General features: G+C 39.9%; 2 protein-coding genes and 1 pseudogene across 4 annotated transcripts; 1 reads left to right on the forward strand and 2 right to left on the reverse strand.

The window, feature by feature from the left end:
- Positions 1-2,795: 2,795 nt before the first annotated feature.
- Positions 2,796-3,612, reverse strand: LOC102267467 (sodium/potassium-transporting ATPase subunit beta-3 pseudogene; annotated as a pseudogene).
- A 17,161-nt stretch (positions 3,613-20,773) lies between these two features.
- Positions 20,774-45,830, forward strand: CLEC4E (C-type lectin domain family 4 member E). Of its 2 annotated transcripts, none has more exons than XM_070371020.1 (7): positions 20,774-21,002; positions 34,935-35,073; positions 36,405-36,497; positions 38,411-38,500; positions 40,080-40,231; positions 43,087-43,202; positions 44,813-45,830. In XM_070371020.1, exons 2-7 carry the CDS (start codon positions 35,040-35,042, stop codon positions 44,961-44,963), a joined length of 636 nt encoding a protein of 211 aa, XP_070227121.1. In that variant the 5' UTR covers positions 20,774-21,002; positions 34,935-35,039; the 3' UTR covers positions 44,964-45,830. The 2 variants fall into 2 exon arrangements, with proteins under 2 accessions (XP_070227121.1, XP_070227120.1); XM_070371019.1 differs by lacking the exon at positions 20,774-21,002 and adding an exon at positions 21,009-21,210.
- A 178-nt stretch (positions 45,831-46,008) lies between these two features.
- Positions 46,009-59,035, reverse strand: CLEC4D (C-type lectin domain family 4 member D). 2 transcript variants are annotated; one of them, XM_070371021.1, is made up of 6 exons: positions 58,799-59,035; positions 57,201-57,290; positions 53,518-53,622; positions 52,653-52,804; positions 51,506-51,621; positions 46,009-51,002 (listed from the first exon to the last, which is right to left on the reverse strand). In XM_070371021.1, the coding sequence occupies exons 2-6, from the start codon at positions 57,238-57,240 to the stop codon at positions 50,855-50,857; spliced, it is 561 nt and encodes a 186-aa protein (XP_070227122.1). In that variant the 5' UTR covers positions 57,241-57,290; positions 58,799-59,035; the 3' UTR covers positions 46,009-50,854. The 2 variants fall into 2 exon arrangements, with proteins under 2 accessions (XP_070227122.1, XP_005908379.1); XM_005908317.2 differs by having other exon boundaries at positions 57,201-57,293.
- Positions 59,036-60,948: the final 1,913 nt, after the last annotated feature.

Below are 60,948 nucleotides of genomic sequence, written 5' to 3' on the forward strand. Positions count from 1 at the left end.
ACCATGTAAAATACATAGCTGGCTGGAAGTTGCTGTATAACACAGGGAGCTCAAGCTAGTGCTCTGTAATTCAACCTAGAGGAATGGGATGGGATGGGGGGTGGAAAGGAGGTTCAAGAGGGAGGGGACATATGTATACTTCTGGCTGATTCACATTGTCATATGGCAGAAACCAACACAACATTGTAATGTAATTATCTTCCAATTAAACTTTTTTTTTTAATTTAAAGATTAAAAAAAGAATGTAACTGCATAAATGTACACATGCGAATTTTGGGATGTTGGCAATATTCTTTTCTGGATCTGAAAGACAATTACTTGAACGTGTTCATTCTATGAAATGTATGGAACTGAACAATGAGACTTGGGTATTGTGTGTACTTTTTTGTATGCATTTATACTTCAGAAGTTGGCTTAAAACTTAACATTCAGAAAACTAAGATCCTGGCATCCAGTCCCATCCCTTCATGGCAAATAGATGGGGAAATAATGGAAACAGTGAGAGACTTTATTTTTTTGAGCTCCAAAATCACTGCAGTTGGTGACTGCAGCCATGAAATTAAAAGATGCTTGCTCCTTGGAAGAAATGCTATGACCAATCTAGACAGCATATATAAAAGCAGAGACATTATTTTTCCAGCAAAGGTCTGTCTAGTCAAAGCTATGGTTTTTCCAGTAGTCATGATGGATGTGAGAGTTAGACTATAAGAAAGCTGAGCACTGAAGAACTGATGATTTGAACTGTGGTGTTGGAGAAAACTCTTGAGAGTCCCTTGGACTGCAGGAGACCCAACCAGTCCATCCTAAAGGAAATCGGTCCTGAATATTCTTTGGAAGGACTGATGCTGAAGCTGAAACTCCAATACTTTGGCCACCTGATGCGAAGAGCTGATTCATTTGAAAAGACCCTGATGCTGGGAAAGATCAAAGGAAGGAGGAGAAGGGGATGACAGAGGATGAGATGGTTGGATGTCATCACTGACTCAATGAACATGAGTTTGAGCAAGCTCTGGGAGTTGGTGATGGACAGAGAAGCCTGGTGTGCTGCAGTTCATGGGGTAGCAGAGTCAGACACGACTGAGCAACTGAACTTAACTGAACATTTAAAAAAAAAAAAAAAAATTCCAAGTGCCTTAAGGAAATCTACTAAATGAAACTAGAGAAATAATTTTAAGTGACCTAAAAATTTAGGAGGGGATGTTGGGACTATTTCATTCTAAAAGCATCCTTTCTCCTCTACAATTTTAATTTCACTGCATTCTCCTCTCTTTAAGTTGAGCAGCACCTAGAATCACCACTAAGTGACTCACAAGTAAGGCTTCAGGCTCTGTAGGAATCCTCATAAGGAAAATTCATGCAAGTCTGTCACGTCTCTGTGTCTAAGAAGAGTTTTGGTTTTTGTTTTTCCCAGAGAACTCCAAGGCAAAGATTAAGTATTAATGTATTCTAGAGGCTTGGCTTTCTGTTAACTGTGACGACAGGGGTGAAGAGAGAACCCTTCTCTCTGTATGGCTTGTCTCTCAGGCTTCCAAAGATCTGAAGAGCAGTGTTGCTGGTAGGCTTTTCCAGAAGCAGATGTGGAGACAAAGTTGAAGGTGTAAAAGATTTACTAGGGATTAATACCTGGTGGTTCAGAAGTAAAGAATCTGCCTGCAATGCAGGAGACACAGGTTCAATCCCTGGGTCAGGAAGATCCCCTGGAGGAGGGCATGGCAACCCACTCCAGTATTCTTGTCAAGAGAATCCCATGGACAGAGGAGCCTGGTGGGCTACAGTCCATAGTGTCACACAGAATCAGACATGACTGAAGCAACCGAGCATACATGCATGCAATACCTTTGAAAAGAAACAGAGGGGCAGGGGTGTGGGAGAACAGGATGGAATAAAGGAAGAAGTTGAACTGTGATGCAGCCTCCCCCTCCACAGTCTCAGCCATCTGGGTAGTTAAGGCTAGAGGAAATGTTGACCATCAGAGTATCGTAATAATGAATTATCCTGACAATGGCTTTGTAATTCATAGGAAGGAAAGTGAATTACAGAAACCACAAGATCACAATACATTTACTGGTAGAAAAAAAGTACTCTTCACGCCATCAGATTTGTAATTAAAGACAAGAACTACCTCATTCATTTCTCTATACCCAAAATGGCGTCGATGCTGAAAATATCTGTGAATCAATTAATACTTCAAATTTGAATGTGATGCAAGTAAGAAACTTCAGCTGGTCTCCCAGTAGGAGAGAATTATATATTGATCCACCCATCTTGACTGATTAATCAGAAATGGATTTTTTCAACCTTTCAAATCCACTTTTATTTTCTTTTTTCCTCCTCACATACAGCATTTTTCCACACCCTGAATTTCTTGCAGCTATAAAGTCATTTGATGTTGGTCGGTACCATTTTATCCCTTAAAACTTCGCTGGCATCAAAATATGGCAGTTAACCAGTGTTAAATCTATAAAATATTTACATAGCACAGCACATTAAGCTTTAGACACTTGGCAATTAAACCACATAAAAACTGGACAAGACCCCCAACTTACATGTTCATAATCAGGTGTTCACAGTCCCTATCTGGTGACTGTACATGGTTCAAAAGGCAGCAGAGGCAACAGGTAGTTACTTTGAAGGGTATGGACCACTATTATCTGGAAGCACACTATGTTATCCCAGTGATGTATCACTCCACCCTTCTCCAAGGCGGTTTCATAATTCTGGAATGGCAGGTCCAGTTGATACAAAATGAAGACAGACAACACAACATTTACTCTATGGAAACATCCTAACTCCTACTATGCATGCATTGTGGTCTTAAACGCAACTCATCCTGAAAACCTGTCATGGTCATTTTGGATTTTTAGGTTGGATGATCCATCAATCTTGCACTCAACCATTGCTTCTTTTATGTCACCATCACTACCAAAGCTGAGCTGGACAGCAACTAGTGGCTGCAGGTTGCTCCCATGAAGTTTCTTTCCACAATATGGAAAATATTTTAAATCTATCTTTTCGTTGGGAGGATAAGTTGATAGAACTGCTGTGCTTTCACTCTTTGCAATAAAGTCTATCCTTGGTTCTCTGTGATGCTTTAATCCAATTATTTTGCTCGTTTTCACAAGAATACAAGGGTTTCCTGCTTGGTAGCGAAACGTGGGATCACCCACACCACTGCAGGGTTAAAGTAAGAGGAAGCCTGGCATGCTGTGTATTCTGGACCCTTCTGCTCAAAAAAGTTTCCATTGGTACAATCTGTGAGATTCTTCTGTTTTTCTAAGCCATATGGTTTTAGAAATTTCTTAAGGTCATCAATGTTCCCTTGATAGGATTCTGAATCAGACAGGCTGAATGAAAAATCCAACCCCGACACTGGTTTTGGAAAAACCTAAGTCCTGGACTAGGAATCCGGTGACGGTATTTTGGAACCTCATCATGGTTCAGAGTCTGAAGCATGGCCTGCAGTGTGAATGAAAAGACTGCAGCCAGGAACCCATAAAAGACAAGGTTGAAGAGCAAGATCAAACCCCAATTCTTGGCGGTGCGCCCCAGGATCTCTCCGGTGGTCCGGTTGTAGATGAAAAGCTTCCACTCGGCCAGGCTCTGGCTGAAGGACAGAAGTCTTCATCTTTCTTCGTCATGGTGTGTGTGGCAGACTGCGAGGGGAGCGGCGAGGAACGCGCAGGCTCGTCCCGGCTGGAGGGACGCAGCCCGGCGACGGCGGCAGAAGGCGCAAAGGCCGGCCGAGGAAACCTCCTCCCTGCGGTGAGGGCTCAAACCCGGCGCAGTGCCGCGCCGCGCCGGGCCGCCGCTCCGGCCGCTGAAGCCTGACGTCTTCCAGAAACGGATTTTGAATGGGTGATGGGCTTTGGAAAAGTGGGCTTCAGGAAGGGCCTAAAATGACACTCGTCAGTTCAGTTAACTCATCTCAGAGAGAAGTGATGAAGACTGAACTTTAAGCACTTATATCCAGATTACCATGGGAGTTCTATGGCAGCTGAAACCATAGTGCTGGCTGGAGTAGGATGACTGACACAGGTTGGCATATAAATTATGAAAATGAAACTCGCTCAGTCGTGTCCGACTCTTTGCGACTCCATATACAGTCCACGGGATTCTCCAGGCCAGAACACTGGAGTGGGTAACCTTCCCTTCTCCGGGGCATCTTCCCTACCTAGGGATCCAACCTAGGTCTCCCACATTCCAGGCGGAGTCTTTACCATCTGAGCACCAGGGAAGCCCAAAGAAGTAAATGGCACTTGAGACTGTGTGATGAGAGCAAATCGAATAGATAGCTATGCAGAAGGATTAATAAATAAACTGTGGGGAGAGTTTGGGGAATGAAATGGGTGAGGAAGAGAGACTAATGGGGAAAAATTAGAAGCGGTCAGTAAATGGAAGAATAACAAGAATCATCAAATGAGTGTATTTCTTTTGGACAGACTTCCCCGGTGACTCACACGGTAAAGAATTCACGTGTAATTCAGGAAACCCCAGTTCGAGCCCTGGATAGGGAAGATCCTTGGAGAAGGGAAGAGCTACCCACTCCAGTATTCTTGCCTGGAGAATCCCCATGGACAGAGGAGCCTGGTGGGCTACAGTCCATGGGATCGCAAAGAGTCGGATGAGACTGAAGCAACCTAGCAAGCAAGCAAGCAAGAGACTATATAAAGGGGATAAAATACGGTCGATCTTTTCCTCACGATGTCGCTTTGCTTTTGTCTTCCCTAGAGTCCAAGACGGCTACTGCAGGACGACCACTATAGTTTAGTATTATCTTTGTGTATATGTTGGTCGTGTCTGTAGTATAAATGACCTGGCTTGATCGGCTCAAAGACCTCCAGTGCCCCAGGAATATCTCTAAAATCTGTGTAGCAGAGTATTATGAGAATCACTTCACTAGACCTGTCCTAGGGGTTTGATATTTGGCTGGCTTTGCCGTTTCCTCCCTCTTTTTTGTGATTGAGTGTTTTGTCCTGCAGACTGTGCATAAGCAAACCAAAATGTGTGAGAAATAATCTTCAGAAGAGAACTCCACAAACTCTGACCACAAAGCAGACTATGTTAAGACAAAAGAAGACAAAATTTTTTACTTATCCAGGGAAAAGCCCCTGTTGGCAATGTATCTTGTCTATTTTTTTTGCACAGTTTTCTGTACAGGTGATCTTGGTCATTCTTATTCACTATCACCTACCACTGATTTAAAAATCCATTTGGTGCAGTACCCACATGTGTCATGGGCCTTATACATGAGTGGTGATGTGGCCATAAGAAAAGATAATGTCCATCATACTTGTGGCTACAGTCTCAGTGGTTATCATGACCTTCTGTATTATGTTCTTCCTGTACACTATCAATGCATACGTAACTCTGTCTAAGGAAATCAATGTCCCTCTAAAATCTCGACTGTAGCCCTGATGATCATCACCGGTTATGAAATGCATGCCAAAGAGGCCTAGAGTTGTCTTATATTGAAGCAATACATTTTTATCCCTATTTCACGTTCCCAGAATATGGGAACATAGATAATTTGCATCTTAGAAAAATAAAACTTGGAAATATAATGTGTTTTAGTATCTCTAAGACAGCTCACTGGATATGGCTCAGAATATTATCTACAGCCCTTGAGAAAGAACTAAAGGTCCTTGGTTGCAGGGAACAAGGACCATACTGTCCTGCTCCATTTCACTATGACAAGATTATATCTGATTAGGTGTCAATAATAATGACTTTATATTGAGCTCCTCTAATTCTCCACACTGTGGCCACAGGTTTCCTGTGGCAAACCTTGTTTTCCCACTTCCATGCTCTGGTTCCTCATTTGAAAAAAAAAAAAAATAAACTCTTAGGACTTCCCTGGTGGTCCGGTGGCTAAGACTCCACTGCACACCCAGTGCAGGGGGCCTGGTCTGATCCCCAGTGAAGGAACTGGATCCCACATGCCCCAGCTAAAGATCCCTTCATGCCACAACTTAGACCCTGAACAGCCAAATAAATATTTTTTAAAAACGTTTAACTCTTGTAATACTATTTATAAAGCCCTATTTTCCTAAGTGCCTGTTTACCAATCCAGTCTCATTTTTTACCATAATCTCTCAATTCATCCACAGTTCATGCTCCACCAAACCCAACCGTCAGATTGATTTGGGGGTGGGGGGGGAGGTGAGGGAATGAAGTATAGTTGGTTTACAATACTATATGCTTGAGGTGTACAACATGGAGATTGAATATTTTTATTGACTACAGATTTTACTCCATTTAAAGTTATTATAAAGATTTGCTATGGCCCTATGCTGTATGTACAAGGCTTTCTTGGTGGCTCAGTGGGTAAAAATTTACCTGCAATGTAAGAGACAAAGGAGATGTGGGTTCAATCCCTGTGTTGGAAGATCCCCTGGAGGAGGGCATGGCAACTCACTCTAGTATTCTTGCCTGGAGAATTCTATGGACAGAAGAGCCTGGTGGGCTACAGTCCATAGCGTTACAAAGAGTCAGACATGGCTGAAGCAACTTAGCACACAGGCCCGCAATGTACCGTATTTATTTTACCCATAGTAGTTTGTACCTCTTAATCCCTCCCTACCCACATTCACAGCTACTATTTGTTCTCTGTATTTGTGCATCTGTTTCTATTTATTCATTTTTTATATTTTAGATTCCACATATATGTGAAGTGTACTTACTTCTTCTTTCTCTGACATTTCACTGTGGTGATCAATAGAGGAACTAGAGGGTGGGCTGGCCAAGTATGGGTGAGGTTGAGGGTATTGGGTGAAGCATATGATACGGAGAAATAGAACCATGACCGGGAGCAAGTATCGCTGTAACAAACTTTAGCAACTTTGTGATTGTACTGAGCAACAACTCTCCTGAGGCCAAACTGAGCCCAGATGTCAAAGCTGTACCTCCTAAAGGGGGTTTTGTTAGGATGAAAACTTCGAGTCCATTCATTAACATTGCTGTCACCTCTCCCCTCTTTCACTCTCAGCCTGAAATTACAGTCCTTGAGAAGTTAATAGCTTCTGGTTCACCACCTGCTTCTAATTAGTCCAGGAGCAACAGGTGAAATTATGTTTGGAATCTTGCAAACCTCCAGAGTCTGGTTGATGTACTCATTAAGCCTAAGACTTCCGGAAAGTTCTGAGCTGTGAAACTGGACTCTCTTCTTTGGACTGTCAACAAAAACAAGTCTCCTGGAACTTAAGATAATTGCCTGGCCCAAGAGGCTGAATAAGTTAGGAAAGTTTTTCAAAAGTTATTCAGGCAAATTAAGGCAAACAAGATAGCCTTGCAGGCTCACTGATGTAAGAAACTGAGCTCAGTTAAGAGCAGTAAAAATAAAAATCAAACTACAGACTTACCAGAATATTTTATTCTTAAAAGCCTTCATAATAGACTTTTTCTTTTTTTAAAAAAACTTTATTGAAGTGTAATACAATGTTGTGTTAACTTCTGCTATATAGCAGAGTGACTCAGATATATATATAAATATTCAGACATATATATATATGATTCAAATATCTGCATGTGTGTTTCGATGGGCTTTTAAAAAGATAACTTTAGACTTATAAAAAATTGTGAAAATAATAGAGTTCTCATATGCCCTTTACCCAGCTTCTCCTAATGTTAACATCTTTTATAATCACAAAATATTCATCAAAGGTAAGAAATTATGGTACATAACATGGTACTTAATAGTATTAGTACAATACTATTTACTAAATACAGAACTTATTCAAATTTCACCAGATTTTCCATCATCTCTCGACTTCAGGATCCAATGCAAGACTGCATATTATATGTAGTTTTGGCCTCTTTAGTTTCTTCCAATTTGTAACAGTTCCCCTGTTCCTACTTGTCTTTATGACTTCACACTTTTGAGTTTTGCCAAGAAAATACACTGGTCATAGCAAACACCCTCTTCCAACAACACAAGAGAAGACTACACATGGACATCATCAGATGGTCAACACCAAAATCAGATTGATTATATTCTTTGCAGCCAAAGATGGAGAAGCTCTATAGAGTCAGCAAAAACAAGACCAGGAGCTGACTGTGGCTCAGACCATGAACTCCTTATTGCCAAATTCAGACTGAAATTGAAGAAAGTAGGGAAAACCACTAGACCATTCAGGTATGACCTAAATCAAATCTCTTATGATTATACAGTGAAAGTGAGAAATAAATTTAAGGGACTAGATCTGATAGATAGAGTGCCTGATGAACTATGGACGGAGGTTCGTGACATTGTATAGGAGACAGGGATCAAGACCATCCCCATGGAAAAGAAATGCAAAAAACCAAAATGGCTGCCTGAGGAGGCCTTACAAATAGCTGTAAAAAGAAGAGAAGTGAAAAGCAAAGGAGAAAAGGGAAGATATAAGCATCTGAATGCAGAGTTCCAAAGAATAGCAAGAAGAGATAAGAATGCCTTCCTCAGCGACCAATGCAAAGAAATAGAGGAAATCAACAGAATGGGAAAGACCAGAGATCTCTTCAAGAAAATTAGAGATACCAAGGGAACATTTCATGCACAGATGGGCTCGATAAAGGACAGAAATGGTATGGACCTAAAAGAAGCAGAAGATATTAAGAAGAGATGGCAAGAATACACAGAAGAACTGTACAAAAAAGATCTTCACGACTCAGATAATCACGATGGTGTGATCACTCACCTAGAGCCAGACATCCTGGAATGTGAAGTCAAGTTGGCCTTAGAAAGCATCATTACGAACAAAGCTTATGGAGGTGATGGAATTCCAGTTGAGCTATTTCAAATCCTGAAAGATGATGCTGTGAAAGTGCTGCCCTCAATATGCCAGCAAATTTGGAAAACTCAGCAATGGCCACAGGACTGGAAAAGGTCAGTTTTCATTCCAATCCCAAAGAAAGGCAAGGCCAAAGAATGCTCAAACTACCGCACAATTGCACTCATCTCACACGCTAGTAAAATAATGCTCAAAATTCTCCAAGCCAGGCTTCAGCAATACGTGAACCGTGAACTTCCAGATGTTCAAGCTTGTGTTAGAAAAGGCAGAGGAACCAGAAATCAAATTGCCAACATCTGCTGGATCATGGAAAAAACAAGAGAGTTCCAGAAAAACATCTATTTCTGCTTTATTGACTATGCCAAACCCTTTGACTGTGTGGATCACAGTCTGTGGAAAACTGTGGAAAATGCTTCAAGAGATGGGAACACCAGACCACCTGACCTGCCTCTTGAGAAACCTATATGCAGGTCAGGAAGCAACAGTTAGAACTGGACATGGAACAACAGACTGGTTCCAAATAGGAAAAGGAGTACATCAGGGCTGTATATTGTCACCCTGCTTATTTAACTTATATGCAGAGTACATCATGAGAAATGCTGGACTGGAAGAAGCACAAGCTGGAATCAAGACTGCCGGGAGAAACATCAATAACCTCAGATATGCAGATGACACCACCCTTATGGCAGAAAGTGAAGAGGAACTAAAAAGCTTCTTGATGAAAGTGAAAGTGGACAGTGAAAAGGTTGGCTTAAAGCTCAACATTCAGAAAACGAAGATAATGGCATCCGGTCCCATCACTTCATGGGAAATAGATGGGGAAACAGTGGAAACAGTGTCAGCCTTTATTTTTTTGGGCTCCAAAATCACTGCAGATGGTGACTGCAGCCATGAAATTAAAAGACGCTTACTCCTTGGAAGGACAGTTATGACCAACCTAGATAGCATATTGAAAAGCAGAGACATTACTTTGCCAACAAAGGTTCGTCTAGTCAAGGCTATGGTTTTTCCTGTGGTCACGTATAGATGTGAGAGTTGGACTGTGAAGAAAGCTGAGCGCCGAAGAATTGATGCGTTTGAACTGTGGTGTTGGAGAAGACTCTTGAGAGTCCCTTGGACTGCAAGGAGATCCAACCAGTCCATTCTGAAGGAGATCAGCCCTGGGATTTCTTTGGAAGGAATGATTCTAAAGCTGAAACTCCAGTACTTTGGCCACCTCATGTGAAGAGTTGACTCATTGGAAAAGACTCTGATACTAGGGGCAGGAGGAGAAGGGGATGACAGAGGATGAGATGGCTGGATGGCATCACTGACTCAATGGATGTGAGTCTGAGTGAACTCCAGGAGTTGGTGATGGACAGGGAGGCCTGACGTGCTGTGATTCATGGGGTCGCAAAGAGTCAGACATGACTGAGCGACTGAACTGAACTGAACTGTTAATTAATTTGTAGAATGTGCCTCAATATGGGCTTCTCTGATGATTTCTCATTAAGATGGGATGATACTCCATTGGGAAGGAGTCAAAGCCAATGTGCCTGCTGGTTGCATCCTCAGATACATTCTCCTTTCCTTCTTAACACTCAGCCACCTAAGCAGAGGCCTCATTTCCTGATTCCCTTGATGCTTGTGCTCAGTCATGTCTGACTGTTTTGCGACCCCATGGACTGTAGCCCTCCAGGCTCCTCTGTTCATGAAATTTCCCAGTCAAAAATATTAATACTGGAGTAGATTGCCATTTTCTACTCCAAGGGATCTTCCTGACCCAGGGATCAAACCCACGACTCTCACATCTCCTGCACTGACAGGGAGATTCTTTACCACTAGCACCACCTGGGGAATGCTTAAGTACAGCATTGCAGATTCTGCAACCCCATGTCAGACTCTGCAACCCCATGTCAGACTCTGCAACCCCGTGGACTGTAGCCCATGGCCCATCCATGGAATTCTCCAGGCAAGAATACTGGTGTGGGTTGCCATTTCCTCCTCTGGGGATCTTCAGGGATCAAATCCGGATCTTCTACATTACAGGCAGTTTCTTTACCATCTGAGCCACCAGGGAAGCCTGAGTGAAAATGCAAATACAATTTTAGCCTTGTTTTCTTAATCGGAAATTACATGCCCTGTACTTTGTTATTTTCCCTTCCTATACATTGGACCATGAACACAGCAATGACCTGCCTTTGCACTTTGAGCCAGCTTTGATCAACAGAAATGCACTAGGACACCTTTTCTCAATATGGTTCCCAGAGAATTTCCTCCAGAAAATTATGTGAATGACCATTTTCTCAGTTCTCCCAAGGAGTACATAGCTAGGACAACTTTAGCTGCAAAGGAGACAATTAATGACCCAAAATGAATGCAATGAGCATTAATTCTCTCCCAGAACAAACTGAGAGGAGATGGTGGAATTCTAAGGTGGAGAGAACCTAAGTCTTCAAATTACCTAGAGAGTCCAGACATGCCAGATTGATATCATAAAGAGAAATAATATAAAATAGATAACTAATGAGAACATACTGATTAGCACAGGGTACTCTACCTAATGCTCTGTGGTGACCTGAATGGGAAGGAAGTCTAAAAGGGAGGAGTCCAGTAGAGTTAATTCACTTTGCTGTACAGTAGAAACTAACAAAATATTGTTAGTTTAGCAACTATACCTCAAAAAAATCAATGTTAAAAAAAAGAGAAAAAAAAACTTCTATCTTAATTAGTTCCTGTATCTATGTTTATCTTTGTAGCATTTATTCTCATTACTAAATCCCTTCTTAGTTCTTTCAGGGAGAACATATTTCATTGCACTGTAGTATATTGGGTTAGGGCAGATTGACCCAATATTAGCTCATAAATGGACATTTTGGATATTTAGATATTTTTACCCTTAATCAAAAACTGATAAATTTTATTTAGTTAGTTTTTGAGACGTCAGTGGTGAGAGGTATAGTTTAGACCAAGGTGGGAAAAGGAAAGACGACCTCAACGGAAGTATGTTACCTTTATTCAGGCAAGGAGGGGCGACAGGCGGCCTAACGACCGGGCTGAGCGCTGAGAGGGATCAGGGAGGCTCCATATTTATAGGGAGGTTTGTGGAAGCGATAAGGGAAACATTAATCAGGTGGGATGTTTTGGATATTCTTTAGTTGAGATGGCATTTGTAGTTGGGCAGGGGGTGATAAGTCTTCTGGGCAGGTGTAAGGGGTGGAAGGTTTCTGCACAGGGGGTGATAAGTCCCAGATAGATGCAACCAGCCTGAAGCATCAGAGCGGGACCTAAAGTTCAGTTTTGTTTTCACTGAAGTTAGATGATTCAGCAAGGGCCTTTGAGACTTTGTTTTCTTTTCTAGGCCCAAAAGACTCTTTCAAAGGGTTTAATAGGGAGAGGGATCTTACACGTCTGAGGCAAGGTCCTGGAATGTAAAACATCTAACAAGCACAACACAAGAGATGGAAACAACTGAGCAAAATACAAGCAGTAACCACATCTGAGAAAATACCATACTTGCCTGTGGTTTTCGTCCTAGCCTGCAATACAGTTCAGAAAACTCAACTTCTGAAAAATAGAAGAAACGTGTCTAAAATCATATAGATAGGAAATTTCCTGGTGGTCCAGTGGCTAAGACTGCACTCTTTCACTGCCTAGAGTGTGACTTCAATCCTTGGTGTGGAAAGTAAGATTCCCATGGGACAAAAAAAAAAAAAAAAAAAATTTTTTTAATCACATATGCAACAGCCACCTAATTTTACCTTTGATGTCTGAGACACAGCTACTCCATTTTCACTTTCAAATCCATTCACTTCCTCAATGGACAATACAGATGTACAATGCAGGTCTGAAAGACCACAAAACAGACATTTCCTGATATGAAAATGTATGTCTTAGTCTTCCTCTTCTAAGAAGGCTAGGGTAGGTAAACTTAGACCCACCCAGCAATTAATGCTCCAATATTTTATCCTATTTGAAATGACACAGATAGTGAATTCTCTCTGTTTAACTTACTTTCAAGCTACCAAAATCTGGAGACGATTTTTGAGACGTTCCCGAAACAGTTATTTCTGTAGCATTTGCCTCAAAGTTCTTTTTCCTCCTTGACTCTTAGAGATCGTGTGAGTTCCAGAGAGCTCAGGTAGATCATTTACATTTCAAAGGCACAAGAGAAACACCGATTCCTTCTGGGAATTTAGCTTAACTATTGACAAAAGTCTCACTGAGATACAATAGCAGAGCCATTAAAAGCCATTGTTCTCCAAATCTCTGGGAAGCCCTCATTAATCAAAGACAGCCACACAACACACACAAGGGTGGATGCATGTCCCCCTCCCTGCCACCAGCAACCTCCACCCCAGGATTTCCCCACAACCTTTAGGATCACTCCTGGAACATTTGGGCCCCATGTGTTAATGGACAGTCACCCCAGGATTATGTTTACACAAGTTCATGTGCCCAACACACAGTGAGGCCAGATAAGCTGAAACGTGGGAGTTTGGAGCCGAGATAGGTTTATTGCAGGGCTGTGCAAGGAAACCAGGTGGCCTCATGCCCTAAAAGGTCTCAAGCTTCTCAATGATTTTTGGCAAAGCATTTTTAAAAGGGTGGTGAGGGAGCGGGGTTGCAGGGTCGGTGATGAGCTTGTGCACAGTTCTCTGATGGGCTGATGGTGAGATAGCAGGTGGTGTCACAGGGGTGAACTTGACCAGTCCTCAGGCTCCAGGAGGCCTGGGGCTCTGTGCTTATGACCATCAGATAGTTAACATCTTCCGTTTGGTGGGTGAGGTGGGGTGGTGATTCCACATTGACAATACAACTCAGGAAATGTGCATCAAATACTATAATCCAGGTACTTCAGAGAGGAGTGAAAGCTGAGGATGCAGGGGAAGGCCTGTCCTGGGAAGGCAATTATATTCAAAACTTTTGTGCACCACATACTAGAGGACGGCTCCCACAACATTACATCCCTGTCCTGTATTTCCCTACATCTCTGTGCTCACAGAGTTTTCTGGGTCTCCTAGCTGCCCTGCCAGTTGTCGGCCTGCACCCCAGAGGCTAAAAGGCCTACACTTTCCCAGCATTAAGACCAATGAAAGAGCCCAGAGTCAACAACAGAGACATTAGCGGTTTAGTGGATGGGAGTGGCAGTGGCATCCCACTCCAGTACTCTTGCCTGGAAAATCCCATGGATGGAGGAGCCTGGTAGGCTGCAGTCCATGGAGTCACTAGGAGTCGGACACGACTGAGCATCTTCATTTTCACTTTTCACTTTCATGCATTGGAGAAGGAAATGGCAACCTGCTCCAATGTTCTTGCCTGGAGAATCCCAGGGACGGGGGAGCCTGGTGGGCTGCCGTCTCTGGGGTCACACAGAGTCAGACACAACTGAAGCGACTTAGCAGCAGTAGCAGCAGCAGGATGGAAGTGGCACTTACATCTGAAGTGAGTCTGAAGCAAGGTCCTGGAGCGACACCCTATGGCGTGTGGCAGACATTGCAGGCAGGACATGGTGGCACTCTTTGCTCAAAATCTGATACATTTTAAGTAAAATGGGTATTGACTCTGAATCTGACCTGTCCCCTAATGTCACAGCAGGCAGACTGAAAACAAAGGGCAGACAGACTGAAAACCACAATCACAGAAAACTAACCAATCTAATCACATGGACCACAGCCTTGTCTAATTAAATGAAACTATGAGCCATGCCCTGTAGGGCCACCCAAGACAGATGGGTCATGGTGGAGAGTTCTGACAAAATGTGGTCCACTGGAGACGGGAATGCAATCCACTTAGCCTTGAGAACCCCATGAACAGTACGAAAAGGCAAAAAGATAGGACACTGAATGATGAACTCCATAGGTCGGTAGTTGCCCAATTTGCTATTGGAGATCACTGGAGAAATAACTCCAGAAAGTATGAAGAGATGGAGCCAAAGCAAAAACAACACCCAGTTGTGGATGTGACCAGTGATGGAAGCAAGGTCCCATGCTGTAAAGAGCAATATTGCATAGGAACCTGGAATATTAGGTCCATGAATCAAGGCAAATTGGAAGTGGTCAAATAGGAGATAGCAAGAGTGAACATTGACATTTTAAGAATCAGCGAACTAAAATGGACTGGAATTAGTGAATTTAACTCAAATGACCATTATATCTACTACTTTGGGCAAGAATCCCTTAGAAGAAATGAAGTAGCCATCATAGTCAACAAAAGAGTCCGAAATGCAGTACTTGGATGCAATCTCAAAATCGACAGAATGATCTCTGTTCGTTTCCAGAGCAAACCATTCAATATCACATTAATCCAAGTCTATGCCCAGACCAATAATGCTAAAGAAGCTGAAGTTGAATGGTTCTATGAAGACCTACAAGACCTTCTAGAACTAACACCCAAAAGAGATGTTCTTTTCATTATAGGGGACTGGAATGCAAAAGTAGGAAGTCAAGAAACACAGGGAGTAACAGGTAAATTTGGCCTTGGAATATGGAATGAAGCAGGGCAAAGGCTAATAGAGTTCTGCCAAGAGAACACACTGGTCATAGCAAACACCCTCTTCTAACAACACAAGAGAAGACCCTACACATGGACATCACCAGATGGTCAATAGCAAAATCAGATTGATTATATTCTTTGCAGTCAAAGATGGAGAAGCTCTATACAGTCAGCAAAAACAAGACCAGGAGCTGACTATGGCTCAGATCATGAACTCCTTATTGCCAAATTCAGGCTTAAATTGAAGAAAGTAGGGAAAACCACTAGACAGTGAAAGTGAGAAATAGATTTAAGGGACTAGATCTGATAGACAGAGTGCTTGATGAACTATGGGTGGAGGTTTGTGACATTGTACAGGAGACAGGGATCAAGACCATCCCCAAGAAAAAGAAATGCAAAAAAGCAAAATGGCTGTCTGAGGAGGCTTTACAAATCGCTGTGAAAAGAACAGAAGTGAAAAGCAAAGGAGAAAAAGATATACCCATTTGAATGCAGAGTAATGGGGTCACAAAGAGTCTGACACGACTGAGCAACTGAACTGAACTGAATGTCACAGCAAACTCAAGAGAGTAAATTATTTCTCTTGTGCTCAGTCACTAAGTCATAGACTCTTGGCAACCCCATGGACTATAGCCCAACAGGCTTCTCTGTCCATGAGACTTCCCAGGCAAGAATACTGGAGTGGGTTGCCATTTCCTCCTCCAGATCTTCCTGACCCGGGGATCAAACCCGAGTCTCTTGTGTCTCCTGCATTGGCAGGTGGGTTCACTACTAGTGCCATCTGGGAAGCCCAAATAAAGCTCAGGAAACAGCAAAAACCTGTGAGAAGCTAGAAAAACTTAAAGCTTGGTAACTGTATTCAACAGGTAGATCTATGCTATGGCAGCAAATAGCCTCAGACTTAGTGACTTAAAACCACAAAAAAATGGATTTCTTGCTCACACTACTTATTCTGTTGGGGCCAGTGTGAGAAAAGCAGGAGAGAATCCATCTTGAAGCTTATCATCCATCTTAAAAACAGAATGCAAACTGGGCCTGAACCCTGCCCAAGACTGAGGAAACCGTTGCTAATGAAAACCAGGTCTCCTGGAGACTTCCCTCCCTACAGATGGCAAACAGATATTGTAGTTGAGGTCAGGCTGCCCGTGTGAGATTAACCATGGAAACATCCCCCTTGATGTAATTATTCCCCCCCTCCCCTTAACATTAGTTGTTTGTTCTCCTAGCACCTACTTGTTGTGAAACTTAGTCATATACAACAAAAAGGTTGCTAACATGTAACTAGTCACATAGTGTGGGGTATAAAACTGGGCCTCTCAGAAACATTAGGGTCCTTGTTGGGAACTGATTCCTCTTGGACCCGCTGGCATAATAAACTATGCCACTGTCTTGAGTGTCCTCCGGGTGTGTTTTGCAACTCCAGATTCCACAACATTTCGACAACCATCGGGGTGAGAAGAGTATGAAGCTCTACCCTGTATAGTCGTTCAAGCACCTGGGCTGACAGATGTTCTATTATCAGTTGATATTGACAGCTCAAGAGCAGGCTTCAGGTTTTGCTGCAGTCAGGTAAATAAGTACCAAAGGGTCTCAGCAGCAATGCACTTATCTTTTCTTGGGTAAAATCCTAGGAGTGGGCAGGACTTCCCCGGTGGTCCAGTAGCTAAGACTCCACACTCCCAATGCAAGTGGCCCAGGTTTGACCCCTGGTCAGGGAACTAGATCCTGCATGCCACAACTAAGACCCAGTGCAGCCAAAGAAATATTTTTAAAAAACAAAAAAACTAGATGTGGGATGGCTGAGTCATATGTGTAAATAATTTCAAGGGTTTGTTTACATTTTTAAGAAACTATCAAATGGTTTTGCAAAGTGGTTGTATTATTGTACATTCTTGGCAACAGTGTATGAGCATTCCAGTCACTCCACATCCTTGCTAATATTTGGAATAGTCAAACTTTTAAATTACACATTCTAATAGGTAAAGAGTGATCTCTCATTAAGATTTAGACTTCCATTTCTCTAACAACTAATGGTACACAGCTTCTTTTCATCTGTTTAATTGCTATTGGTCAGTCTTCTTCAGCAAAATGTCTGGTTCAAGTCTAATAAGTTTGCCCATTTTTAGAATTGTATTATTTATTTTCTTATTATTGAATTTTGAGTTCTTTGCATGTATAAATGTGTTTTTTACTAAATACGTAATTAGAAAATGTTGTCATTTAGTTGCTAAGCCATGTCCGACTTTTCTGCAACCCCATGGACTGAAGCTTCCAGGCTCCTCTGTCCATGGTATTCTCCAGGCAAGACTACTGGAGTGGGCTGCCATTCCCTTCTCAGTGGAATCTTCCCAACCCAAGGATCCAACCTGTGTCTCCTGCTGCTCCTGCCTGCATTGGCAGCAGATTCTTTACTGCTGAGCCACCAAATTAAATATTATCCAGCACCCACTCCAGTTTTCTGGCCTGGAGAATTCCATGGACAGAGGAACCTGGCAGGCTACATTCCATGGGGTCACAAAGAGTCAGACATGCCTGAAAGACTAATGCTTTCACATTCACAGAAGTATTAGCTAGTGCTTGGTGATAATCATGTTGCAATATGTAAATGTGTCAGATCAACATGTTGTACACCTTAAATTTACACAATGTAATATGCCATTTATATCTCAATAAAAATTACACTAAAAAAAGTGGTGGGGGCTTCCCTGGTGACTCAGTGGTAAAGAATCTGCCTGCCAATGAAGGAGACATGAGCTCAGTCCCAGATCTGGGAAGATCCCACATGGCACAGAGCAACTAAGCCTGTGCACCACAACTATTAAGCCTGGGCTCTAGAGCCCAGGAACCACAACAACTGAGTTTCTTTGTATTCTGCAGCGAGAGAAGCCTCTGCCATGAGACATCTGCACACCACAACTCCCACTGTCTGAAACTAGAGAAAAACCCACGCAGCAACAAAGACGCAGCACAGCCAAAAATAAACACATAAATACAATTATTTTTTAAGTGGTGTTTTGTGGAAGGAAATATAATCAGAAATCTCAGTAACAAAGGGGTTTCACAGAAAAGAGACAGTAAATGATAATGCCAATATTTTGTAGTAACTATAAATGGAAAGGAACTTTTAAAATTGCATAGAAATTTAAAATTTTTTAAGTAAAATGAACAATGATATGTATTATATAGGATTAATATTTATGCAAGTTTATGTCCTTTATTCACAGGATAATCTCTTTAGAAGCAGAAGCCCACAGGTTTATCAGTTCAATTCAGTTCAGTCCCTCGGTCATGTCTGATTCTTTTGTGACCCCATGGACTACAGCACGCCAGTCCTCCCTGTCCATCACCAACTCCCAGAGTTTATTCAAACTTATGTCCATTGAGTCAGTGATGCCATCCAGCCATCTAATTCTCTGTCTTCCCCTTCTTTTCCCACCTTCAATCTTTCCCAGCATCAGGGTCTTTTCCAGTGAGTCAGTTCCTTACATTAGGTGGCCAAAGTATTGAAGCTTCAGCTTTAATATCAGTCTTTCCAATGAATATTCAGGACTGATTGGCTTAAGGATGAATTCGTCGGATCTCCTTGCACTCCAAGGGACTCTCAAGAGTCTTCTCCAAAACCACAGTTCAAAAGCATCAATTCTTTGGTGCTCAGCTTTCTTTATAGTCCAACTCTCACATCCATACATGACTACTGGAAAAACCAATGCCTTGACTAGATGGACCTTTGTTGGCAAAATAATGTCTCTGCTTTTTAATATGTTGTCTAGGTTGGTCATAACTTTCTTTCCAAGGAATAAGCATCTTTTAATTTCATGGCTGCACTCACCATCTGCAGTGATTTTGGAGCCCCCCAAAATATTCTGGCACTGTTTCCACTGTTTCCCCATCTATTTGCCATGAAGTAATGAGACCAGATGCCATGATTTTCATTTTCTGAATCTTGAGCTTTAAGCCACAGCTTGTGCTTCATCCAGCCCAGTGTTTCTCATGATGTACTATTCATATAAGTTAAACAAGTAGGGTGACAATATACAGCCTTGACATACTCCTTTTCCTATTTGGAACCAGTCTGTTGTTCCATGTCCGGTTCTAACAGTTGCTTCCTGACCTGCATACAGGTTTCTCAAGAAGCAGGTCAGGTGGTCTGATATTCCCATCACTTGAAGAATTTTCCAGTTTATTGTGATCCACACAGTCAAAGGCTTTGGCATAGTCAATAAAGCAGAAATAGATGTTTTTCTGGAACTCTCTTGCTTTTTCCATGATCCAACAGATGTTGGCATTTTGACCTCTGGTTCCTCTGCCTTTTCTAAAACCAGCTTGAACATCTGGAAGTTCACAGTTCACGTACTGCTGAAGCCTGGCTTGGAGAATTTTGAGCATTACTTTGCCAGCTTGTGAGATGAGTGCAATTGTGAAGTAGTTTGAACATTCTCTGGCATTGCCTTTCTTTGGAATTGGAATGAAAACTGACTCCAGTCCTGTGGCCACTGCTGAGTTTTCCAAATTTGCTGGCATATTGAGTGCAGCACTTTCACAGCATCATCTTTCAGGATTTGAAATAGCTCAACTGGAATTCTATCACCTCCACTATCTGTGTTCATAGTGATGCTTCCTAATGCCGAGGTCCAGCCCCGGCTGATCCAGGGTATTCGAAGGGGAGACGGCGTCGGCGACCTATTCAAACGTTAATTAGAGATATAAAGAGTAATAGAATGAGGATAGCTCAGTAGGAAAATTCAGTGGAGAAAAGAGGCTGAGTAGCTTGGTTTACGTGGAAAATCAATATAACCTGTGACAATATAACCAGGTTAGCTCTGACCACGGAGGCCGCAGGCGCCCTCTCGAATAGCGGAAGGTGCCCCACCTTAGACACCTTCTCGAGTGGGTCTTAGAAGCCCAGGCAAATAAATGGTCGCAGAGGACCTCCGCGCTCCAGATGGAGACTTCAGCCAGGATGTGAAAAGAAAGAATGACATGGGGAGACCAAGCTCTGGTGAGCAAGGCCCGTAGCTTTATTTTTAACAGGGGCTTATATACCCAAAGTTACACATAGATGATAATAAGGGATGCAAAGTCAGCAGTTTTTGATCCTGATCAAAAACCAGGGTTTCTTTCCTGCAAATTTATCGTATACAAATGGTTTAGGTGATTTACATCATCTTCTGGCCAGAAGGCCTATTAACATTTTATGGCTCTTGACAAAGGCTTATCAACCGTAAGACTTATTTTCTCTAAGAGTAATTATTTTAAGGTTTGGCACCATCTTCCGAAGATAAAATTGCATTCCTATAGGGCGGATGTGTAATAGGTTTACAACAAAGGAAAGAATTTATTACCTTAAGGGTCTAAAATTACTAATACCAAGGCCACTACTTATTTTTTCTACATACCAACTATATTAATTAATACACATTCAAGGATACAATTCAGGGGATGCGGAAACTTGGCAGCAAGCATTGGTTCATCAATGAAATCTTTTACTAGTTTTATTCTGACAGTTTCTAACTCTCTGAGAGGCTCTAAGCTATTTGAATATCTTAAGCTTCCCATGCCTCTCGAGGCTGGGAGACTGTAAACAATCTTATGCATAGCTGTAGGAGTCCGGGTAAACTTGTCAGGCGAGTTAGAGAGCCATCTGAGGGGTCTGGATTTAAACACTCCTAGTTGCCCAGGAACTTTATTAATTGGAGCTGTAAGTTAACTCTTTGACAGAGAGAGCGAGATGGTGGAGGGGGACAGCCCCCAGTAAAGTCAGAGGTGAGAGCACAAAGCAATAAAGTAGGCAGACTCTGGTTTTGGGGGGAAGATCCTAGAGAATATCCGGGGGGACTCCCGAGGCTCCATCCCGCCTTTGCGTATGCCGAGCCTCCTTCCTCATGACCTTTGTCACGAGTGGAATGTCTCTCGCCGGTTCCCGGCATCCTAAGGCCCACTTGACTTCACATTCCAGGATGTCTGGCTCTAGGTGAGTGATCACACCATTGTGATTATCTGTGTCGTGAAGATCTTTTTTGTATAGTTTTTCTGTGTATTCTTGCCAGCTCTTCTTAATATATTCAGCTTCTGTTAGGTCCATACCATTTCTGTCCTTTATCAAGGCCATCTTTGCATGAAATGTTCCCTTGGTATCTCTAATTTTCTTGAAGAGATCTCTAGTCTTTCCCATTCTGTTGTTTTCCTCTATTTCTTTGCACTGATCACTGAGGAAGGGTTTCTTATCTCTCTTTGCTATTCTTTGGAACTCTGCATTCAAATGGGTATATCTTTCCTTTTCTCCTTTGCTTTTCACTTCTCTTCTTTTCACAGTTATTTGTAAGGCCTCCTCAGACAGTCATTTTGCTTTTTTGCATTTCTTTTTCTTGGGGATGGTCTTGATCCCTGTCTTCTGTACAATGTCACGAACCTCCCTCCACCCATAGTTCATCAGGCACTCTATCAGATCTAGTCCCTTAAATCTATTTCTCACTTTCACTGTATAATGGTAAGGGATTTTATTTAGATCATACCTGAATGGTCTAGTAGTTTTCCGTACTTTCTTCAATTTAAGCCTGAATTTGGCAATAAGGAATTCATGATCTGAGCCACAGTCAGCTCCTGGTCTTGTTTTTGTTGACTGTATAGAGCTTCTCCATCTTTGGCTGCAAAGAATATAATCAATCTGATTTCACTATTGACCATCTGGTGATGTCCATGTGTAGGGTCTTCCCTTGTGTTATTGGAAGAGGATGTTTGCTATGACTAGTGTGCTCTTTTGGCAAAACTCTATTAGCCTTTGCCGTGCTTCATTCTGTACTCCAAAGCCAAATTTGCCTGTTACTCCAGGTGTTTCTTGACTTCCTACTTTTGCATTCCAGTCCCCTATAATGAAAAGAACATCTTTTGGGGGTGTTAGTTCTAGAAGGTCTTGTAGGTCTTCATAGAACTGTTCGACTTCAGCTTCTTCAGTGTTACCGGTCGGGGCATAGACTTGGATTAATGTGATATTGAATGGTTTGCCTTGGAAACGAACAGAGATCATTGTGTCGATTTTGAGATTGCATCCAAGTACTGCATTTTGGACTCTTGTTGACTATGATGGCTACTCCGTTTCTTCTAAGGGATTCTTGCCCACAGTAGTGGGCATATGGTCACCTGAGTTAAATTCACCCATTCCTGTCCATTTTAGTTTGCTGATTCCTAAAATGTCGATATTCACTCTTGCCATCTGTGCGATCACTTCCAATTTGCCTTGATTCATGGACCTAACATTCCAAGTTCCTATGCAACATTGCTCTTTACAGCATGGGACCTTGCTTCCATCACCAGTCACATTCACAACTGGGTGTTGTTATTGCTTTGGTTTCTCTTCTCTTCATTCTTTCTGGAGTTATTTCTCCAGTGATCTCCAATAGCATATTTGGCACCTACCGACCTGGGGAGTTCATCTTTCAGTGTCCTGTCTTTTTGCCTTTTCATACTGATTATGAGGTTCTCAAGGCAAGAATATTTGTTTTTCAGACAGTCACTAAGTATCAGATCAGACTCAGTGCAGAGCACTGGGGTAGAGAGAAAACACCACATGTAAGAGGAACAGACTTATCAGAAAAAATATGAGTTAATATGTGCCAAAGGAAGTTTTACTGGAGATACTTTAATTTCCTACTACCTATCAGTGTGACTGACATTCCTACAGTTTCTTGCATTAGCCATTTGAGGTACTACACTAAATTGGACCCATAACTCTTCATCTGTAACAGTGAAGAACATCTCAGCTTAGTCAGTGGACACAAACCTGGAAGGAACAGGAAGAGAGAATCAATTGTTCCAATTTAAAGGTTTAATTTAATTTCATTTAATTGAAAGGCTTGATTTAACTGGTGATGGTTTAAAGTGATGTTCAAGACTAGGCCATGAAATAAAAGCTCTGCGCAGGCTAGGAAAACACATGCCAACAATCAGAAAGGGAACTGTGCTGATGACTACTAAAACAAACTTTAGCAACTTCGTAATTATGCCTCAAGAGAGGCCTCCTCTGAGAATATACTTGATCTGAAAACAGATGCAAGAGTTGGTCCTTCCCACAGGGCCTGTGACTTCCATTGTTTTCATTTTTTTACTCATTTTTTTTTTCTTTACTTTCTGACAAAACTTACAGTCATTGAGAAGTTTCTGTCCTGTGAGTCTGCACCTGTCTGGAAGATTCCTCACCTCTCAGTTCAGTTCAGTTCAGTCGCTCAGTCCTCACCTCTAGAGAGAGGCAATTGAGAGGCCCGGGGAGAGATGTGAGTGGGAATTCCCACTGTTCCTTCAGGTTTCAACATGCCTTAAGTTTCACATTGCTGCCTCGAGGTGGATGCTGAATGAAGTCAGAATGTCAGAGAATACAAGTTCAAGGCTAAAAACTTAGAAGCACCAAGCCAAAGCCATGAACTCATACAATAAATCCAGTCAAACAATGGTCAATCCAATAAAGCAAAAAAAAAAAAAGAAAGAAAAACAAGCAAGCACTTTTTAGACTAAATGGTTCAGCTTTACTGATTGACAAGTTAACTTCAATGAAAAAAAATATTCCAGGTACTATTTCTGCTGAACCATTCTGAAAGCAGCAATGATTATAAAATAATTCTTTTTCTCTTTGAATAAGAACAAAAACTATTACTTGAGATAACCCACTTTCTCCCAACCCCTCAAAATATAAAATTGAGGAAAACCCTATTGGTTGAGATTGTTAATCTGTTAAGCCCAAAACTAGTAAAAACTCTAGGCAAAAAAAACTAGGCAAAAGCAGGCCCAAGGGAAACCTTCTAGGCATTATTACTGGGCATGAAATAAATTCCACAGCATAACAATATACAATTGTTATTGTATTGTTATTGTTGTTACACTAGGTAAGTGGTTATCTCAGTGATTAAACAGGAACTCCCGGTTGGCATTATACATGCTCAATGGCCAAATGGCTAAAATATAACTTTTGAAAAAGCTAACTTTTATGAAAGAAGTAAGTATCTTTGGAAAAATATCCATTTCCGTTATGAGAGGAGCTGTTGCTGCTGCTGCTGCTAAGTCGCTTCAGTCGTGTCCGACTCTGTGCGACCCCATAGACGGCAGCCCACCAGGCTCCCCCGTCCCTGGGATTCTCCAGGCAAGAACACTGGAGTGGGTTGCCATTTCCTTCTCCAATGCATGAAAGTGAAAAGTGAAAGTGAAGCCACTCAGTCGTGTCCGACTCCTAGCGACCCCATGGACTGCAGCCTACCAGGCTCCTCCATCCATGGGATTTTCCAGGCAAGAGTACTGGAGTGGGTTGCCATTGCCTTCTCTGGAGAGGAGCTGTTAGGACATAGCAAAATAACTGGCATCTTGAAAATAAATGAGGAAAACTGAAAGGAGAGAAAAAAAGTTCACCCACTTGACAACTTGCCCTGAGTCTATGAAACAACTTGTGTAAAAAGGAACAATAGATCATTCTATTATGGGAATTTCAGAACATCACTCCCACATCCAGTGACATTAAACCACATTCTTAAATTTTAGAATGTGAAAAACAAATTCTGGAAAAAACCAATTCTGCTATGAAGGAATCTTTGCTTCAGAAGGTAGTGGCCTTCATTATTACAATGAAAGAAAAATAGAAAAACAGAGAATTGTTGTGAAGCCAATTCTTTAGGGTCAAACTTGACTTCTAAGTATGTCAAGTTAAGTAATGGAATTACCAAGGAATTCACACCCTTAGCTTCTTGGTAAAATTCTGTCGTGTGATCCAGTCAAGCATTCTTATTGTTGTTCAGTCATCCAGTCGTGTCTGACTCTGAGACTCCATGCACTACAGCATGCCAGGCCTCTCATAAAAATTAAAATATATATTAAATATATATATAATTATATATATATATAAATTAGATAACAAGTAAAGACCCACTGTTTAGCACAGGGATCTCTATTCAATACTCTGTAATGGCCTATATGGGAAAAGAATCTAAAAAAGAATGGATATATGTACATGCATGGCAGATTCACTTTAATGGACATATATATATAATTAATTATATATATATATAATTGAATATATATATATAATTAACATATACATTTAATTTTTGTCGGGATATAATTTACAATGCTCTGTTGGTTTCAGATGTCCATTAAAGTGAATCTGCCATGCATGTACATATAGCCACTCTTTTTTAGATTCTTTTCCCATATAGGCCATTACAGAGTATTGAATAGAGATCCCTGTGCTAAACAGTGGGTCTTTACTTGTTATCTAATTTATAACAAAATATATTAAATAAGATGTTTTTAATAGAAAACACATAAGCCAGATTTTTATATCAATCCGTTGACAAAAATGTGACCAGAGCCTCATAGCAACCTAACCCTTGTGTTATCACTAGGAGAGCAGTTCAGTGGTCTCCAGTTCCACGTTCCCAGTGATATCATATGATATAAGGACGCTGAATAATGAGAATGAGCTGTGTACACACGTACAGATGTTCTATCACCAAATACAGAGTGAGAAGAAAGTTTAATGTGAATTTCTGCATTATAATTTAACATTACTAAACAAATACATCAAGTTTCCCAGGTGGCACTCAATGCAGGAGACATAAGACACAAGGGTTCAATCCCTGGGTCAGCAAGATCCCTTGGAGGAGGGTATGGCAACCCACTCCAGTATTCTTGTCTGGAGAATCCCAGGGACAGAGGAACCTAGCAGGTTACAGGTCACTCCATAGGGTCACACAGAGCTGGACATGACTGAAGTGACTTAGCATGCATGCAGACAAATAAGTCACAGCATTTCATAATAAGCACCCTGAACTCCTAAAGTAATTGAGAAATGATTTGACAGCCAGCTAGAGCCACACGAGGGCACCATTACTCCAGGAAAGAAATTATACAGAAGCGAAATTTATTTACCTTGTTTGCGGTTTATTCTCTCATCACTTTATTTTGTTCAATTACACAGCATTCATAGTTCTTAACACATCATTTGGTACAAGGCAGTCATTCAATTATTTCATTGGACTCAAAATTATATGAAATTTAGCTAGGGAACTTTCTGGCAGTACCCCCTGGAGGAGGAAATGGCAACCTACTCCAGTATTCTTGCCAGGAAAATCCCATGAACAGGCTCCTCTGTCCATGGGTTTGCAACAAGTCGGGCACAACTGAAGCAACTGAACACATTCTTGGTGGTCCTGTGGTTAGGACTCTGTACTTTCACTGTTGAAGGTCAGAGTTTGATCCCTGGTGTGGAAACTAAGATCCCACAAGCTGTGTGACATGGTCAAAAAAAAGAAGAAATTTAGGTAAAAGTGTGGATTCAGTATAGTCACAGATAAATGAGTAAGTGAGTGAAAGTTGCTCAGTCTTGTCCGACTCTTTGCAACCCCATGGACTATAGCCTGCCAGGGTCCTCTGTCCACTGAATTCTCCTGGCCAGAATACAAGAGTGGGTAGCCATTCCCTTCTCCAGGGGATCTGATGAGAATCAGTGAAATGATGATAATGACACAGACACATGCAGAAATACTGTTTAGTTAAATGCTGGGTATCCCATGATGCAGTCAAATTGACACATTAGATTAATCATCACATTCTGTCTATCCTCAGATTTAAACAATACTAGTATTTAGATTCCCCTTGCTTATGACAGTAATAACATCCTGGCAAGTTTCTCTGCTTCTTTTTGTCTCCCTTCAGATTATTCTGAGAGTGAATTTTTTTTGAAACTTGAGTCAGATTGTGTCAGTCTTTTGCTCAAAATCCTATAATCGTTCTCCATTTCAGTCTGACAGAAAAAGTCTTTACAATGACCTTCAGTCTCCACCTGTTCCAAACACCTTATTTCTCCCTCCTCCCTTCTTCCCTTCCCCCACTATACTCCTCCTCTGTGACCTGCTTTGGTTATCATCCACATTCTGCTTGAAAGTAAAAGTGTTATTCACTCAGTTGCGTCCAACTCTCTGCGACCCCATGGACTGTAGCCCGCAAGGCTTCTCTGTCCATGGGATTCTCTAGGCAAGAATACTGGAGCGGGTTGCCATTTCCTCCTCCAGCGGATCGTCTCAACCCAGAGATGGAACTCACGTCTCCCGCATCTCCAGTGTTGGCAGACAGATTCTTTACCTCTAAGCTACCATTTTTCCTTCAATTAAGGAAAAAAAAAAATTCACTGGTGCAGCAGTTTCTGAGTATCAGTTATTTCCAATGACTCTATTATTTGGAGTAGGCTACCATACCACTGCAGCCACAGCTGCCACCATGGCCAACTCCAAGTTGAGCTCCAGCAATCAAGAAGTTGGAGGCACTTGCTCTTGTGCACTTTCAGTTGAGAAGACCCACCAGAGGGGGAAGCCCAGTCCCTTCCCAGTCCACCTGCCTTCTCCCTTTAAAGATTTATATGAAGGATTGGTTTATTACTGAAAAATAAGAAATGACCTGAGGATCTAGCAGCTAAAACTCCGAGCCCCCAATGCAGCGGGCCTGGATCCCTAGTAAGGAAACCAGATCCCACACACTGCAATGAAGATCGAAGAACCTACATGCTGCAACTAAGACCTGGTGCAGTCAAGTAAATAAATAAACATTTTTAAACAAAAAAAGAAGAAATGAACTGTACAAAGGAATTTCTTGGCCAGAAAAATAAATAAAAAACTGAAAAACTACATCTCCTGCATTTTGGGTAGATTCTTTACCACTGAGCCACCAGGGAAGCCAAAAATGTCTGGACATTACAGCATATCCTCAATGGGAAGCAAGCCAAATTACCACCAGTTTATAGCCACTAGGCTATCAGTTATTTGGTTAATTGAAACCTGATGTTATCCAACCTGTATTAAAGATTTTTTAAAAAACCAATTCTTGATATTATTTTGTTTATTCTTTCAAGAAAAAGAATATTGGGGTTTCCCCAGTGGCTCAGTGGTAAAGAATCTGCCTGTTAATGCAGGAGACTTGGTTTCAACCCCTGCTCTGGGAAGATCCCACATACTTCATAGCAATTAAGCCCACGTGCCACAACTACTGAGCCTGTGCTCTAGGACCTGCAATTACTGAAGCCCAATCACCCTGGAAACTGTGCTCCACACCAAGAGAAGCCACCACATGAGAAGCCGGTGCACTACAGCTAGAGAATACTCCCGCTCACTGCAGCAAGACAAAAGTCCACGCAGCAGCGAAGACCCAGCACGGCCAAAAATAAATAAATGTCAAAGCTTAAAAAAACTGCCTATGATGAACACCTATGATGTCTTACGTGTTCCCTGCCCGTGGAATACAGTAATGAACAAACTAGTTAATTCTCTGTCCTCGTAGAGCTTATAGTCTAATGGAGATGGTGAAGTTGTTCTTCACCACCTGAAGTTGGTGGGAAAGCTTCCTGAGTTGTTCTGGGAAAGCTTGACACATTCCCTACAATTTGGTGATAATTTATACAGACAATTTGTACTTTCTGAAAGCAAGAGGCTGATGGAGCTGTATATACCAGCCAGAGAAAGTGCTGCCTGATGTAGTGTGCCTGGAAAGAAAAAGAGGGAAAAGAAGACCCCTGGTTTCCTTGACTTCACATGAAGGAACTTGAGTGTAAACAAGAACAAAGGAGCTACCTGGCTGCTCAGACAGCTTCCAAGGGAGGGAATTTCTTACCCTGAACTATGGGTGTAAAATTATAAATGGGGAATTTATTTCTCTGAGGCAGTACTAGGTGGTAGAGACAAAAACTGAAACATGCCTCCAAGAAAATGAGCCCAAACTGCACATTACACCACTAGCAGGCAGAGGAACCAAAATAAGCCTCAGCCAATGCTCCCTCGCCAGGAATCAAGGGACAAAAGCATAGCATGACTTCTCTCCTCTCTCTGCCCTGAAACAGAGAGCCCAAATGCAGAAGCTGAAAGGAGGGGGATATTTTGAAGAGGGAAGTTATTCAAAGAGCAGAACAGAGACTTCCCTGGTGATCCAGTGGCTAAGGTTCTGCCCTCCCAATGCAGGGGGCCCAGGTTGGATCCCTGTGCAGGGAACTAGATCTCACATGCTGCAACTAGATCCTGAATGCTATGAAAATCAAAGATCTTGAGGGCCACAACTAAGACCTGTTACAACCAAATGTGTGTGTGTGTGTGTGTGTGTGTGTTAGTTGCTCATTCATGTCTGATTCTTTGTGATCTCATGGAATTTAACCCACCAGGCTCCTCTGTTCATGGATTTCTCTGGGCAAGAAAACTGGAATGGGTTGCTATTTCCTTCTCCAGGGGATCTTCTTGATCCAGGGAGCAAACCTGGTCTCCCACCATGTGGGTAGATTCTTTACCATCTGAGCCACCAGGGAAGCTATATGTATATAAATATATATATTTTAAAAACAAAGGGCAGAATACATTCTCCTTTCTTGGCTGCAGACTCCTCAGGCCATGGCCCATGCCTGTGGCTCAGCAGGTTAGAAGATCCATTGGAGAAAGAGGAAAATAAACGTAAGATATATAAAATCAGCTTTAAGATGGGTTAGACAAGTTTCACAATTTGCCTAGTGAAAGTGACCTGAAAACCAAAGGATCTGCCAAGATATTAAAATATCTGCTACTCAGCAGAAAAGAGAATTTTGACACAGCACGGTAGAGGGCATTGTTTGGAAATAATGAAGTTATGTCATAGTCCACACACGCTGAGTTGACTGCTCTGTCATCTGGTTGGCAAGTTAATACTGACTCAAGTTATTCTATGTAAATGCACAATACCTCTCTCCATTTACAAAAAGATAGTCTGAACAAGGTCCTAGCAAACACCTCAAAATTCTGATGGGTTAAACAAGTTTTTGTGTTGATTGGTGAGTGCATATGTGCTAAGTCGCTTCAGTCCTGTCCAACTCTGTGTGACTCTTGACTGTTGCCTGCCAGGCTCCTCTGTCCATGGGATTTTCCAGGTGTGGATTTGAGGACGTATTTATTTCTATGAGAAAATATATATTCTAAATAACTTAAAGATTACTTTATTATTTTTTAAAGCTAATGTTTTGGAGGCATAAACAGTTATAAATGGGTAACTCCTTATATCTGTGCTAACTTGTGATGGTCATTTTCACTCTCCTTAAAACTCTGAACTATTAATGTTAAATAGTAGTTATTATAAAAGTTCTTTATTTTAAAATGATAAAATTAACAAGGAAATTGATAGTAGGTATACTAAAATTGAAACATGTATAAATAACATTAATACAATCATTCATAAAAAGTTAAATAACATACTTACACACATTTATAAAATTTGAAAACTATGAATGCAATAAAAATTAATTATATCATAATTCTAATCTTTGTAGAATACCTCTGTTAGACAAAATGCTCTTTAAAAATAAAATAGTTTTGACACTTAATTTCCATTTAGATCTTTTAAGATGAATTCTATTTGGGAATTATTCACATCTTACAAAGATAAATTAACAGCAGAATATCAATTTTGTCACCTCAAAATTTCATAAGGGAGAAAAGTTCCAAAATCTCATTCAACAAAATTCATGAAAAATCATATTTGATATAGGAAGACGGTTTCACAGTTATTCAAGAATGTGAATAAGAAAGGATTAAAGAAAAGTGAAGTAGCCTAAAATATCTTATTCTCTACTCTCCCATAAGGAAGAGGAAGTGTTTGTCTCAGAAGAAAAAATTGCAATATGACTGTCACAAGAGTCATGTTTCACCTGCTCTATTGAGTAATTAATGTTCCTATATTGTCATGTCCTTGTGTTACATTTTAACAATAAGGCTTTGATATTAAATTACAGTGAAAATAATTGACTTGAGACAAAATTTCAGGTTTGTTTATTTATTTATTGCTGCAGATATTTGGATTTTATTTTTTAAATATTAATGATAAAGGGTTGTAAGTTCAACATTATAAAGTCAGGTATACATTATAATGAAATGAACTACATGAATTAGCAATATGCACAGTTCAGTTCAGTTCAGTTCAGTTGCTCAGTCATGTCCAACTTTTTGCAACCCCATGGACTGCAGCACACCAGACTTCCCTGTCCATCACAAACTCACAGAGTTTACTCAAACTCATGTCCATTGAGTCGGTGATGCCATCCAACCATGTCATCCTCTGTCATCCCCTTCTCTCCCGCCCTCAATCTTTCCCAGCATCAGGGTCTTTTCAAATGAGTCATTTCTTCACATCAAGTGGCCAGAGTATCGGTGTTTCAGCTTCAACATCAGTCCTTCCAATAAATATTCAAGACTGATTTGCAATATGCACAATATGATTTATTCTTTGATCCTGATCTTCAGAATTCATATTATGTTTATCAATTTATACCTTACAGTTTTTCTATTTGAATACCGTTTAAAACAGGCTTCCCTGATGGTTCAGCTGGTAAAGAATCTGCAATGCCGGAGACCTGGGTTCAATCCCTGGGTTGGGAAGATCCCCTGGAGAAGGGAATGGCTACCTGCTCCAGTATTCTGGCCTGGAGAATTCCACGGACTGTATAGTCCATGGAGTCACAAAGAATCGGACACAACTGAGTGACTTTCCCTTTCACTTTTCACAGTTAAAAGCAAAGCTATAATAAAAAGCACTATGTTTGGTGTTTTAAAATATTTATTTATTTATTTATTTGACTGTGTGAGGTCTTAGCTGCAACCCATGGGCTTAGTTGCCCCACAGCATGTGGAATCTTACTTCCACCACCAGGGATCAAACCTGTGTCTCCTGCACTGGAAAGCAGATTCTCAACCATGGGACCATCGGGGAAGTTCCCAGCACCAGGTTTTATAATCGGGATGAGCTTTCTCAATAGGCAGGGGGAAGGAATGTAACTGATTCATCTTTTACTTTCTTATATGTGCATAAGAAAATCACTTTATATTGACACATTTCAATATTAAAATCAGCATTATAAACTATGCATTATAATCCCTAATTTTCATAGTAGATAGTCAAGATTTAAATATTTACAAGAATTGCATTGATATAGATTTATGGTACTCCAGTTCAGTTCAGTTCAGTCACTCAGTCGTATCTGACTCTTTGCAACCCCATGGACTGCAGCATGCCAGGTTTTCCTGTCCAGAACCAACTCCCGGAGCTTACTCAAATTCATGTCCATCGAGTTGGTGATGCCATCCAACCATCTTGTCTTCATAATCAGTCCTGAATATTCATTGGAAGGACTAATGCTGAAGCTGAAACTCCAATAATTTGGCCACCTGATGTGAAGAACTGACTCACTGGAAAAGACCCTGATGCTGGGAAAGATTGAAGGCAGGAGGAGAAGGGGATGACAGAAGATGAGATGGTACTCCAAATAAACATCAAATTTGGGTTACAGGCCAAGAGAGCTTATGTCATACTGCTTATGTCAGCTTCAGGAAAATGTGGTAGATTTCCAAAATCTAGCCCCTGCTCATCACAACTAGAGAAAGCCCATCCTCAGCAGCAAAGACCCGGTGCAGCCAAAAATAAATAAATAATTTTTTTTTAATCTCTCAAAGTATGTAAAAAAAAATCAACAGTGATTGGCTTTAGAAGTATGGACTTCTAAACATAGAATAGATAGAAGTCTTTCACTTGTCATATTTTTCTCATATTATTGAACACAAAAATACTATTTTTATAACTTGGAGAAAAGTGGTAAAACAAAGGGGATAAAATCATTTTCATATTTTAGTTGATGCAAACAGGACTATTAAACATTAATATACAGCTAATTGTATATTCATTAAATTATTAACATAATTGTTCATTCATATTGATTTCTACTGATTGATAATAATAAATAATGGGCTGTAGTTAGTGTGATTCACTATTTAATAATTCATATAATTCATCCACTAGACAGTTTCTCTGTGGTTCAAAGCCATTTGCTGATAGCATACATTAAAAATGTGTATGTTTATAAAATAAATATGTAAAAGTTGTAATCTTTCTGTAATCTATATAACTGTTAAATGGAAAATCTGGAGGGAATTGACAATACATTCAAACAATAAAAAGTCCCTTTGAGAATAGGGATATTTTCTAACACATGGGAAGTCTGTGAGTCATTGGGTGTGGGGATTACCAGGTTTTATACATATATATATATATAACAAATGTGAATTTAAATCAACTGAGACCAGTTAATCTTATTCTTAAGTAACAGAACATGACTATATCCAACTAATCTTCCAGAAACACACTGTATTCCAATATCTAATTGAAATTATTTCTTCCAACATTCAAAGTCATTTTTCCCATTGAGAGAAATAGGTTATAATATTAATATAAAACAAAACTCACAAGTAATTTAGAACAGTAGAATTAAACTTCCTACTGAGCCTCCTCTAGAACCTCAGAACCTATGTTATGATGTAAGAAATTGAGATGAGTTTCAAAGTGCATAGTCATACTACACAAGGCTGTTCATCTGAGTTGAACCTGTAAAATAGCCTAGTGGCCATCACTTGATAAAAGGCATTAGAATTCCAAAGTAATAGACTGTTTAAGAGCTTCAAATGAAAGAGGAAGAAAAAGCATAAGAGGTGAAGAAAATTCACATGGCTAAGGTATAAATACATATACTACATGCCCAGCTCTGTGTCAAATGTGTCTCCTTTTCAGTTCAGTCCTGTCTGACTCTTTGCAACCCATAGAATGTAGCCTGCCAGGCTCCTCCATCCATGGGATTTTCCAGGCAAGAATACTGGAGTGGGTTGCCATTTCCTTCTCCAGGGGATCTTCCCAAACCAGGAATCGAACCCAGGTCTCCCTCACTGAAGGCAGACTCTTTACCATCTGAGCCACCAGGGAAGCCCTCTTTTCAGTTAACAAATGTGTAATAGTAAAGAAGCAGAGACATTACTTTGCCAACAAAGGTCTGTCTAGTCAAGGCCATGGTTTTTCCAGTGGTCATGTATGGATGTGAGTGTTGGACTGTGAAAAAAGCTGAGCGCCAAAGAATTTATGCTTTTCAACTGTGGTGTTGGAGAAGACTCTTGAGAGTCCGTTGGACTGCAAGGAGATCCAGCCAGTCCATTCTAAAGGAGATCAGCCTTGAGTGTTCTTTGGAAGGAATGATGCTAAAGCTGAAACTCCAGTACTTTGGCCACCTCATGCAAAGAGTTGACTCATTGGAAAAGACTCTGAGGGATTGGGAGGGATTGGGGGCAGGAGGAAAAGGGGATGACAGAGGATAAGATGGATGGATGGCATCACCGACTCGATGGACATGAGTTTGAGTGAACTCCGGGAGTTGGTGATGGACAGGGAGGCCTGGCGTGCTGTGATTCGTGGGGTCACAAAGAGTCAGACACGACTGAGCAACTAAATTGAACTGAACTGAAAGATCAAAGATGTTTGGAAGTGCATAGGTGAGCCCCACAGATGTCAAGGAAAAATTTAAGGATAAGTGAGATCTGGAAGAAAGCACAGCAATTTATCCACCAAAATATTAATAAAACAATAATTTTTAAGCCCATCATATCTCCACGAGTTCTGTCTGTTTTGTTGATGCTTAAAATGTCTTCATTTCCCCATTTCGTTGTTTCCTGGAGTGAGGAGACTGACTGTTGCCCAGTAAACTCCCTTGCCCTCCTTATGCAACAAAGGAAATCTTGACATAAACATACAGCCACAGAACAAGTTAATTTTCTTATGTCTTAAGGTTGAGCTTCCTAAAACATAGATCAAGTATTCCTCCTTCATTTTCTTTGGCTCTTATCAACAAAGCACTCTTGGACCCAGAAACTAAGGACAGAGACAGGGAAGAGGAGAGGAGGAGGAAGAAAGAGACAGTGAGGAGGAGAGGAAAGGAAGAAAGAGAAAAGAGAAAGAATGAATTCATCCACATCACCAGCATCACAAACAGGTAAGATTTGCAACTATTCCTTTTCCTTCAATCTTCCCTAGTGGCTCAGTGGTAAAGAATCTGCCTGCCAATGCAGGAGTCACAGGAGACATGGGTTCAATCTCAGGGTTGGGAAGACTGGAGGCGGAAATGGCAACCCACTCCAGTATTCTTGCCTGGAAAATCCCATGGAGAGAGGAGCCTGGTGGGCTATGGTCCATGGGGTCACAAAGAGTAGGAGACAATTGAGCACGCATGCACTTTTCTTTCATAGATTTTTTCATGGAAGAGGTGATAAACATTCTGGGGACAGAACAATAAATTTAGGGATGAGTGAGGTCTGGAAGAAAGTGGAGAGATTTTGTCCATCAAAATAAAACAATATTTTTAAAGCCCTTCATATCTCTCCAAGGTCAGTTTGTTTTGTTGATACTTAAAATGTCATCATTTCTCCATTTTGTTGTCTCCTGGAGTGAGGAGACTGACTTGTTGCCCAGTAAATGCCAGTAGAGTAAGAGAGGAGAGACAGAGACAGAGAGTGAAAGAGGGGATGGTTAGAAGGTTAGATGTTCTTCTGGAAAGATTGCAGGAGATTGAGTTCAGGGAGAGCTACCAGACTACTACCTTTTCCATGGTTCGTTGTGTCCCATTGGGCAAGTCTCTGCTGCTGCTGCTGAGTCACGTTAGTCAGTTGTGTCCGACTCTGTGCGACCCCATAGACAGCAGCCCACCAGGCTCCCCCGTCCCCAGGATTCTCCAGGCAAGAACACTGGAGTGGGTGCAAGTATCTGCAAGTCTCTGGAATTCACTCTCTGTGTGTGTAAATATGTGGAGGGGGGAGGAGGGGAACTACAAGGTCATCAAAGTTTTATCAGATTGATTTACAAAGCACCTGGAAAAGGAGACCCTGAAAGGAGGAGAGCAGTAGAGAGACAAGAAAAACTGGAAAGAGTGAGGAGGAGAAAGGGAGAGGGAAAGAGGGAAAATCTGGGAGAGTTGGAAAGGAAAAAAATTGCACATATGTCTGAGTCCTTGATTCAGACTCTTAAAAATAGCCATGCGCTCCTTCAGTGCTTCTCTAAGTGTGGTTCCCAGGCCAACAGCATTCTCAGCTCCTGGAAACTTGCGGATTCCTTACCAGCTCTACTGAATTTTTAATTCTGGAGGTAGGACCCCATGATCTGTGTTTTAGCCAGCCCTTCCAATGATCTTCATGCTTTCTGAAGTGTAAAAATTATTCAGTATAGGTAATACAAGTGGAAGGAAGTAAACAGGGTCAAACATGAATTTCTTTTATCTCTTTCATAGCTTTTTAGGGAAGATTGACCACATGTATGTCTTTCTTTCTACAGAGAGAAGATGCTTCTCTTCCCAGCTGTTCTCATGGGCCATTGCTGGCACCTCCATCCTGCTCCTGAGTGCCTGTTTTATCACCAGATGTGTTGGTGAGTTCTGAAGGTCACACTCAAGCTGCCTGGTGAACATTAGGAGTGAATTTTTCCTTGTTGACTGTGGGTTCTTTTCTCCCACAAAGGGTATTTCCATTTCCCTGGTGACTCAGATGGTAAAGAATCTGCCTGCGATGCAGATGTGGGTACTATCCCTGGGTGAGGAAGATCCCCTGGAGAGGGAACTGGCAACCCACTCCAGTATTCTTGCCTGGGAAATCCCATGGACAGAGGAGCCTGGCAGGTTACAGACCATGGGGTTGCAAAGAGTCGGACACAACTGAGTGACTAATGCTTTCCCCCGTATTTATCGCCAGGTTACTCCTCAAGCCAGAAACCCCAACCAGCATAAAACTGGTACTAAGTTTCAGTGACCTGTGAAACATTCTTCATGGTACACAATTTTTATTTCCTTAGTGGCCCTGAGTTCACCCTCTCTGTAGTCTTGTCATTAGTGTAAACCTCTCTGAGATCCTAGCCAGAGGCACAGGAAGTCACTTCTTGGAAAGAAGGGTTAGAAGGTTCGACTTGGCAAAAGAGAGAGTCTTAGGCATTTTGTATTGTTTTTGTGGGGCCTTCCCTGGTGGCTCAGTGGTAAAGAATCTGCTGGCAATTCAGGAGACGTGGGTTGGATCCCTGCATCGGGAAAACCCTCTGGAGAATGGCTATCCACTCCAGTATTCTTGCCTGAAGAATCCCATGGACACAAGAGCCTGGCAGGCCACAGTCCATGGGGTTGCAAAAAGCTGGACATGACTTAGCAACTAAACAACAGCAACAAAAGAGAGTCCAAACATATTTATTATATATATATTTAATTCACTGTTGATTTTATTTTTCCAGATTATGCACACACTACTAGGAATACACCCTGGTAAAATACCCAAGCTGCTGAATTGAATTTGGCAATTTATATGATCAGTGGCCATTCCAATAATTCATTCATTTAACATTACTGAAACCAATCTTCTGCATTATCATCATCATGTTATTAACAAAGTTTATTCAATAAATAGATAATTCATTTTCATCTTAGGCTAGGACTTATTGCTTAGGACTTACCAAGCATATTGTACTATTAGTAAGACAGCTATATTGAGATACATAATTCCTACAGGTAAATTCATATGAGTGTCTTTCTTTGGTAAGAAACTGGCTGAGAAGAATATTTTGTTTGTGGAATCAAGGAAAACATTAGCATTTCAAAAATATTTGTCTTTTAAAATGCATTCTACTGTGTAGGTGAGGGAAAAAGTTTTCTTCTACTCTACTGTCTCAGCTAGGGCTTTGTTACAAGAAAAAAAAAATACAAATGTGAGTTTTACATGACATCACATCTGGTTTTTTGGGTCTTTGAACCTGAAATAAAGTACATTTGTGTTCATAAATCAGGAAAAGCATGAAATGTGAATTCTCTCTTCTTTGACTAACCAAACCTCAGTTCCTATCCATGCTGAAGTAAAAGTAGATAGTAAGGAAATATTATAACTACTGGTACTTTTATAACTATAAAAAAATGTTAATGTATTTGTAAAAAATTTTAATTGGAGGATAATTGCTTTATAATGTTATATTGGTTTCTGCCATATAATAATGTGAATCAGCCATAAATATACATATGTCCCCTCCCTGTTGATCCTCCCTCCCACCCCATCCCACCCCTCTAGATTATCACGGAGCACTGAGTTGAACTCCCTGCATCATACAGCAAATTCCCACTAGCAAACTATTTTATGTATGGTAATGTATCTTTTCTCGATTCGTCCCACCCTCTCTCCTGGACTGTGCCCTCAAGCCTGTTCTCTGTGTCTGCGTCTCTATTCCTGCCCTGCAAATAGGTTCATCAGTGTCAGATAAAATGCACTTGTATTAAGGGTAATGAATATTAACTGTGCCTCTTTCCCTTACAGTGACATATAGCATCTTTCAACTATGTGATGAGAAAAAGTTCCAGCCACCTGGGGATTCCATGGAACTCTCCTGCTATAATGATGGATCAGGTATGTGTGCTGTGCTTAGTCGCTCAGTCAAGTCTGACTCTTTGTGACCCTATGTAGTCCACCAGGCTCTTCTGTCCATGGGGATTCTCCAGAATACTGGTGTGGGTTTCCATGCCCTCCTCCAGGGGATCTTCCCAATGCAGAGATCAAAGCCAGATCTCCCACACTGTAGGTGGATTATTTACCATCTGAGCCACCAGGGAAGCCCAATGGGTCAGGTATAATAGACCTCAAACTTGAACATCTAAATTTACATAGCAACATTTTCTGGCTTTAGATTGATTTGGAGATAAGTAAAATAGTCAAGTTGGGTCCCGTTTTTCAAAAGCAAAATGCAAAATCTTGCCTGTACTGTCAGAGAATAATGAGAAGTTGGTAAGAGGACAAGAATAAAACTTTGGAAGTGCAATTTGTGTTCAAGCAGGAAACTTTGGGGACGTTATAGCAAACCTTTAGAATAAATGTGAGGCGTCTGGCTGAAGAGTCAATCTAGAAGTTGAAGGTGTTATTCCCAGAAGTGTACTTTTTATTTTCATCCATCACCTGCTTCCAAAATGAAGTGAAGGAGGAAAAAAATGTAGGAAGGAAATTTGAAAATATCTCAGAAATATGCTCCCTATACTCTTCCATATTGTCCTGGTCCAAGTCTTAGCAAAATGCTACTTGACAATAGAAAGTGACTTCCTTCTCTGAGCTATAATTTCCTCACCGTTAAATCAAGAGGAATTGGACTATTTATTTTTAATAAACTTCATAGACTGAAATTCTATAGTTCTAAGAACTGTAGGACAACTAGTTTGGAGATTCTGTTGAGGGTACATTGTTTGGAAAACGTGAGACTCTATCTTAGTGGTCACTCAGATAAAATACATAATTTTTCTCTGAACTTGGAAGTCTATGAACATATAATAGGGTCCCATGTCAATAGCATAACTAAGGAAGATTGTATATATTAGGGGTTCCCAATCTCTTTGGGGATAAGTAAAGTAATTGAGTTGAGTCCTGTTTTTCAAAAGTAAAATGCAAAATCTTGCCTGTCAGAGAATAATGAGAATTTGGTAAGAGGACAAGAATAAAACTTTAGAAGTGCAATTAGCATTCAAATAGGAAACTCTGGGGATGTTACAGCAAACCCTTAGAATAAATGTGTACCAGTCCAAAGACCAATACCACCTATCAGATCAACAGTGGCATTAGATTAGAAATAAAGTGTACAATATAAATGTAATGCTCTTGAATCATCCTGAAACCAGCTCCCCCACTTAGTCCATGAAAAAATGGTCTTCCGCAAAACCTGTCCCTGGTGCCAAAAGGTTGGAGACTGCTTTTATACGGTTGTGTTATTATTTATTGGCACTGACATCTAGAAAGTAAGGATTAAGTCTTGATAGACAAGAACATTGCTGTTTGTGTTTGTTGACTGAGGAATTCCCTAAAGTCTTGGATGGTAAGATGTGGAGCATGAACAAGGGGTTCCAAGGCTTCTGACTCAAAGTGAAAAACTTATCAGCTCAGAGGAAGGTTTCTATTATCTTACCTGGTTCATGTGGGACTCTCACAGAAACTTCTCTCCTTCCAGGTTCAGTCAAGAATTGCTGTCCACTGAAGTGGTTCCATTTTCAATCCAGCTGCTACTTATTTTCTCCTGACACCATGTCCTGGAGAGCAAGTCTAAAAAACTGCTCGAGCATGGGTGCTCACCTGGTGGTTATCAACACGCAGGAGGAGCAGGTAGTTGAGTACAGCATCCTCCAGTGTAGTGAAACATCCTTCACAGGACCCATCTCTCTTTACCCCATACATGCTTGTGTATAGTATTTGACCTGCAATTTCTATGTGTCACATGAATTTACTGAAATACATGCTGTTCTTACCTTTTCTGTAAGCCATTACCAACTTTATTTTCTTTACTAGAAGAAACTACGATAAAAAGAAATTTTCATGTTTAATTCCTTTATTAGTAAGGCAGGAAAAAAAGAGGATTGGGACTTCATGTTATTTATTATTTAGTAATCTGTAATTATTATTACCTAAAAGATGATGCTATGAAAGTGCTGCGTTCAATATGCCAGCAAATTTGGAAAACTCAGCAGTGGCCACAGAACTGGAAAAGGTCAGTTTTCATTTCAGTCCCCAAAAAAGGCAGTGCCAAAGAATGCTCAAACTGCTGCACAATTGCACTCATCTCACACGCATGGCTCAGTTGGTAAAGAATCCACCTGCAATGAAGGAGACCCCAGTTCAATTCCTCGGTTAGGAAGATCCGCTGGAGAAGGGATAGGCTACCCTCTCCAGCATACTTGGGCTTCCCTTGTGGCCCAGCTGGTAAAGAATCCACCTGCAATGCGGGAAACCTGGGTTCCATCCCCAAGTTGGAAAGATCCCCTGGAGAAGGAAAAGGCTACACACTCCAGTATTCTGGCCTGGAGAATTCCATGGACTGTATTGTCCATGGGGGTCACAAAGAGTCAGACACAATTGAGCTACTTTCACTTTCATTTTCATTTTCAAAAGATGATGCTGTGAAAGTGCTGCACTCAATATGCCAGCAAATTTGGAAAGCTCAGCAGTGGCCCCAGCTATGGAAAAGGTCAGTTTTCATTCCAATCCCAAAGAAAGGCAACACCAAAGAATGCTTAAACTACTGCACAATTGCACTCATCTCACACACTAGTAAAGTAATGCTCAAAATTTTCCAAGCCAGGCTTCAGCAATATGTAAACTGTGAACTTCCAGATGTTCAAGCTGGATTTAGAAAAGACAGAGGAACCAGAGATCAAATTGCCAACACCCACTGGATCATTGAAAAAGCAAGAGAGTTCCAGGAAAACATCTATTTCTGCTTTCTTGACTATGCCAAAGCCTTTGACTGTATGGATCACAATAAACGGTGGAAAATTCTGTAATAGATTGGAATTCCAGACCACCTGACCTGCCTCTTGAGAAACTTATATGCAGGTCAAGAAGCAACAGTTAGAACTGGAAATGGAACAACAGGCTGATTCCAAATAAGGAAAGGAGTGCGTCAAGGCTGTATATTGTTACCCTGCTTATTTAACTTATATGCAGAGTACATCATGAGAAACGCTGTGCTGGATGAAGCACAGGTTGGAGTGAAAATTGCCAGGAGAAATATCAATAACTTCATATATGCAGATGACACCACCCTTATGGCAGAAAGGGAAGAAGAACTAGAGTCTCTTGATGAAAATGAAAGAGGAGAGTGAAAAAGTTGGCTTAAAGCTCAACATTCAGAAAACTAAGACCATGGCATCTGGTCCCATCACTTCATGGCAAATAAATGGGGAAACAGTGGAAACAATGGCAGACTTTATTTTGGGGGGGCTCCAAAATCACTGCAATGGTGACTGCAGCCATGAATTTAAAGATGCTTACTACTTGGAAAGAAAGTTATGACCAACTTAGACAGCACATTAAAAAGCAGAGACGTTACTTTGCCAACAAAGGTCCATCCAGTCAAAGCTATGGTTTTTTTAATAGTCATGTATGGATGCGAGAGTTGGACTATAAAGAAAGCTGAGTGCCAAAGAATTAATGCTTTCAAACTGTGGTGTTGGAGAAGACTCTTGAGAGTCCCTTGGACTGCAAGGAGATCTAACCAGCCCATCATAAAGGAGATCAGTCCTGGCTGTTCATTGGTAGGACTGATGTTGAAGCTGAAACTCCATTATTTTGGCCACCTAATGCAAAGAGCTGACTCATTTGAAAAGACCCTGATGCTGGGAAAGATTGAGGGCAGGAGGAGAAGGGGATGACAGAGGGTGAGCTGGTTGGATGGCATCACTGACTCAATGGACATGAGTTTGAGTAAACTCCGGGAGTTGGTGATGGACAGGGAGGCCTGGCGTGCTGCAGTCCACAGGGTCACAAAAAGTCAGACATGACTGAGCAACTGAACTGAACTGAATTATTACTTTATTTATTCATTTTTAGTTTATATTTTATATATTTTACTTTAGTTTTATTCTTATTTTATTTTATTTATTTATTATTTTTATTGAAGCATAATTGCTTCACAATGTTCTGTTAGTTTCTGCTGTACAACCAGGTGAATCAGCTGTATGTATACATGTATCCCGTCCTTCTTGAACCTCCCTCCCACCCCATGCTCCACCCCTCTAGGTCATCACAGAGCACTGAGCTGAGCTCCCTGTGCTATATAGCAGCTTCCCACTAGCTATTTATTTTACACATGATAGGGTACATATGGGTACCTCATTTTAGAATGACCAGTGTTTTTAGAAACATGTGAAAGAAGGTAAGCAGAAATTGTCCATTATATTTAAGCTATGATTTATAATGTTTTGTGCTACCCGTAACTGTAGATAAACTTTGCATGAGTTATTGTGAACCTCCTTCTCTGTCAAAAGTTCCTTTTCACTGGCGTAATTTTATGGTATCTATGCTTTGCCAAAATAAATCCTCTATAATCTTATCATTTCAGGCCCATTTTTCTATTACCTCCAGTCCAAATCCTAGTTCTCTCTTAAAAACAATTACCTTCGATGTTTATTTGAAATTGGAATAACTGATCTCCTCATTTGCTGTGTGTGTATCTCCCATAGGAATTCCTTTACTACACAAAACCTAGAAAGAAAGAGTTTTATATTGGACTGACGGACCAGGTGACTGAGGGTCAGTGGCAATGGGTAGATGGTACACCTTTCACAAAGTCTCTGAGGTAATTTCCTTCTTGTAGTAGAACTATTTGTTGTTGTTTAGTTGCTCAGTTGTGTCCAACTCTTTTGAGACCCCATGGGCTGTAGCCTGCCAGGCTCCTCTGTTCATGGGATTTTCCAAGCAAGAATACTGGAGCAAGTTGCCATTTCCTTCTTCAGGAGATCTTCCTGACCCAAGGATCGAACCTGTGTCTCCTTCATTGGCAGGTGGAGCCACCTGGGAAGCCCAGTAGAACTATAATGTTAGCCCAAATTGTAAAGTTAGACCACTGTTGAGGAGAGTCCTCAGAACCTCCTTCTGGTCCAAGAGGTATATTCATGTCCATTCTTGGTGATATTAAATGCAAACATAAAAAGAGCTGATATATAAGACAGAAAAGAGAAGCATAAGGATCTGCTGCCTCCATCTCCTAGAATTACCTCAGAAATAAAGGGGAAATAATAGATGAAATGAGAAGAGGCTTAAAACAGAACACTAGTTCATGGGAAATGCAAGGGAGACAAAGAGTGGAATTTGAAGTCTTGTGCCACCAAACTGTAGTCAATGAGACAAAAACAATGATTTAAGAAAGACAACAGATTCTTTTCTTAGAGCTTTGAATTTAAAAAAATTAATTATTTTTAGTTATACTGGGTCTTTGTTGCTTTGTGGGGGCTTTCTCTAGTTGCGGGGACTACTCTTCATTCCAGTGCATGGACTTCTCATCGTGGTGGCTTCTCTTGTTGAGGAGCACAGGCTCCAGAGTGCATGGACTTGGGTAGCTGCGGCCCACAGGCTGAGAAGTTGCGGCTCTTGAGCTCTAGAGGGCTTGGGCTCAGTAGTTGTGGTACACAGGCTTAGCTGCTCCGTGGCATGTAGGATCTTCCCAGATCATGGACTGGACCTGTGTCCCCTCCATTGGTAGGTGAATTCTTATCCACCGTGCCACAAGGGAAGTCTGAGACAACAGATTCCTATGGACTAAAAGTAGGATGTTCTGACCCTTTAAAACATTGTTCTGTGGACCCAGTGAAGTATGCACCTCAGTGAATACAAAACTCTATAGGATAAGGGGAGATAAACACGATGTGAGCTATGTGTGTGAAGGAAACAAATCCATCAGGATATCCCTCTTTCCCCTAACATCTCTGTTTTGGGTCTAAAGCCATGAGCAACCACAGCAGAATAGAAAGTCAGAAACATCCAGTTTAACTTCACTATTCACAAACTCTATGACTTAGAGAAATGGTTTAGCTCTTCTGAGATTCTTTTGCTTCATCATCAAAGTGGGGATTATAACACCTGTCTCGTAAAATTGTTGCAAAATCAAACACGAATGTATTTTGCCTAGTTTATAGGGCTTCCCAGGTGGCGCTAATGGTAAAGAACCAACTTGCCCAATGCAGGAGAGGTAAGAGACATAGCTTCAGTCCCTGGGTTGGGAAGATACCCTGCAGCAGGAAATGGCAACCCACTCCAGTATTCTTGCCTGGAGAATGCCATGGACAGAGAAGCCTGGTGGGCTACATACAGTCCATAAGGTCACAAAGAGTCAGACATGAATAAAGCGACTTAGCATGCATGCATAGGTCACCTTGCCTCATGTAAATCTCCCCTTTTGCTCTCTTTCAGCTTCTGGGATGCAGGGGAGCCCAACAACCTGGTTATTGTGGAGGACTGTGCCACCATAAGGGACTCCTCAAATCCAAGGCAAAACTGGAATGATGTGCCCTGTTTCTTCAATATGTTTCGGGTTTGTGAAATGCCAGAAAGAAAGATTTGAGAAAAGAAAAATCTTCAAGACACGAGGCACAACCCTAAAATGTATAAATGGGAAAGAACAAGTGATAATCATAACCGCACAACTCCAACGTGAGAAAAGCATGCACTGCACTTTTTTAGGACTTCATAAATGTTTGTTGCTTTCATATAAATAAAAAGAAGTCATTTTGAAGGTTATAATTCATGGTTATTGACTAAAGTGCATTTTTGTCTACATCAGTCTTGGGATTTCTCAGAATTTACCGCTTATCTAGCAATGCTGCGAGAAGGGCTATTCCTTTCTCCTTTTGGTACAAATGCTTCATTTATGAGTATTTATGTGAAAATACAGGGACACAGACAAGCACCAAATCCAGCAAAGAAGAGAATTTTGGAAATTTTTGTCTTAAACAGTTCAAATTCAGGCTCTGTGTCATGTCTTCTTTCTAGTTCCTGAAAAATCTGTCTTCTTGATTTCATTCTGTTTCTTACCCCTTACCCAAGCATATTGCTTCATTGTGTTCTCCTCTATAATGAGTAGGAAACTTTTCAAGTCACAAACTTATTCCTGATTAAAAGACTGGTGTGGACTTTCCAGCCAAAGGCATTTACTTCACCTACTTATTAATAGAAAGGCCATGCTAACCTTCAGCTCCAAAGAGACTATCATCCAGGGACTTCCTTGCTGATCCAGTGGCTGGGACTTCACCTTCCAATGCAGAGGATGCACGTTCAATCCCTGATCAGGGAGCGGGAATCCCACATGCCTCATGGCCAACCAACCAAGACATGAAAAGCAGGAGCAGTATAAATTATTCTAATTGAACAGTCAATTTCACACTTTCCTGTCTCAAGCCTGTCCATTTATTGCATAATAATCTATCAGTGGTCCTCCCTGGTAGCTCAGCTGATAAAGAATCTACCAGCAAGAGACCCCGGTTCCATTCCTGGGTTGGAAAGTTCCCTGGAGAAGGGATAGGCTACCCACTCCAGTATTCTTGGGTATACTTGAGATAGATATATATATATATATATATATTCCTGGTAGCTCAGATGGTAAAGAATCCACCTGCAAATGCAGGAGATGTGGGTTCAATCCCTGGGTTGGGAAGATCCCCTGGAGGAGGGCATAGCAACCCACTCCAATATTCTTGCCTGGAGAATCCCCATGGACAGAGGGGTCTGGTGGGCCACAGTCCATGGGGTCATAAAGAGTCATACACGATTGAACAATTAAGCACAGCACAGTTTAATACTGATACGGTTATTCAAGAATATGTAAATAACACAGCAGCTTTTATAAGCATGTTTCTTGCACACAGCAGCATAATAGACCCTCAAAATCATACATTGGAATTAATGTATAATCATTGAATGGGGAAATTCAACTGAATAAATGAATATAATATATTAGCTTTCTTTACAAATGTTTATTTCTCATAGGCGTGACAATCTGTGTTTTTGAAATCAATATGCCTTTAAAACAAAAGTCATTCAACCTGAAAATAATTCAATAAATATATCTTCAACTTTCTAATTTCTTTTTTCATATCACAAACATCAAATGAGGAAACATTTTAAAATATGTGGAAATGTTTTTGTTCATTGCTTTTATACTTTAGATGGCTATAATAATTTTAAATTTTATTTTGATATTGAAAGACACATAAAAATATTAATGCATATATTTCACTATTTACAATTTAAGTTATGCAACTAACTCTGCCTTTAAACTTTGGCAAAAAAAAGAATTGTTTAGATTTTATTATAGTAAAGATCATTAGAACCTAAATTATTTATCAGAAAAATTCTTCTTTGAGAAGCAGATCATCCAATTGAAACTGTTTTTAAAGATCATATATTATAAATGGGGTTATATAAATACTTAGGTACCAGAAAACCAAAAAAGTAGCAAAAAATAAAGAGTAATCAGTCATTCATATTCCCAAGACCATGTTCTCCAATTAAACCACTGTTACAATTTAAATACCATTACCACTTGGGCCCCGAATTTTTTAAAAGAGAAAAATCACTTTACTACATCTTTTTAAAATGTTACCTATTTATTATTAAAATTTTTTCAGAGCAACAATTGTATAAAGATGAAAGTTTAAAAAAGAATTGAATTCCAAGTTGAAATAGGTTAAGATCGATAGGAATCATGCAGCAGATGATGTATGAAATTTCAATTTAAATTTCTTTTAAAGTATGAAATTTAGTTTTACTTAAATTTACCAAATAAAAAAATTGAAGTGAAATTAAAGAATTCTTGAAATTCAAGAATTTTATAGGCCTTATGCTGCTGCTGCTTAGTCGCTTCAGTTGTGTCCGACTCCATGCGACCCTGGACTGAAGCCTGCCAGGCTCCTCTGTGCATGGGATTCTCTAGGTAAGAGTACTGGAGTGGATTGCCATGCCCTCCTCCAGGTTAGAGGCCTTATAGATAACCACAAAAATTTTTTTCCTAAAGGGTCCCTAACAGAAAAATAAGGAATCATGTAAAATGTTCTTCTTGCTCTTTTCTTTTTTTAACTGGAGGACAATTGCTTTACAATGTTGTGTTAGTTTCTGCTGTACAATAACATGAATCAGCTATATGTATATCTTCCTTCTTGAGCCTCCCTCCCACTCCCACAGCCATCCCACGCCTCTAGGTTGTCACAAGAGTACCCAGCTGAGCTCCCTGTGCTACCCAGCAGCTTCCTACTAGATATCCACTTTACACATGGTAGTATAGATATGTCAATGCAAATCTCTCAATTCATCCCACCTTCTCCTTCCCCCTGCTGTGTCTACAAGTTCCTTCTCTATGTCTGCATCTCTATTCCTGCCCTGCACATAGCTTCATCAGTACCATCCTTCTAGATTCCATATATATGTATTAAGATACAATATTTGTGTTTCTCTTTCTGACTTACTTCTCTCCTCTTGCTCTTTTGTTTCTTCCTCCTCTCAACCTACTGTCCTCCTTTTCCTTTCTCAAAAATATAGCCCCTAAATCATTCATTGGGTGAGACAGACTTAGGGAGCTTTTACATGTACGCATGTGGATGTATGCAGGGAGACAAAATCATATATGGATAAAAGTATAAGAAATCAGTAATCATAGTTACGCTGAAGGGGTATTTAGAGATTCAGAGTGGAAGAGAGAGTCACCTTATATTTTTAATAATGTTTTTTACTGTTTCCCTTTTTAACACATATACATTACTTTTTCAAAGATAAAAAATGTTTAGTTTTTTTTTTAAGACTTTGTTGATGTGGACCTTTTTTTTTTTAAGTCTTATTGAATTTGTTACAACATTGCTTCTGTTTCAGGGTTTGGTTTTTTGGCCATGAGTCATGGGAGATCTTATCTCCCCAACCAGGGATCGAACCGGCACCTCCTGCATTGGAAGGTGAAGTCTTAACCAATGGACTGCAGGGAAGTCTCCAAAAAGTGCTTAGGTTTTTAAAATGTTTCAGACTTCTAGGACATTCTATTACAATGTTCTTAAGAAATTAGTATTTATTTTTATGAAATTACTATTAGCTGTTTTAAAGAAATTGTGAAGACTCTGTATAAATGGTGCCATAAGAGTTGAGAATTGGGGGTACTCTTTCTGCCCCCTTCTAGGGGTACTCTTTCTGCCCCCTTCTGATGCCTATGTCAGAAGCTTTCTCTATCTCCTTTATACTTTAATAAAACTTTATTACACACACACACACACACAAAAAAAAGTTGAGAATTGACTTAAAGTGACCAAGGGTGGAAACAGGGAGATCAATCAGAAGACCATTGTAATAATCCAGGTAAATAGATGTTTACTTAGTCTGGTGGAAGCCATGGAGAGAATGAAAAATGATCCAAATTGGGAGAAAAAGATTAGGGTATAGATGTATAAAATCACAAAGAGGTCACATTTTATTGACTACTGAATCTTTAAATACAGTTTTATACAAATGAAGAATGGATAATATTAACTATATAAAGTCTATTTCAAGTTTTATAGATTAATGCTATGTAATTTATGGCAAACACAAAGTCCCTTGATGCTATTTCAGTTAAAAGCATCAGCTTTAAACACAGACATGTAAAGACATACAGTCAATCATACACTAATATTCTGAACTTAGAAAACCACTAATTTCAGAATAAATACTGTCTTTTTAATATAGTAGTAAGGAAGATGAAACTGTTAGTTGCTCAGTCGTGTCCAATTCTTTGTGACCCCATGAACTGAAGCCCACCAGGCTACTCTGTCCGTGAAATTTTCCAGGCAAGAATACTGGAGTGGGTAGCCATTCCCTTCTCCAGGAGAATCTTCCTGACCCAGGGATCTAATACAGGTCCTCTGCATTGCAGGCAGATTCTTTACCATCTGAGCCACCAAGGAAGGTAGCTAAAAAGATGTCACTTGGAATTTTTTAGCTTGGATCCAGGAAACATCAGCAAAATAAAATGTTTTAGAAAGACCTCCATATTTTGTTGATGTTGGACATGACTGCTTCACAATTAAAGCTACATACATCACAAAAGCACAACTTCAGGTTGTTAAAACCATGACTTTTCTTGCTAGTTTGAACTGTAGCTTTATAGCTCTAAATAAACATGCTAACACTTTACATAAATGGATTGAAAATATTATTTTCTTCTGATTCTAATTAAAAATACAGAAACACTAATACAGTGTTACATGAATAATTAAGAACTATTATCTATCTGTTAGCCAAGAGGCCACAGCACCACCAGTAACTTTTCCGTAATACCAAAGGGAATACATTCCACCTACTATGAAAGCTAGTTCTGGGCCACAGTCTTGTTTGCGTCATAACTAACCCTGTGAAGGTGAGCTCTTTGGCTTCCCAAAACTTTTGTTTCCTTAGCTATAGAATTAAAGGAGTGTGCTTAAGATGGCCTGCAAGGGACTTTTCCACTCAAAAAGAAACTGTCAGCTTGAGACTCCTCACTGTGGTAAGATTTTTAAAGTGGAGTAAATTTTTTAAAAGGTAAATGGATATTTTTTTCTTACTGGAAAATGAAATTCACTCAGTCACGTGTGACTCTTTATAACCCCAGGCTCCTCTGTCCTTAGGATTCTCCAGGCAAGAATCCAGGCAAGAGTGGTTAGCCGTTCCCTTCTCCAAGAGATCTTCCCAACCCAGGGATAGAACCCAGGTCTACAGCATTGCTGGTGGATTCTTTACCATCTGAGCCACCAGGGAAGCCCAAGAATACAGGAGTGGGTACCCTATCACTTCTCCAGTGGATCTTCCTGACCCAGCAATCCAACCAGGATCTCCTGCACTGCAAGCAGATTCTTTACCAACTGAGCTACCAGGGAAACCCTTTTTTCCTGGGCAATACCATAATTATAACTATTCTATACTGTTCTTCAGAAAATATTTTGCTCATGGAATTTCAGTCTAATGACTGATACTATTAAAAAACCTGAAAACAAAGCATCAGACAATAAAAATTCTGCTTAAAAACTTTAGAGTTTGTGATATTTGGGTTAAAAAAATGATACACCACTACCAATTGAAATATCCCACCTTTGAAATTTTAGTGCTAAGAATCATCAGAGCAGAGGAAATGGTGACTAAAGAGATTTCACCACTCAAGCTATTAAATATGTAATCAATACACACCAGTTGAAAAGTAAATACCCTGCCTGAAATACTATCAAGAAAGCAAAGTTAATGAAAATTGATTCTCACAGAAAAATATGATTCTTTCCACCAAAACACTACACAAAAAAATACATTATATTGAATGAATGAAACAAAAAAAATAAATAAATAAGGCCATCATGACTGAAAATGTTCTATGATGGAAAATGTTTTCTCTGTTCCCACAATACATGTATGTTCTGCTTTAGTCACATTGTTTCTTATTTTGTGTCCTCATCACAAGGCCCCCTTCGTAGGTTTTTAGTTGAATGCAGTTCCAGTTATCTTGCAAATCCAACTTGTCTTAGAGTCACAAGGAAAATCACTCCAGGCCCATTTGTCTTTGTCGTTAACAAGAACAACACATTTTTCTTTCTGATCATTGTTGGGTTCACGCTTGTGCCAGAATCTGAAATGAAAAAATATATATACACATGTGTGTACATGTTGTGTGTGTATAGTAGAGGTCAGAGGACAAGGCAGAAAAAATGCCCCTAGTGAAACATTTACAGTTGCACTGTCCAACAGAATCAGAGCAATAGACTAGCATAGAGGTTCCTGAAAAGACAGTGCTCTGTTCTGAGTAGGCATTCTTATACTGGTATTGCTGTTGTTTAGTTGCTAAGTCATGTCTGACTCTTTTGCTACCCAATGGACTGTAGCCCGCAAGTCTTCTCTGTCCATGGGACTTCCCAGGCAAGAATACTGGAGTGGGTTACCATTTCCTTTTCCAGGGGATCTTCCCAACCTAGGGACTGAACCTGCCATCTCCTGAATTGATAGGTGGATTCTTTACCAATGGGTCACCAGGGAAGCCCTACACTGATATAACCCATCCCAAAATGAATGTGGCTTGCTGTCTTCTTCCTACCTTTGCCTATAAAGCTATTTTACCATACTTGGTATACTCACACTATCTGTGGGTTAAATGGTTTCTTGTCCACCCAATGCCACTGGCCGTCAGGGTTCTCACTCCTAAGTCCTAGGAAATATGAAAATCGTCTATCCAAAAATTGAGTGATAAAGTTCTGTGTAAAAATGTGAATTTTTATGAGTATATTTGCATTTATCAGTTGATAACCATTATTTTAGGAAAAGAGGTCAAATAAACTACTAAACACAAAAGCATTGGTTATATGTTTTCAGATCCTGCCTCTGACATTTATGGTATGATGTTAATAAGTGCTTTAATGTCACCAAACCTCAGTTTTCTCAACTCCAAAAGGGACAACTCCACTACTTCAGAGGGTCACTGTGAAGATTAAATGAGATCAGCTTGCAAATTACTTAGCATAGTTCTTACCGGGATTGGATTTTTAGGAAATTTTATTTTTTAAATTACCTTCATTAATTGATTGCATATTTCATTAAATTACACTTACTTCAAAGAGTTGCTGAACCTATAGCTGCAAAGCCATGGAAACAAAGTCCTCCAGGAAACCATGTTAACCAAGAATGGAGTAGAATCTGAGTCTGAGTATATAATATATGGAAATATACTGCATGAGGAAATAAATTTCAGCTCAGAAATGACTTTACCTTGAGATTTCTTTTTTTAGAATAACAAACATACATCTGAATTATCTGTCCTATTCTTTATCCTGAGAAGATATTTCAGTCCTAATTAACCATTCATTTATTTACTTAATCATCAAACACTTAAGTGGGCTTAGCACTGCACAGACCATTGGAGATACAAACATGGATAAAGCATGGCTGTAGCCCTCTGCAAATGGAAGAGCTGGGGTAGTGAACACTGAACCAAGTGCCCTGGTCATAAAATGCACAAAATGCTGTGAAAGCATCTCCAGATTAGAACAAAAAGGATGGAGTTGGGAAGGTGGTCAGGGTAGTTTTCTTGAGAAAATATAACATGAGTCAGATCTGGGAAGACCAGAAGATGTCGGCCATGTGAAGAAAAATGCAAGAGGAAGAAAGTCTTTCCAGGCAGATGGGGGAAAGGAAGCAAAGGCACAGAGGTGGAGCAGAGCTGAGAAATTCCTCTCTCTGCGAAGAGATTCAAACCAGCAGAGAAACTGACATAAGCCTCTCAGCATACCTGCTCAGCCCCTGTGCTGATGGTGGCCAGGTGACCTCCCATCCCAGAGCAGTGGCTTTCACTCTGAGCCCAAGTCTTGTTGTCATTAAAAGGAAAATAGCAGTTGGACTGGAAGGCTCTCCAGCCCACAGGACAGCAATTCCAGGTGCCCCCTCATGTGAAAATCAAAAGGAAAATTAGGTCCAAGGGAGCATACCATATATAACAAATCATATAGTTATTTTACTACGTAATATCCAATTAACATTTAAGAGAATAATACCAGGATTACCACAATCATTCTGTCCCCGCTATAAAAAAAAAAAAATCCTGAAAATTACATTTCTAAATAGCTCCTAAACAAAAGTATCTGAATCACATAATGACCATGAGAAAATTACAAGGTTTTCTCTTAGAAGATGTGATCATTTTTCAATATCCCTACAGTTATTTACAACCATATTGAAAGAGTTCCTATAACAAAACTTTTGGCAGGACATTTTATCTGAAGGAGGCAAAGAACCTGCTAAAATACTCATGTAATGAGCCTTTACAGAATAAAAAAGATAAAGACACTTTGGCAAAGTTTACATATTCTAGGAGGGAGCAGTCCTTATATATCTGAATCAAAAGAAAATGTTATGCTTTGGCTGCCAAAAACAGCTCATAAATGTTGTGTTCGTATTCTCTGATTAGTTATTCAACTGCTCACAATCATGAAAATAATTCTACCTCAATTAATTTACTGATGTCCGCTCTTGTGCCAGATTCTCATCTTGTGCTCTTTTCATCTCTCTCTTTATATAATAATGTAGAAATGATATGCTTTAAATCAGGCTATGAATTTTAATGGAAATAAGGAAGAAATTTCTTCGACTCTCTGTACCTTTCAGTTCGGGTTTCTCTCTGACACATATCACCTTTGGGTGCTGCTTTGGGAGCCTGAAGAACCCCGTTCCTTTCTTGCAGGATAGAAAGTTGTGGTGAGTCACTGTGAAGGAGGGAAAAAAATCTTAATTTCCTTTTCCTATATAACCACTTACTTTGGGGGCGTACTGCACTAAGTAAATTTTCTTTTACCGTAATAGTTAAGGTCCCTACCTTCTCTGTTCTTCCTACACAGTTCCTTTGTTTCAGCTCCAGGTGAATTGGTTGAAAAGAATTGTTGAAAATTAATATTTTCATTATTATGGATGTTTGTTAAGACATTTCAGTTGTGTCTGACTCTTTGGGACCCTATGGACCGAAGCCCACCAGGCTCCTCTGTCTATGGGATTCTCCAGGCAAGAATACTGGAGTGGATTGCCATGCCCTCCTCCAGGGGATCTTCCTGACCCAGGATCTTCCTGAACCCGCATTTCTTATGTCTCCTGCATTGGCAGGTGCGTTCTTCACCACTAGGGTCACCTGGGAAGCCCTTAGTGTCCATTTTATGCTTTATGGGGGTAGTTTTGCAAACTTTAATGTCCATGTGTTTTTAAACATGTTTTTCTATCAATATTCATGCTTAGAGTCGAGATTTTGGTGACCACTGGTATTCTTCTGCAAAGTCCTACAAGTCTTACACACTTATCTTTTCAGTATTTTCACTTTGAAATATAACCAAGTCTAATGAAGTGAAAAATACAAGTGTACAGTTTATCAAATTAATATAAAGTGAACATTCCAACAACCCAGCTCAAAAAATGCAACATTACCAAAGCCCCAGGTGACCTTCACAGCCCAAACACGAATCCCTCACTTTCTCTTAAAGGTAATCATGCCATGGCTTTTAAAGCAATCAGTTTGTGCTTTGCTTCATGATTCTACCACTTCATAATCTATCACAAAACCATATAGATCAGATTTGCCTGCTTCTGAACTTTATACAAGTGAAATCAAACTATGGGTTCAGTATTCTGCTCAGGGTTGTCTCTGAAATTTATCTGTGTTGTTTCATGCAACCATAACTCATCAGTTCTCATTGCTGAAAAGTGATCCATTATCTTAATGAACTAAAATGTATTTATCTTTTCTTCTTCTGGTAGATAATTGCCTTGTTTCCAGTGTTTGGCTAGTATGGGCTCTGCACCTCTGAGCATTTTTGACCATGTATCCTTAGAGATCACAAGCATGCATTTCTGTAAGGTCCATGCACACATATGCAACTGCTGGTAATAGGTTATACCTATTGCCAACTATGGTTGGGGCAACCTTTTTCAAAGCAATTATACTGCTGTATGAAGTATAATCTGTATGCAGGTAAATAAGCAACAGTTAGAATCAGACATGGAACAACAGACTGGTTCAAATAGCGAAAGGAGTACATCAAGGCTGTATACTGTCACCCTGCTTATTTAACTTATATGCAGAGTACGTCATGAGAAATGCCAGGCTGGATGAATCACAAGCTGGAATCAAGATGGCCAGGAGAAATATCAGTAACCTCAGATATGTAGATGACAAGACCCTTATGGCAGAAAGTGAAGAGGAACTAAAGAATCTCATGATGAAATTGAAAGAGGAGCATGAAAAAGCTGGCTTAAAACTTAACATTCAAAAAAACAAAGATCATGGCATCTGGTCCCATCACTTCATGGCAAATAGATAGGGAAACAATGGAAACAATGAGAGACTTTATTTTTGGAGGATCCCAAATCACTACAGATGGTGACTGCAGCCCTGAAATTAAAAGACACTTGCTCCTTGGAAGAAAAGCTATGACCAACCCAGACAGCATATTAAAAAGCAGAGACATTACTTTGCCAGCAAAGGTTTGTCTAATCAAAGTTATGGTTTTCCCAGTTCTCATGCATGGATGTGAGAGTTGAACTATAAAGAAAGCTGAGCACTGAAGAATTGATGCCTTTGAACTGGGGTGTTGGAGAAAACTCTTGAGAGTCCCCTGGACTGCAAGGAGATCAAACAGTCAATCTTAAAGGGAATCAGTCCTGAATATTCATTGGAAGGACTGATGCTGAAACTGAAGCCCCAATACTTTGGCTACCTGATGGGAAGAACTGACTCCTTGGAAAAGACCCTGATGCTGGCAAAGATTGAAGTCAGGAGGAGCAGGGGATGACAGAGGATGAGATGGTTGGATGGCATTACCAACTCGATGGACTTGAGTTTGAACAAGCTCTAGGAGTTCGTGATGGACAAGGAAGCCTGGTGTGCTGCAATCCATGGGGTCACAAAGAGCTGGACACAACTGAACCACCGAACTGAGTACTACTGTACACTCTCACCAGCAGAAATTCATTGAAGATCTAGTTGCTCTGCAGTATCATCAATACTTGCTACTGCCAGACTTTAATTACCATCCCCAAGGTTTTTAGTGGTGTCTCATTGTGAGTTGAATTTGCATTTCTCTGAAAACTAATGAAGTTAGAAATATTTTATATGTTTATCAGACATTTCATTTTTTTTCTTTTCTATTCTGCCTGTTCAGGACTTAGCCCATTTTTCTGCTGTCAGTATTTTTCCTATTGATTTGGAACAATGGTTTAAATACTCTATAATCCTTTATTAATTATATGCATTAAAACCTTTTTTCCTATGTTTTCTATTGTCACTCAGTGTTATTTTTATTGGACAGTAATTCTTACTTTAACGTAGTATACTTTGGTGATAATCTCTTTAATGGCTAGCACATTTTGTCATATTTAAGAAATCATTCTCTGTCTCAAGATCAAGAATATATTCTCCATATTTTTTTCTAAAATATTAATTTGTTTTCATATTTTAATCAATTCTCCACCTTAGGTTGGTTTTTTAACATGATATGAGGCAGGAGAACAATTTCATTTTTGAATATAGATAATCAATCCTCTCTACTAATTGAATAGTAATTGAACAAAACTGTCCTCTCCATATAACTCTGCAATATCCCCTTCTGTTCACTTTTTAATTTTCATTGGAGGATAGTTGATTTATTCCCTTCAAATTCCCTTCAGTTTTATTTTGTTTGTTGTTATTTAGTCACTCAGTCCTGTCCAATTCTTTATGATCCCATAGACTGTATGTAGCCAGCCAGGCTGCTCTGTCCATGGGATTCTCCAGGCAAGAATAGTGGAGTGGGTAGCCTGTTTTATATAGAGTTCATAAATACAGATCTGTAACAAAGCTCTCAACATTCTTTCTCTATTTGTTTATCCTTGCACCTATACTATATTACTTTGTTTATAATAACTTCATACAATATCTTGATATCAGAAAGAAGTCTTCCAGCTGTTCTTTTCAAAGCCAGACTACAGTCCATCTGAAATTTGAGGGTTTTTTCCGGGTTATTCTTTTCTAGAAAGATGCAGTCCTTGTTATCCTGATCCAAAGTGAAGAATGATTTACACAGTCTCCAACCTTCCCGTGTATAGGAATGGGTCTAAGTTTCATCGTTCATTTCCTGGCTCAAGGCTGCACCATCAAAAAACAGAAGGTCAAGTATGTAGCTCTGAATATTAAATCCAAGCCCTGAGGCCTTTCTGGATTGGTATGTTGGAGAAGGTCGTGATAACAAAAGGTTTAGGGCAACTTTCTGAAAGTTTTTCAAGTGAATAATTCAAAGAGCATTCCACTTTGCTAATAACTTACCTACACAATTCGCAATAAAACAGGCACTTAGAAGTGACATGAAAAAAATAGCAATGGTCCAAGGGATCAGCTGGGAATGCTGGCCTCTTTCTACTAAAACAAAAAGAAAGATGAGTAGGTTATCTTCTTCTCAGCCACAAGAACTAAGGGAGCTAATGCGACCAATGAGAAAACTTAGAATGAGATCATCCAAAATATTTTAGACGTGGAAGAGAACTCAAAGATTTCCCCTGAATAAATCAACTTTAGAGTTCACTGATAAACAAATAAATAAATTAAATATATTTGCAAATAAAATGTATTTCTTTGGGTTTTTTGGGGGGGATTAGGAACATGCTTTTTATTAACCAGACTCAAAACCCCCAAATCTTTAAAAATTGATAATTGTAGTGCATAAAAACCAGGGCTCCTTTATAAACAAATAATGTTAAAATACAAGGAACACATGGAAGAAAAATCTTGTCACAATGCTAATATCCAGGCTGTATAAAGAATTTCTAAAACCAATTTGAAAACTGAGCAAAAATTTGAGCAGAAAATTTGCTTAAAGTATTTAAAAAATCCATTAAACAAATTAACAAACAGCATGCTCAATCAGAGACATGTAAACCAAAATATTATGGCATGGTTTTGTCATATATCAAATTTTTAAAAGTAAATTGAAAATATGTAGTGTGGCAAGGCCTACAGGAAATAAACACTCAGTGAGGAAATAAATGTCACTACTGAACTATAAGCTGCAAAGCCTTTTAGACAGATAAAGTTAGGAACACTTATCAAATTTTAAATGCATTACATTTGCCACAATTTAAATTCTAGCACTCAAACCTATAGAAGCAGTTAAACTTATTTCTATAAAATGGTATTCACTGCAGTAATTTTGGAAATAGAAAAAAAAACCTTGAAACCTAATACCTGTATGCTTATCATCAAAAGCAGACACAATAAATTATGGTGAATTCATATGATGAAATTCTATAAAGCAATTAAAATAATCATGTATACATGTATGTATTAACATAAAGAAGTCTCCAAAACATATTGCTACATAAAAATGTGATTGTCAGTACCATTGTACATCATGACCCCATTAAAATTTGGGTGGAGTGATGAAATGAAATGAAACATTAATTTCAAAATCATATATTTCTGCATTCATTCTAAATATATTTCTCAAAAGTGTTTTTTAATGTTCTTACAGTACAAACCCATTTATGTGTCACTTGAGTAGAACTTGAGTATAAAAAGAAATAAAGTCAGAACCTCAGGTTCACTGCTGTCCCAGTCAGTGTGTTTTCTGTCTCTCTCGTCTCTTTTTTTCCTTTAAACAATTTTCCCAAATTACTCTCTTTCATCTTATTTTTTTATATATTTGGTGTTCTCTCTTGTCCCTGTATACATTTTATAAAGAAGTTTCTAATACCCCAAATGTTTGAATCTATGTCCCCCCTCTTCACCAAAATCATTTTCACTTTCTTCAACTTCCTCCCCATCACCATCTTCAATCTTAATAACTACAACTATCATCAATTCATATTTTAAAATCTTAGTCATAATTAAATATGCTTCTTTAAAACTGAAAGGAAACAAATACTCACATTTATTTAGTGGTTCTTCTTGCCCCATTGTGTGTTAAATCTCTTGTGGTTCAGCGATGGAGAAAACCAGCAGCCTCAGCAACCTCTAAATTTTTTCCCCAGTTTATTCTGTGGATAAAGAAATATATTCAGAAATTCTTGAGATTGAACATTAATCTTGCCTATTCTGCTAAGATTAGAAAGCTCTCGATATTAAAGACAGCTCAAAAGAAGAAGTCTTTCCAAACACGGGAGTGTCCTTTGATTCACTCTAGGAGGGAGCAAAGAAAAAGGAAATTGAGAAAGCCACACTCAAAAACAGTAGAAATTTTCATAAGGTCACTACGCCAGTGTGTCATGTAGAATTTCTTAATTTATTTTTACTTGTTCAAGCAAAAAATGTAGCCATGCCCTAAAAGAATCACAACTTCACCTAATCAAAAGAATAAACATTTCCTCAGGTTTCTTTTCCTATATATATTTTCAAAGGTAGTTGTGTGCATGAGCTAAACTCTGCCTTGGATATTTGTCTGAACTAAGTTGCATGCAAGATGGTAAAAGGTAATGTGAACAATGAGCAAAAGTTTTTCATCTGCACAGCGTATGTATGTAAAGACAAAATACTTTTGTTGTAGAGTTGAGAAAAAGGTGGTGGAGCTGTTGATTAAATTCCCAAGTATGCCAACAAGGGAAATTAAGCTTCTTTGCCCTAGGGCAAAGAAGAGGAAATGAGAAATTCTGTGGTAAAGAACACAATCTTCAGCACAGGTGAAATGTACTAAACTTTGTTAACTTGCAAAGACTCCAAAACCAAGCCTAAATAACTTATTTTTTTATGTATTAATTGATTTTTTTTTTCTGGAGACTAATTACTTACAATATTGTATTGGTTTTGCCATACATTGTTCAGTTGCTCAGTCATATCCAACTCTTAGCGACCCCATGGACTGCAGCACGCTAGGCTTCCCTGTCCTTCACCATCTTCTGGAGTTTGCTAAAACTCATGTCCAGTGAGTCGGTGATGCCATCCAAATACCTCATCCTCTATCCTCCTGCCTTTAATCTTTCCCAGCATCAGGGTCTTTTCTAAGGAGTCAGCTCTTTGCATCAAGTGGTCAAAGTACTGGAGCTTCAGCTTCAGCATCAGTCTTTCCAATGAATATTCAGGATTGATTTCCTTTAGGATTGATTGTTTTATCTCCTTGCAGTCCAAGGGACTCTCAAGAGTCTTCTCCAAAAAGACAATCTCTTTAAGAAGTGGTGCTGGGAAAGCTGGTCAACCACTAGTAAAAGAATGAAACTAGAAGACTTTCTAACGCCATACACAAAAATAAACTCAAAATGGATTAAAGATCTAAACATAAGATCAGAAACTATAAAACTCCTAGAGGAAAACATAGGCAGAACACCCTCTGACATAAATCACAGCAGGATCCTCTATGATCCACCTCCCAGAGTAATGGAAATAAAAGCAAAAATAAACAAATGGGACCTAATTAAACTTAAAACCTTTTGCACAACGAAGGAAACTATAAGCAAGTTGAAAAGACAGCCTTCAGAATGGGAGGGGAAAAAAAAGAATGGGAGAAAATAATAGCAAATGAAGCAACTGACAAAGAATCTCTAAAATATACCAGCAGCTTCTGCAGCTCAATTCAAGAAAAATAAATGACCCAATAAAAAAATGGGCCAAAGAACTAGACAGACATTTCTCCAAAGAAGACATACAGATGGCTAACAAACACATGAAAAGATGCTCAACATCACTCATTATCAAAGAAATGCAAATCAAAACCACAATGAGGTACCATCTCACACCAGTCAGAATGGCTGCTATCCCAAAGTTTACAAACAATAAATTCTGGAGAGGGTGTGGAGAAAAAGGAACCCTCTTACCCTGTTGGTGGGAATGCAAACTAGTACAGCCACTATGGAGAACAGTGCGGAGATTCCTTAAAAAACTGGAAATAGAACTGCCATATGACCCAGCAATCCCACTGCTGGGCATACACACTGAGGAAACCAGAATTGAAAGAGACACATGTACCCCAATGTTCATCGCAGCACTGTTTATAATAGCCAGGACATGGAAGCAACCTAGATGTTCTTCAGCAGACGAATGGATAAGAAAGCTGTGGTACATACACACAATGAAGTATTACTCAGCCATT

This window comes from Bos mutus, chromosome 5 (assembly GCF_027580195.1).
Source record: "Bos mutus isolate GX-2022 chromosome 5, NWIPB_WYAK_1.1, whole genome shotgun sequence".
Taxonomy (NCBI): domain Eukaryota; kingdom Metazoa; phylum Chordata; class Mammalia; order Artiodactyla; family Bovidae; genus Bos; species Bos mutus.

Bases quoted from the DNA above. Each gene is read 5' to 3' on its own strand.
- CLEC4E (XM_070371020.1), top strand. From the start codon at position 35,040: ATGAATTCATCCACATCACCAGCATCACAAACAG. The intron at 35,074-36,404 runs GTAAGATTTGCA...TTCTTTCTACAG, and splicing joins ATCACCAGCATCACAAACAG to AGAGAAGATGCTTCTCTTCC. The intron at 36,498-38,410 runs GTGAGTTCTGAA...TTTCCCTTACAG, and splicing joins TTTTATCACCAGATGTGTTG to TGACATATAGCATCTTTCAA.
- CLEC4D (XM_005908317.2), bottom strand. From the start codon at position 58,826: ATGGGGCAAGAAGAACCACTAAATAAAT. The intron at 53,623-57,200 runs GTAAGTTATTAG...CCTCCTTCACAG, and splicing joins TTTTATTGCGAATTGTGTAG to TGACTCACCACAACTTTCTA. The intron at 51,622-52,652 runs GTATGCTGAGAG...ATTTTTACACAG, and splicing joins TCAGCACAGGGGCTGAGCAG to AACTTTATCACTCAATTTTT.